General features: G+C 41.2%; 2 protein-coding genes and 2 long non-coding RNA genes across 5 annotated transcripts; 2 read left to right on the top strand and 2 right to left on the bottom strand.

Moving 5' to 3' along the window:
* Positions 1-9,192: 9,192 nt before the first annotated feature.
* On the bottom strand, positions 9,193-27,763 carry loxl1 (lysyl oxidase-like 1). Of its 2 annotated transcripts, XM_020643374.3 has the most exons (7): positions 26,242-27,762; positions 22,194-22,302; positions 20,965-21,102; positions 15,819-15,975; positions 15,394-15,489; positions 14,834-14,949; positions 9,193-11,321 (listed from the first exon to the last, which is right to left on the bottom strand). In XM_020643374.3, exons 1-7 carry the CDS (start codon positions 27,332-27,334, stop codon positions 11,315-11,317), a joined length of 1,716 nt encoding a protein of 571 aa, XP_020499030.2. In that variant the 5' UTR covers positions 27,335-27,762; the 3' UTR covers positions 9,193-11,314. The 2 variants fall into 2 exon arrangements, with proteins under 2 accessions (XP_020499030.2, XP_065809101.1); XM_065953029.1 differs by lacking the exon at positions 9,193-11,321 and having other exon boundaries at positions 14,830-14,949; positions 26,242-27,763.
* Positions 12,041-13,367, top strand: LOC114921211 (uncharacterized). The gene is made up of 2 exons (XR_003809505.2): positions 12,041-12,122; positions 12,938-13,367. It is a non-coding gene; the product is annotated as an uncharacterized lncRNA (long non-coding RNA).
* A 30,789-nt stretch (positions 27,764-58,552) lies between the features above and the next one.
* LOC110003634 (synaptotagmin-4) lies at positions 58,553-71,837 on the bottom strand. The gene is made up of 5 exons (XM_020659188.3): positions 71,578-71,837; positions 68,961-69,961; positions 62,389-62,563; positions 60,915-61,081; positions 58,553-59,609 (listed from the first exon to the last, which is right to left on the bottom strand). Exons 1-5 carry the CDS (start codon positions 71,597-71,599, stop codon positions 59,466-59,468), a joined length of 1,509 nt encoding a protein of 502 aa, XP_020514844.1. The 5' UTR covers positions 71,600-71,837; the 3' UTR covers positions 58,553-59,465.
* On the top strand, positions 65,827-69,108 carry LOC136178593 (uncharacterized). The gene is made up of 3 exons (XR_010665974.1): positions 65,827-67,395; positions 67,888-68,120; positions 68,970-69,108. It is a non-coding gene; the product is annotated as an uncharacterized lncRNA (long non-coding RNA).
* Positions 71,838-72,089: the final 252 nt, after the last annotated feature.

Below are 72,089 nucleotides of genomic sequence, written 5' to 3'. Positions count from 1 at the left end.
TTGGGAGAGTGATGGAATTACTCTGTGGACAGGGGGATGAAATTATACAGCAATACAGAAACCCAGAGGACCCACCAGCAGCCACCAACAAACACTGTAATTGCCTTGCACATGGAAATCTCCTGTGACAGGTGTTGACAGAAAAGACTTGTGCCTTCAGGTAAACAGGACTGGTTGTCAGCCACAGAATATAGTCGTTGATTCATAACAAATCAAGACTTCACCAAAGTTTCTCCCGATAAAATTCAGTTCGGTCTACTTTTAAAATATGCATCGACATGCATGGCTTTATTAATTTCATGCCAGTTAGAAAAGAAAAAGCACATCTGACCAAAATGTCAGCTGTGTGTTAACATGAGGTTGTCGGTTGCTGCAGCCGATCATTACAGCAGAGCTATGTTTTAATCTGACTTGATGTTCCGATACAAGCAAAGGAATTCTTGAGCAACATCCTCTAAAGCCCTGCATCTGTGTTGGTGGTGCTGCATTAGTTTTTTTTTGTGACACTCTTACAAAAGGTGGAAGGTATTTTGGGACGAAGAAAGCGAAAAAGGAGACACCCCCCCCCTATCCATCCATCTTATTTTTTGGAGAAAAAAAAAGTTTTCTTGACAACATCCTATTTGAGCAAACATTGAAACTTTAACTTGTGTCATCTTACAGCTTTTATGAGTCTAATACATATACATAAATATTAGTTTTAGCTTACACAAGCTGTAAACACAACACTGGTAGGAAATGATTGCTTATTTATATATCCAGCGGATAGGAGCAACATTTGCATTAATTTGGAGTAGTGCGTATGGCCACTAAATTGATATTTACTCCCCGTTTCCCTTTTTTTTTTTTATCACTAAATGCTCCTATATGTTCAACAGCTAGGAACTCAATTTTACTTTTACTTGTTTGTATTCAGCTCCCTTTTTCCTCTCCAGACACAGATGCCTGCTGTGTCTGGAGAGTGATCCAATATAGTAAAGTTTAAAGCCTCAGAATCAAAACAATGAGCTGAAAGACTCTGAAATGTGCATTTCTCTTGAGGAGTGTCAAGTGATCGTGTTTACTCATGCATTCTCTGCACATACAAAGTAAAATCAATGACAACAGCAATTTTATGTTGTAAATTTCTGAACTTGTCGTTTGGAACTGTGTATTTTGAATTGTGATTTTTTTTCGTTTTCAGGCAAATTTTAAATCTGTAAGAAAGATGCACTGCAGTTGGTAAAGTGGGGGATTTAAAGACTTGCTGTGTTGATTGGGGAAAAAAGGCTAGCCAACTGAAGCACAAATGAAGGAGAGAAAGCAATTTATTTCTTGTGGGAATTAGAAGTAATTGAAAATCAAGAATGAGGTATTTATAACTCTTTTTTATGCTACATTCACAACTAATAAAATTCAGTAATATGCATGTCTTCCTCATTATGAGTCATGCCGACAGGAGAGAACAGGGGGGTTGGAGAGGGGAGGGAGGAGGTAAGGTTCACATAAAGGACACTGTGTGACCTTAAGTTTACAGAGCACAGAGGGCCTTTTATTTCTCAGGAGAGCTGGAGATAGAGTTCCCTTTCATGCCGTTAAACACATACACACATTACCGTCTGGATAAAGGTGTACTGATGCAGAGTCATGCCCTCGCACAGGCATTCTTTTGTGTTTGTGAAACACACAGATACACATGTGCTCATGTAACTGGGGTCCCCCAGCATCCAGCAAGTCTCCTATAAAACTGCTCTGAGGTAAAAGGCTCAGTCATTCTGTGGGCAAATTGCAACAGAAGTGGGATTGGAAGAAGGCTGAGTAGGAAACAGTTTCTTTTCAAACATGGGAATTCACACAGGGTTAGAAAAACAGCTAACTTTTTGACATTTTGACTTTAACTGAAGGATACTTATTAAGACAAATCCTTTTTTTGCTATTGGAAATACAGTGCTGACCTAGACTTATAACAAGTTTATCACATGAAACACACATTTACATTGAGTTTACCAAATGACCCAAAGAAAAAGACTGTATGACTGTTTGGATCTGTGAGTGTTAATCTACAGTTGAAGGCTTAGTCATTTTTTTTACGGTTATGATCATGCTGCCTTGAAGTAGAAAAATAAATATCTTCATCATTGTTTGCACTTAGCACTAATTATTTTGCTAATCTAAAGGGTATTTTGTTAATCATGTTCCTTAAAGCCGATGACCCAAAGAAAAAGAAAATGCCTTGGTACAGTGACTGATCACACTGCAAGACATCATTAAACAAAACAGAAACTTAAATCAAAGGATTTCATTGAGATCATCAAAAGTTTGCTTTGACTTGAAATATACATTTATATCAGTGTTGAAAGTTGAAATGCAGTAGCCTAATGGTACGTGCCAAATGACAATCTTACAGCAGTGCCATTTAATGGTTTCACTGTTTGTTATGTTTTACTTTAATTCTATTTTTTTGGAAACACATTACTTTGAGAACATTCTCGATTAGATCTGTATGGTTTCTGCTTAAATGTATGATTACACTTAAACTCTAAAAACCTACTGCAGGTGTTCATGTTACCTTAATCTCTATTCATAGACTCTACATAGAATTTTACAATCTGTGGCAGGATTCTGGACTATAGTTCCCATGCTATATATAGTATGGAAAGTGTTCTGTTTTTTTTTCTTTCTGAAGTACTGAAGTAAAACTAGCTGCTTAACACTGTGTCGTGAAAGCCAACTGAAGTTTCCTGGAACGCATCAGAAATAATCGATCAGGCATCTATTAAACAAACAGGCATTTTAAAAGCTGTTTTCGTCTCATCTTGTGGACGAGACAAAGTTTGTATTATACTTTTTAGAAAATCCGAATCATGAGCTTGGAATTTCAGTAAAATTAACTCCCATATATTGCAAGTATAAATTACAAGAAAATTGGTGTCTTTCTCATAATGCAAGAGCAGGCCAAAATTAAGCCTTTGTGTGATTTAAGATTCACAGATTAAACAATAACAGACGAACCCATGTTCCTTCGGGGCAGAAAATAATGAACCAAGAAATGACAACATTTATTTTTTGCAAACATACCTGGAGGGGCGAATTTGCTTCTCTAATGATCTGAAGACAGTGTTGCTTCTTGAGTTGCTCATTGGACAGTAAACAATGCAACCCATGGAAAATGAAGTCTTGCCTGGAAGACGCTTTTCTGGCCAAACCTAAATGCCTGAAAAGTTCAATGTCACTTACAGAGGATATAATGTCTTCAGATAGCAGCCATTTGGTATTGGATATTGATGTAATCTATAATGAGGAGGTCCACAGTGTAATCATTTGCTATTGTCTTTAGTCAGATAAGGTCATTGTACTCATGCTTCTCTCTGCTAAACATGTCCAGCAGCAGCTCGTCAACTTAGAAACAGCTTGGACCCAAAGTTACAAAATCTGACTGGCTGTTAAACTCCCAAATAAAAATGACAAGATGCGATCTGCAGCTGGAACTGCACCCTTGTTGTATTTCCCAAGACTTTGATATTTGCTATGTATTGTGCAAACCCAATCAACTACACAACCAGCAGGTCCCAAAGGCCATTGGCCTCACGCAGCAAAAATTCCCACCTTCCATCATGTTTGCATGTGAGTAATCAGTGGAGTCAGAGCCTCCAGCCAGCTACTAAGGAGGGGTCACCCAGCTGTCTGGAGCAGGGCCATGCTAGTCAGCTTTAGCAAGGGATTCTGCTGCCACCAGCCTGTGAATCACCGATCTAATGACAGGACTCATCCCCCTGACAGCATAGGAAATGGTGACTCTGGAGGAGGTGAATGGGTCTGGTGAAATATGGGCCTGTCAGAAGGGGAGAACTGCTGAGTATAGTGGCACAGAGCCGTGCCTCCCCATTGCTGACTATCAACTGACACTCCCCATGGAGCCCGTGGGTGAGTGGGTTGGGTTTTTCAAAGGACCTGATTAAGCCGGTAAGCCTATTGTCCCTCCTGAAGATCTGCTCATTTGTTCCAATTGCATGTGACTATAAACACGGATATCCCATCTTCAATTTCTGCTTTCAGGGAAGGAAAGCCTTAATGAGGATTTATCACCCTGTTGTTGTAACTGTGTGGACTCTGTGGGATACTGGAGCAATTGTCCATCTGCATGCTCCTTAAAATTGATGAGTTGGGAAAGTGAGGGAGCTAAGTTGTAAGAAAAAAGCATTTTTTTGAGTGTTTTTTGCAGCCGACACCAAATAGAAGCCAGATGTTTCAGTGATGAGGCAGGCAGTATTTAAACTGTCAGCAGTGCACTCAAGTGTGTCTTCCCTCTATGACATAAGCTTCTCCTTTGTCTTGTGTAACGCCCATTGCTTTCGATGTGGAGTGTTAACACAAGAAGTGAGATGTTTGTTAACTCAGACATATATATGGTGGAGTCAGCTCTGCATAAAGTATGCACACGATGAGCTATTATCAGAACAAATGAGCCAGCAACTGCAGCTGCAAGTAAATCAGAGCACTGTGTTTTTCCCTTCACTATTCAAATGTCCTCAGCCAGTGACTTTCTCCAAGCCAGTGGCTTCATCTTCATCTGCCTTTATTCATCCTTTACAAAGCCAGCTTTTCCTCTTACCTCTCCCATGCAGCAATGTGTTTATCCCTACGGAAATGAAGATTTCTTCACATCTTTATTCATTTAATTAGGTCGCAAAGCAGAGCTGGAGCCAGAAGATGAATTACCTGTGGCCTTGATACGGTGCCACAGAATCTCTACACAGTAGGCTCTGCAGAAATTATACCTCAAGACTGGAGGTGGGCTTTTGGCAATGTCGACTCACAGACTAGTCTCTATTCTCTCTTACCACTTAATTCAATTATCCTCACATAAACCTGCTAAATGAAAAAATAATTGAGGTCTCCCATTATGTTTTAAAGCCATGTCTTATTTAAAGGCAGCTTGTTAAATCAGGATGGACTGAGTAAATAATTGATATGGGGCGGGGGTATACAAAATGTACATGAAAACTTTGCAACTCTGCTTTTCAGGGAGTCTGGCGGTAGGCTAAGCTGATCACTCAGCTCTGAAAGGATGTCTTTTTAAGATTGCAAACACAAATCTCCTAGATAGCCGTTATAAATACAAAACTGGCTTTGAGACTGTCCAAACTGTTTAGAAAATGTATGTATTCACTGCAACTTTAATTAAAGCAAAAACTACAAGCAGATTATTGAGGCAAAGCGCCCTTGACAAAAAGACTGATTAAAAACAAGTAGGGCCTAATAACGATTGTTTGAGTACAAACACTCCCTCATAATGTGACCTCGCCATGAACTGACACACACACTGTGGCTAAAATTCAAAATAGAACGGGGTCTGAGGCGAAAAACTAATGAAGCTGATTGTTGTCACCTTGTTCTCAGTGTCACAAAAAAACTTCTGATTAAGATCCACATGACTGCAAAAATAAAATAGAAAATAAAATGGACTATATTATTCGTTGTAGGAATGCCTTTCAATTTTGTTTTTAAAAAGAACGATTAAAAGGGGAATGCTGGAGTTGTTCAAGATAAAAATATTTATTCATTTATTTTATTTTATTAAAGTAATAATTTGGATCTGTGATTACATTTTAGCAAAGAATGTATGAAAATGAATGTTAGAGAGTGGCAGCACAGTCTCAGTAGAAAATTGTAGGTCAAAGTTGTCATCACAGACATAACACTTTCCTAAACCTGCCTGCAACCATCACAGATGCCCAGGGTTTGTGCTCTTTTAGCTTCATCACTGTGCAGGCAGCTAATTGCCCACTGTCATCCTGCTTTACTCGAAATGCAAGAGATAAAAGCCGAAGAACATTCACAATATCCAGCCCTCATTTGGTCATGACTGACGACTCCATACTCTGAAAAAGGTGTTTCCTCTATTTAAATCATCCGCAGCATTACAACCACGGTTTCCGTTCCTGCAGGGTTTTTGTGTATTCGATGCCGTCTCGCCACTGAAGATGCTGGAAGATCTAATCAGTCCTGCTTCACTTCACTCGATCTGTTTCCTCAATTAGGTTTACTCACGAAAGGCTTGTTGCTTTACATAGGTTTGCTGGTGAAGTAAATGTGGCCTTTTGTAAGGGGAAATATTTGTCTTGGGGGTTGTTAGAGCTCTCCCTACAGATCTTCAGCTTATCAATGATCAGACATAACATTTTGCTGCCCAAAGCAGTGTATTTACATATGTAATGGGTTTGCTCTTATCATGGTACAACCACATCTCTGTGCAGTTCAGAGGTTCCCCTTTTTTCAGGATACCACCACACTTTCTTTGCAGATTTTTCTGATAAAATGCCAGCAGGGCTTACACACTTTATGTTCTTTACGTTGCTTGATTCCCCAATGAGGCAAATGTTGTAAGATGCATAACATCTTATCCTGGCATACCTCTTGGATCAGAGAGAGCAATGACGCCCCACATCCTGTCAGCTGATCAGTATCATCGCACAGCAGAATCTGACAAGCTGCTCTGACCATTTAGACAAACACTTCCTCATGCTACACGCAGGAAGTTTTGCTAATTCTTCCCGCCCGGCTCTTCCTGTTCTTGTTTCTCACTTCCATGCTTGTGGTGGCATCTCTGGCATTGTGCATCATGTATTATCTCAGCCATACAGCATGTGTCTGCTGGATTTTGTTCTGCACACCCCTCAGGATATTTTTATGTGCTCTGCTCTGAATCTCACACTGTTTGGATTCACTCGGGAAACCCCCTCCAGCACATTCCTGATAAATACAATCGCATATTCATTTGTTGCAAGAAAAACAGGGCTAAATCATTTTCAAACTCAAATGCTTTCACGGTCATTGCAGACGTTGCCGTTGTGAAAATGCTGCAGTATGTCCTTTTCATTACCACAAGCCGGCACTGTAACAGAGGCTCATTGGTGGACATTGTGCATTAGAGCCGATACCCCACAGTGAAATGGAAACAAGGCTGCATTTAAGCTACTTAACCAGCAGCTGCATGAGAAAACATAGGAGCAAAAACAGGGACATGAAAAATACAACAGGGAGGCTTTAAAACAGAAGAGGCAAACTCTGACTCATCTTTTAAGAAAAGAAAAACTTTAAGAAAACATTTCATTGGCTCATTTGGCTTCTCATGAAGAGTTATCCATCTCTATCCCTCTGAATATCTGTCTCACAAACACAAACATGAATCAATTTTCTACAAAGTCAAAGTTGAATAAATGTCAGCATGTACTGCAGCACTACACAAAACACAAGAGTGGCACAGAGAGCTGGGCTGATTGAGTGTAAGAGGCCTGAACAAACAGCCTGTGCAGAGGAGGAAGTCCCATCACAGGGGGTCAGGGTTTTGTTAGGACAGACAAAATACTTGAGTGAGACCAGCACATGAAAACAAGCACACATTTGATTCTCATAATAAGGACAGGAAATTCTAACACTGGGAATTTTTTTGTGTTTTTAAAACCAAACATATTTAACAAAGTTATCTAACAGACCTGTTTTTCATATTGGCTAACGAATGAGTGAGATTTAAGAAATCACATATATAGAATAGAATAGAATAGAACTTTATTTGTCCACAAAGTGGAAAATTGTCTTCGGCTTCACAAGAATAAGACAGATGACAAACAACACAACATTCAAGCACAGCAGGAAACCAGGAGAGCGCCTGTAGTCCTCGACAAAATCACAGTCAGCATGGTTCTTGAATTTAAAATAATAATTTAGTATAGTAATAAGCCAGAGTTTTAATACATTTCATAAAGTTATAGGTTTAAAAACAGTAATTTCATAAAAAAATGTGCAGTTAGAGTTGAGGGGGGGGGGTCATTTTTTCCTTTATGAATTTAATAATTTTATTGCATTTGGTACAAATGATTTTTTATAAACATTTTTTGTGGCTCTTGGCAGTCTGAATCGCCGACCTGATGAAAGCACTTCGAACTGGGAGAGCAGTGGATGAGAAGGGTCACTTGTTATGTCTTGGGCTTTCTTTTTAATGTTCAGTACATGCCTGTCACAAAGTGGCATCTGTGGTTTCCCTATGATTTTACAAGCGGTATTGACCACTCTTGTCAGTTTGTTTTTACATTTAACATCTAAATGCCCGTACCATGCAACCATGTTAAAAGACAAAATACTTTCTACCAGATTCTTGTACACCATTTCAAGAACCTTTTTACTCACCCCAAACTCATTCAGCTTCCTAAGTAGGTGTAGCCTCTGCAGAGCTGTTTTAAAGACATAGTCTGTGTTATCTATGAATTTGAGGTGACTATCGATGTAAGTTCCTAAATATTTAAAGCAGTTTACCTTTTCAACAACTCATATTCATATTCATTTATCTCCTCAACAATTTTATCTAATGTTGTTTCCAAACATCCGTGCCTCTCTGTTAAAAGATTAGTCACATTTAAAGTATGTTTTTTTTTTTTAAAGTAAACATTCCCATTTCAAATTACAATTTATTTATAAGAACGATTCTAACATATTTCCAATCATTTTTAACATTTGATCAGGATATATTTGCAGAAATGTTTGAGCGATGAAGATAAAAATTAGGCAAAAGAAAGTGACCTTTTTTTGCAATTACATACTGTACATAAATAAAATATGATTTGTTTATGTCCAGCCAAAGAGCTTTGGTAACATAAGGGACTCTCTTGCTGTTGAAACATTCTGTTTTGTTCCATAAAATGCCTCCTTACACATAATATGGTCAATGGTCATATCACCATCAATAAAACACATCTGAAGAGCAGGCTTATGTTGCCTGGTGACAGTTTGTGACACTGATTGAAATATGACTGAATCATATTTTTCCCCCCGTGACATCACATCAACAGGTAAGATTGAAAACTAGTGTGACTGATTTATTTATGCAAATCACCAGCACCCAGATGTTGCATTCACTGTTAGGTGTTTGGAGGCATCTTGTATTCAGTGTTTTCTGTATTTGTAAAGGTCAAATTTCCATCTCTGCCTGAATCATGCATAACAAAATAACATACGGTACTGAGGAAAATACCTTAATGCATTAAATGAATCACACCTAATCTTCTATGAAGGGGATGGATTCAGAAAGTTGTCTTATCTGTCACACAGAATTTCCTTTGAATCTGCTGATCCCTATTCGGTGTAAACCTGCAGATTGGGCTCATATGATCGACACTTGTGGTGCAGGGCATGCATATTCCATTCAGAGCGCACAGCAGAGGTGTAAATGTATTTATTGTATATGACATTTTTGACAGGTGTTTACGTCAGAAAATACAAATTTCATAATTTTCTTCAAGACAGCAAAGACTGGGCTGCTCTTCATTCAAAGCACTCTTTTAAGAAATGAAATGTAGATGAAATGCAGAGTTACAGAATCATTTTTATCAGTAACAAACTACTTCTGATGCACCATCAGTGTTTGATTCATAGGTAGAAACCAGATTTTTGTACAGCAAAAACTTAAACGTCATCAATTGCACTTTTAGATATCGAAGGTACAGTCCCTAGGATCGTTATGTAATAAACCCCCATATTTAATACTCTATACGGTAAGTATTTTTCTACCATAGTTATTAAACGTGTGTTCTTTTTGATCAGTTTGAAATATTACAGGGGTAACTAAAACAAGAAGGTCCAGTCAGTGAGCTGCAGGCTGCACAACTGCTCAGCAATATAACTAACTCCTGTTTATGTGCCCTGCTGTTGTTTGGAAAACGTCTTGCCCCGTATAAACTATTAAATCCCAAGGCAGTATCCAATGGAATGATGTAAGAGGACAAGCTATTGATCAACTTCTTCAACAAATGTGAATTTGTTTGGTGTCTCTGGAAACGGAGACATCAATTTTCTGCATTGCTGCTGATTACATTTCCCCTCAAGGGAAAATGAAGTACAGTAGAAATACCTGCAGCAAGACTGAAATCTGCTAAAACTGAAATAAGTTAAATGTCTTTGCTTTGCTTCCCTTACCCTGTGCTTTTTAAAAAAATTTTTTTTTTACTAATTTAAGAAATTTGCAGGTTTAAGCTGTGCCCTGCCTCTGAGTGAGAGGAGTCCACAGTGAACTAGTGAAGGAGTTCTTCTAGAAACCAAACAGCTCATAAGAAACAACAGCTCATAGGAGAGGTAGGTAAAGACAGCTTTCTGAGGCTCTGCATTGTGATGCTAATTCCTTTTTGAATTCAGTCCATCATTTGATTTCAAGTTAACATATTCTGAATATATATATTTATATAAAATCATTGAGCTTCACAAGTAACAGTAAGAGTCAATCTGGATAAAGAAAGTACAATCAGTTACAAAAAAGAACAACTTTAAGGTCATGCATCAATATGTGTTTATACATTCTTCAAAAGGTTTACATGTACCATGTGACCAGTGTTGGTAGTCAGACAAAAAAAAAGGGCCAGGGGACAACAGACACATACAGTGAATTGTGGGTCGTTTCAGGATAGCAGCCTTTCTGCCAGTATAGCTGTTATGAATTGACTGAAATTAGAAAAAGAGACAAATGGGACAAGCAAGAAAATATAAATGCATTCTTCAAAAGTGCAGTCATCTTGTCTCTTTGTTGACATTTAATTTGTTGACATTGACAAATACAAATACGACCTGCTGTCTTCCTTTTTTTTGCCGTTAATTTAACATTACACAAAGATGTGTCCAGGGAAGCACAGTACCCCGGCCTGACCTGCTGAGGCAGTGAAGAAAAACTAAACGAAATCTAACACGTTTGATAGTTCTTCTGAGTCACCGGGCATCTGTGTGTGTCCCCACACTGTATGGATGAATGCACCTGCAAAGAGTCTGTCCCCTAATTTTAGTTGTTGGATTGCAGCTGAACCCTGACTTGTCTGGAACGACTTCTTTCAACTCAACGCTGCCACTTCATGCTTTATTTATAGTTCAAGCTGAGCCACTCTGCCAGGGGTGTGCATAGATGTATTGTTTTGTTTTTTTGCAGATACAGTAAACGTCAAAAAAGTCAATGACATGTGCTAACATTAACCTAACTTGACAGGTGGAGTTAGAATATGAGAAATGAAGTGGGTAAGACGTTGTAAATTAGATTGCAGGGATGGGATGACATGGCTGGGATTTCAACTTGCAATATGTATTATGCAAAAGAGTGTGTGTGTCAAATTCAAACCCTCTTTCTCTTCAGTGCCAGTGGAGCCATTGTTTGTCATGGACCCAGTATACAGAGTCAGCGCAAAATAGTAGAGACAAACATCACTGACAATGAGCTTACAACAAAGCAACAAATGGATTCCATTCACATTTTAATGGAATAGCAATGAGGGTCACTCTAGCGTGGCAGCTTTCCAGTTCCTGATCATGACCTGCAAAACACACAACAAAAGTCACTTTTGTAGGATGAAACTTGAATGCAATAAGAAATGCTCTACAAAATGAACTACCTGACTGGCTTCAAACAGTATTACTGCCGATATAAATCTTTAATTATTGTAAACTAACGAACAAAAGAATAATCATTATTGAAGATAGAAAACGTCATTCACAAATATGTTTCCTGTTTCAATTTGTTAAATATAATAATATGTCCTTTTCCTCTTATTCTCTAATTTTGGTTGACAGCTAAAGTGTTTAAATTACTGCAATCATCTGATAATGATCAGGCTTTACTTCTTATCTTTGCCAGTATTTCAGTGTTTCTAGTGTAGCCAGCAGGTAACAAGATAGCTGATATTGGATATCCAGAGAAAGAACCCTCTATTAGCTGTTCATCTTTGACTATAATCTGCATTCATATCAAAATCATCAAAGTCAATATATTTTGTCAGACTAAAAGGTTCTGGGTGACATTTTCCACCTCCTTAGTTTTCCATAAACACTTGTTTCCCCCGCTTACAGACAAAGCCTGTTGTATACTATTGGTCAGTACTGCTCAAACTATAAATTAAATGTTAACCCTTTTGTAACCAATGTGAAATATAGGGCTACTAAACCCTTATGTTGTTTAAATATGTGCAGTTGCCCATGTTCCCCAGTAGAGGGCGCTCTCCGCTGAGCAGCAGCTTCGTGACCTGTCAATCACCCTGTGACCTGTCAATCACCCTGTGACCTGTCAATCACCCTGCAGACGTGAGGTTCACAGCCACGAGCAGACGGAACTTTTCCCGGTAAAAATTGCCATAAAATAGTTGAAAAACCTTGATTAATCCAGTCAAAAGAATGTTTTGATGTTAATAAGTTCAGTCTTTTAGGAGAACACAAGTTGTGAGCCTTGAGGAAGATAACTTTCGTCGAGTTATTATTATTTTTATGAATCTCCGGTGAGTTTGAGCCTGTGTCAGCATGTTAGCCTAATGTTTAGCTAGCCTCTCTGGTGAGAAAATGGACAATATAAGATATTTAAGTTCAGATACTTTTACTAAAAAACCAAACGGATTTACGAGATGGGTTTCCTATGTTACCACTGTACTTTGGTGCACTTTATGTCATTGTCTATATGTTTAAAAAAGATCGCTAATGCTAGCTCGGGATGCTAACGAGTCTGTAGCTAATGCTAATCTCTAAGCTAACGTATCATTCAGAGCAGCACAGACAGTGAAACCTTAAAGGAACACTTCACCTGTTTTGTTGACATTAAAACACTTTGTATAATTGTAATTAGCCACTTTAAAGATTTTAAGGTACAATTAAAATGTGGTTTAATTGATTTTGGTTGTTAAAATGTACTAGTTAAGTGTAATAGTAGTTACAATTTAATTCATTTTCATGTTTTAAAATGCAATATATTAAAATCTTTATTTAAAAGAATTTAAAGAAGGGAAATATGGAGAGTTAATAGTTTTAAAGAGATGAGTAATTCATTTATTTGCTAAAATACCATGACATATGGTGATTCATTGCAAGTCAGTATATTTTTGTTAAAAACTAATTGTTGTGATACATAGCAATTAATCGTAGGTTTTTTTTTGTTTTGTTTTTTAAGTACCAGAACATAGATGAACTTGATGGCGAGCCCAGCCCGTGAATCTGAGGGGAGTCGATTACGCAGTGTGGCCAGCTGCAGGATCTGCTCAGAGGACGTCGGATTGCTTGATTCATTCATTTGATTCCAGATAAGACACATACACTCTTATTAACCTACCCGGGTAGTAATAGTAGACATTGACATTGTACACACACATCTGGATTTTTCCCCGAAGCTGAACTCTTTTTGCACGTTGAACTTTTCTCACATTTCCTCTTTATAGAAGAGCATTCGAGCTGGGAGTCCAACTCGAAAGGACAATTTCTTTTGATTTTGTTTTATTTTCACAGAACTCTATTTTTTTATATGTTTCTATGTTTATACACACAACACTACTGTAACTGTTTATTGATGCTGATAAAGGCATTAAAAAGTGTCAACTGTTCAATCCAACACCAACTCCTTTTGTGAGTCATTCAAGGTGCATACTCTTTTAGGACCTAGATTGATGTTAGTATCTTATTTATCCAACCAGGTTAGGACCACAGGTGCTACACTTTCATCAACAACCCTCATCTCATCCCCCAAATTAAGATTCTACATTTACTTGCAGATTTGGTTTATAGAGATGCCATAGACTTATAACTGACTGTTTTAAGCCCCGCCCTCCTTATGTTCTCGCACTGCAACTAATGCAGTATACATGATTTGAAAATTAGATAATGAAAGCAAAAGGGCCACAATTTAAGGCAAAAGTCATTAGGACTGATCAAAACTGTTTTAAAAAAATCATTGCCATCTTAAATCACAACTGTTGCTAAAAGATCTCCAACAAGCTAATTCAGCTAATGGTTGCCAGATTAATTGTTTTTAAAATGTCTACGCCTCACTCATCAATGTCTCACACTGACTAATTCTGAACTGAGGATCTTGTAAAGGGGTTTAAACATGCACAAGTCTATGAAGACATGCAATCTTACATAAGTGAACAAGGTTATTTTCTCTAACTGCAGCGTTAAGCTAATAAGATTGTGAGCTATTGTGTGCTATGTGCTATTGTGTACTTTACAACTCAAAATGTATCTCATTCTTGAGCAATCATAAAGGGTATCATGTTAATAATCTGATATTTATGGAAAGACTGATTTCTAATATTCAATCATTGTACCACATTGGGCAAGTAGGATATATTAGTGTGGACAAACTGGACATACATCATTATAAACATTAGTATGATGTAAGGGGAGGTATTTCCAAATAAGGAACTATACAAATATCCATACACTAATAATGGAACTAGAACTCATCACATCTTCTGATTTAGTTCATTTATTGGCATCAGTAGTCATTATATCCATCTTTTTATGAGCTCTGGAAATGCTTTGTCAAACATATTCAGAGTGTATGTTTCACTCTGCCAGTGAAACTAAGGGAGACCGGCATGAGCACTTGAAGCTAATGATGCTCTGCTCATGTATATCTACTCTCTATATAAAGTCTTTTAAGAGGATATGATAGCAATTCTGAAAGCAATGATACATTTCTTAATAGAGCTATTTAAAAGTTCAACTCCCTGAGATCTCCCTTTGAGGGGAAAATATCAAAGTTTCAGAGGTTATTAATCTTAACTGGAGAATGAGTACCTCATTCATTATATCATCAAATATTTCAGCCAGGAACCCATTAAGTCCTCTAAGTAATTCAAAACACAGTGAGGCTCTTCATAAAACCGCACTAAGCGGCCACCCGGCATGTGGTTCAGTGTAACTCCGTAAGAAAATGGTTTGTGGTTTGCTCTTTAGACAAAATCTGAAGACTTTCAGGTTTTCCAGATTCAGAATTTGAGAGCAATGCAATGCAAAAAAAACAAACCCACTGCCTCATACTGCTGTTATAAAAGCTTGTCTTACTTACTGTGCTATCTTGCAGTTGGTTGTTGTAACAAATCGTCCAGTGTAGTGTATATTACACCTGACCACATTGTTGGTAAAGTCTGATTCAAGCACCAAGAACTTTGGATTAACCTGGAGCTGAGAAACAGAGAACAGAGGGCACATGACAATTCACCACAATAATTAAAACTCAACAAAGAGCTAATGAGCCCAATTATGTTTCAAAATGGGGTGTTTATGGTGTTAATAACACACACACACACACACACACACACACACACACACACACACACACACACACACACACACACACACACACACACACACACACACACACACACACAGAGGGTTTAAAAAAATAAAACAATAAGAAGTGAAACAAGTGCCAGTCAGTCATGAACTGCTGCAATCTTACATACCTCCACAAAGCTCTGGAAACCTAAAAACTTCACTAACTATTTTATAACCAGGATCAATTTGTTTGGGTGAACTTGACCTCTCTGTACTTCCCTGATATCTGAATCCTGTCCTGTCCACAAACTGGCCTTGTCCAAGCACACCGGATTCTCACTTGACTCCTACCTTTAGTATGTAGTTTCCAGGCTGGATGTCTGTGATATCGATCCACTGGCAGTCAATATCAGCATTGTATGTATCGTAGCAGCCTGGACTGAGACCCTGTGGAAACAAAGCAGGGGGAGAGACACTCACAAGGAATATTGATCTGAGTTGAAAACAGTTGAAAATAAATAAATAAAGGCAGCTAAAAACAAGGCCCAACAACTGACTATGGTAACAAATATGTTACTAATTACACAAACACAAGAGATTTTGTAGTTTTCACTTGGTTTGAACCAAGTGAAAACCATAGCATAACTACAGTGAATGGATATTGACTTTGTCTTTAAGAAAAGAGATAATGAAATGAAGTGTTCGTAGGATCGTAATTGACCATCACACAAAGACAAAAACTGCTTGTCATAATTTTGTCTTTCATTGGCTGTTACCTGAGTGTGAGCAGTGCAGGCGTAGCGCTTCAGATGACCAAAGTCACAGGTGGTGTCCTCCAAACAGAAGCTAGCCTTGTGTCCCTCTGCCACTTTCCGCCCAGTGCTGACCTCGATCAAATCATAATGGCTGAACTCATCCATACTGTGGTAGTGCCTGTCAAACCGAGCAAAAGACTGTGAATGTAGTTGAAAGTGAAACAAACGTCTTTGATGTATCCCAAGTAGTTTAAAGTCACCAGTGGGATCTGCTATGCATTTAAATGCCTTAGAAAACTCCAAGCAAGTTGTGATTACAATGCCATTGTTTAAAGAATACCTTATTAAAGTTAAAGCACACATTTAAATGCAACAGAATTTATATCATTGGTTATTCAACCCACTGACCTCATATGTTCACATCCTTCTAAGTGATGTTGCACCTTGACTGAACACATCATAAAATACCAAAGGACAATGGACACTAATTAATGGCCACAATAAAGTATTGCTGTAGCACAACATTATCACCCTAATGATGTATGAATGATGTTAATTAGCTTGTATCTGTCTGCAAGATCAGAGGTGTGCGTGCGTGTGTGCGTGCGTGTGTTGCAGCGTTTGTACTTGTGTGTGTTGCAGCGTTTGTACTTGTGTGATGGTTGCAGTGTGTTTGTTTGCACAGCTTTAGCAGCTTATGAAAGCCTGGGTGCACATGGCCACTGATCATCACAACTGAACCTGAATATGAACCCAGTGACTTCCAGCGACTGACTGTGTCAATGAGCTGCTCCGTTTAAAATCATCTGCAGATTAAACTGATGCATGTGTTTGTCTTGGACTTCTCCCAAATGTCAAAGTGACCCAGGCGGCTAATCACTTTTTTCAAGAACATATTTGCACTAAATAGAATGACATCACAAAGTGCAGTCAAAGTATACATCTGTTAATTATATCACTTGTTCTGCTAGGGCTCGTGTGGGGCTGAAACGTATCCAAGCTGGAAAGGTTGCCAGTCAGTCACCGGACTTGCATATTGAGACAAAAAACAATTCATGCTCACACCCACTGGGAATTTAGAGCTAACCATTAAACTAAGGAGCATGTTTTTGGGAGGAGGCTAGAAGAACATGAAAACACCAAACAGAAAAGCCCTTGTCAAACCAAGAAGCTTGTTGCTGTGAGGCGAGAGGGTTAGCCACTGCACTGCAGCCTACAGTCTAAGCAATTGAAGAATTTGTTTTTCCACATTTGCACATTCAATGTGATAACACTTACCTTTCCACTGGAGGTGGGAAATATGGGAAAAATTTCATATCACAAATTTTTTTTTGCCAAAATCACGATCACGATTTTATCACGATTTTTTTCATTCTACGGCCTCCATACATGGGGCGCGCGCCCTAACCACTGCGCCACCAGCGCCCCGCCTCTGATGTTTTTTATGACATCATTGGATTAACTTCAGATAATACAGTGTTTATTCTGTGACACATGATCAAAGTAAGTTTTACTGAAAGAAGAGTTTAATTCATAGAGGGACTTGGCATAGAATGTTTATTTGATAGACTAAACACATTAGCCCGGTTCTACGATCTCTCTGCTTTGGCAGATCGTCAGCACATTCAAATCCTTCACGATCTAAGATCGTTATATCGCCCACCACTACTTTCCGCTAACTTCATGTCATAAACATTGGCCATGGCTGTTAGGTTTCGAAACATGACATCATTTGGCAAATGCTCAAGTTTTTTATGTCTACAGTAAGTTTTCTAACCTGATCATCTAAGATAGCAGTGTTGTAAGTTTTCTTTAGACATGTAATTTCAAATCTATTAACCACATTTAAGTCAACTGGAAACCTAAAAAAATTACAGTAGGAGGTTGAATTGTGTGGTTATTTTGGAGAACCTGTTTGCTGTGACATTGTACTGAATCAAAAAGATTGTTGTTTTAATATTAAAAAACAACCAAACACATTTAGTTTCATAACACCCATGATAAAATTCAAAAGCCCTGGCGACAACAACAAACACTAATGAATGAACCTAATGTCAATCAACCTTGACGCAATCTCACACATCACGATGAGCTACATATAGTGTATCTAATTAAACAAGAAACAGTGTTGATAGAGACAAAGACAATCTCAGTCATATGAACAAAGTCAGCCATAAGCTTGTAAACGTCCTCATTTCCTTCTGCACATAAACACACCATTAGGACATTTAACAAAAAGATTAGATCTTTTAGACAACACACAACCATGAACTTTTTCATCCTGCTGTCATATTGCTGTTAATTTTGATTCTTAAATTGCCACTTAAATGGTGTTGACTTAAGTAGTTGCCGCAGGTGAGGTAAGCACTGGATCTCTTACAGTCAGACACACTCAGACTATATAAATATTGCCCTTTGGCCTTACTTTATGGCCCGTGTTTCGACAGCAGCAGCTTTTACTGGAACAGCCATTAACGATTGAGGGATGACTTGGACAGAAAAGTGGGTACTTTCCACTGACGTAGAAAGTGACCGTTCAGAGACTCATTCATTCCATTTCAGAGGCAATCAGTTTTGAGCGTCTCTCAGGTAGAAACCAGTCGGTCTTACCTTTGGTTTAACACCCCTTTCATATTCTTCTGCCTCTATTCACATGCAAATGTGCCTGTAAACGGCCTTTTGTGCAATTCTTCAAGTGTTTGTAGTCATGGTTGAAGTACAGTCTTTGTTTGTGTTCCCGAAAAACTGGCAATCTTTTCATGGCAGTCTTGAGATGATTATCCATTATGTCTATGTGTGTGTTTAAAATTGAAAGTATCTGTGCAGGAAGCAGAGAAAAAGACTTGAGAGTGCCTGTAAGGGTCTCCTGCCTTCTTTGATTCCTGGAACTCCTCTCTGACTATGTCACCTTGAGAGAATGTCGTGTTGGAAAGACACACAGGGTTTTACAAGAATAACTTGTACAAGTAATATACAAAACATTTGAATCCTTCTTCATAGTTTTTCAGTCATTTTCCACTTGTGTTGCAACAAACAAGACTTCTGTTGAGGGTCTGTTGATCACAGCTCAGGTTGTAAAATTCACAGAACTGTAGTTGGTTCTTTGAGAACTATTTAGCAGTGTCTTGACATTTGCCCTCAATGAAGTGCAACCAGGATATTAAGACATATTCAAGCACCTGTGCAAACAGCAGCCTTGATCTCTGACCACAAAGTTTACATTAATAAAGTTCAACCTTTGTGAGAAAAAACTGATCAGAGTGAAAAAAGCTTCCATAGAAATCTGGGTCTTTTTTGTAAAATTTCCTGAATTGCCAGTAATTCTCCTGAGGATCCCCCCCCCGCCCTTCAATACTTTAGTGAAAAAGAATAAGGTGAATATAATAAAGAGAAAAAGCCTCAACTTCGCAGCTCATCCAATGAAAATGTGGGGCAGGAAAAGTTTATATTGAGAATATGAGTAAGAGACTTTGTTCCCCTTTAGAGATTTATTTGTTAACAAACACCCTGTCCCAGTAACCCACATCCATGCCATCATACTTTATCAGCTCTGTTATCTAGTGTCAGATTGACAAGAAAAATGGATTGATTTGTCATTCTGATCACACAGTCCATGGAATGATTGTCTTGGCTTTGTGCCTCCTGGGAACTCCTGTGTAAATGCAGACTGATGTCTGACAGCAACAACATTGCATATCTCAGAGGCCAGTCAACATTCCTCCAAGATGAGGGCAGTAAAGCAGAGCTTGGCTCTGATGTCAGCAAGCAGACTTGCTGAAACTGAGATAAAGGCAAGATAGGAAATGTAATACATGAGAAATCTCTCAGTTTACAATGACTAGTATTATCTTGGAATATCACAGTTAAGGGTTCAATACAGATCTTATAGGGCATTTGACAACAAATCATCAATGAAATGCTGTTGACTTCAGCCACATCAACTCAATAGAGCACAGTACTGTCACTCAGTACTGTTCTAAAACAATTTCTCTGCCAACGCCTGTGCCATGGCTCAAATGGCTGATACATTTTGGGCAGTTACAAGCGTTTACACTAAGACCACAAATGTACCCGCTTTTGCCCCTGACAGGCACATATTGTTGAAAACTTCACCAACTAACAACCCACCATGAACCTAAGCCTTTAAATGGTAATACCAAGGCCATGCTTGTAGTGTAGTCAATCACTGGAGATTTACTGTAACTGCCCCCAATTGTTTTATTCAAGATTTACAGTCAGAAAGGTACAACTTGTGGGTTTTCTTCTTCTGGTGTCTATATAGATATAATGAGGCCGACTGGGGCTCTTTGGCCGGTGGAACATCCAACTCACCCAGCGTAGTTGGTGTGTGTAGAAGCTACTTCCAGGTTTTAATCAGAGGTGTGTGCAAACAATTCCTTATCAACAAACTGCCAAATGAAATCACTGTGTTCACTGATAAAGCAGGAAAGTATCCTTCAATGGAATCAATAGAAAGCAACAGCCACACAATCAATCATAATGTTATAACCTTGTTGTACATAACAGGTTGAAGAACCATTACGAATATGTACAGTGCTAGTATAGGACAGTTTTTACCTGTGAAGATGAAAAGTTAATATAGTATTACAGTTTAGGCCAAGATATTGAATAGTGGGGTCATGACGATCTCTCAGATAGGAATACAGTCATTAAGACATAGTTTTTTCCTTGCATGTGAATTAGGATGGTCATTATTTTCTTTTATGAACAAAGACTTTACTAACATGCTAGTACCTAGAGAGCAAATTTAAAATAGTTTTAATTTTACCACAACAATGCGCTTTTTATCGTCATCCTTAATTGACCACGATCATCAATTAAAGTTTATGAGCAATTTCACTTTAACTAAACAACAGGGAATTTTACAAATTTGAGAACAAGCCATCAGATCAAAACTTTAACCAAAGGCCCATCAGTCCATTTTATAATATTGCACTAACCTTGCATCATGGTTAATGAGATGAACAAATACCAACAAATGTGAACAGTAATTAGTTACATAAATGAAACCACCCAACAAGAATAAAATCAGACAGACATAATAATGATGGCTAACTAGGTCTTTGGTTTCTGCAACAACTGATGGTGTATTTAATAAAGGATAAATTACTGATTGAGTCAAATCTGTGTTGTATTAAGCACTTACTGATGACAGCTGTGCCACTCCCACGTATGACGCGGCCTGTTAGGCATGAAGTCAGCAGTCCCCTTGTTCTTCACCCTCTGTGGAAATCTCAGCAGGACCCTTACATCATAGTCAGTGGTCTCGGGGCTATAGGCTGAGCTGGATGGCAAACACATTCATCAAGATAAAAAACAGTGAGGGAAAGGGCAAAAGGAATCTAGGAATGTGTGTTTCTCACATCTGAGACACAGAAAGGAAAGAAGAAGAGAGCTGAAAAGGCTTGGAGGCAGGAGCATATCTACTAAATAATTCAATCTACAGATTACAACCAGCTCCCCAAATACACTGTTTAAACATTGGCAGAGGGAACATTCTGCTGCACGCTTTCCTTTTTTGTGTGAAAGAACCTCGAGTTCACACTACCACTGAAGATCGGAGCAATTCATCTTGTGGCTGCTGTTGACAATGGAGTGTACCACAAATTACAACAGGCCATCTGTCGGTGATTGCTACAAACTCCGACAGGATATGAAAGGGATTTGAAGGATAGATGTGCTTGTGATGGGGATGGGGGGAGAAAAGAGCAGCCATGGGGAGTGCACTCGTCAGTAATTTCAATAGTGTCCTTAGTGCAGAGGCAGTCACAGGGTCCAGGCCTGGGGCTCAGGGGATGCTATATCCGACAACACAGACAAATGAAACTAACGAGAGCTTGAATCCCTGAAGGTGAGCAGGATTAAGTTCATTTATGTTGTGCTTTGGGTCCATTTTTTCATCATAAATTATTGTTGCAAAGGAATGTATTCCTTTAGGCTGCCTTATACAGTATAGTGGATAGTTCACTTGATGGTTAATGGTACCCAAAGGTGAAGCAACCTATATAGTGTTAACTTTGTATTTAAAAGAAGCATTCATTTGTTGTTAATTATTAATTTGAACACCTGCCTGTCAGAGAGTTACAAGAAGACAGGAAAGAATTAACTGGATTGAAACATTGTGTGTGTGTGTTAATCACTGAGCCATAAAGCATTAGAGATTCAGCAGAACCATTAACATGAACATCATGTTGCTTAATTTAAGCAACATGATGTGTTGCTTAAATTAAAACTCTTAACTTCAGTACAGGGGGAAAAGATTGATTTTGATTGGTTGACATTACAATGATCCCTCCAGAAACATGAGTGAAATATTGAAAAAGAAAAAAAAAAGAAAGCCATGAAGGAAATAGAGGTCAAGCAGAATGAATTTACCTTGAGAGACATTTTTCTTCAGCAGCACAGCGGAGAGAATACATGTGGGCTCTTTGGATATATGTGGATGCTTGGACATAGTTGGGATCAGGAACCAGGTCAGGTAACCCTGAAAGGAAAAACACACTGCTTACCCTGTGTTTTGACATGTAACCGATATTTGCTCACAAATCTTCCCTAGGTACTGAAAACAGGAGTTACTACTTAAATAATCTGAACATTGTCCTTATTGAACATTTTCAACACAAAGTTTATAATACACACTATATCAAAACAGTGTTGTTAAAGATGGTAAACTACATTTAAAGCACTATTGATTCAATTCAATAATCAAACATTAATGGTTTTATCTGTGTCAGGTCACCTTTTGATCTCCTAGAGTTCCAGCCCTTCTTAACACTCCACAGGAACATCCAAAAAAAGAAGAGCTCTTTCATATCTATAATGAGTTTTTTCATTACTTGGTATTCATGATGGTGCTGATGGAGGATATGATGGGCAACAGAGCCTGCGGTTTACGGGGAGGTCACTCTACATTCTAGAGAGATATTGGCCTTCAATTACTGTCCATTCCAGATAATCGTCATGGTTTTCTTATGAGGCTGCTTCGCCCCTCACAAAGGAGAAGGTTTTGGGGATAGGGAGCATTATGGCTACCTGTGCTCAAGTGTTAAACACCCCTACATTTTAAGACTCACATAGCTTCATTTGCAATATATTTACTTCCAGTGTTGAATACAATTTGCATCTCACAAAATCCATCTTGTCATTTGGGATATATTCTATACTGATGAAGATTGGCCTTCTTGGCCTAAACTGATGTGATCTTCCCTGACACCATTCTTAATACGAATGTGTCAGTTTAGCTAAACCTTTAACATAGCAAATGTAACATGACTACTCATATCTTTTGGGGATAAGGCTTAACTCAGAAATATATAAGCTGGAGTATCACAGGGGTGCTTGTTGCAGGGCAGTGTCTGTTTTTCATATTGTGCTCTCTGCGAGTGTCAGGGATGAAGAGCGGTATAGAGGCAAAGGTGTACAGATACACAGCAAGAGAGCCAGACAGAGACAACAGTGATCTCACATCATTGCTGTTTTTCAAAGTGGGCCACGAGCCAAGTCTGTCAGAAAAACTTAAGAAAAGAAAAAAGAAAAGCAGGCCTTACATGTCTGAGTGGAGGTCTTATCACCCCTCTCTGTTAGCCTCACAAAGACCAGACACACTTTAATCTGAGCTTGTTAAAGCAAGTGAAAGTCAAACCATCTGACATCTAAGCCTGGGAACTTTCATTAAACCACATGAATGATGTGCAACCTTTAAATTCTGTTGCATCAATCTTTAACCAAGGACTGGAAAAATAGATGTTATCTTTAGATTTTGGACTAGCATGAAGGGATTTAGCTATTTATGGAAAGCAGAAAGGAAGTGTTGTACTTTATATTTTCGATGTTAAACATCCAGGTGTATTCCCCCAAAGCAGCAAGTTTAAATACTGTACTTATTTTGCCTTTGGGGGCCCCGTGTCTCTCTCTCTCCCTCTCTCTGAGGCAGACCTATGAAATAGGGGGAAACTTCCTGAGGCAAACCATGTAAACACTGTAAGACCAGTGTGAACCGCAGCTCTCAAAACCCCACTTTTTCTTCTCACCCTAGGACGGCTTTGTTCTCTGTCCCTTAATCTTTTGAAATGTGAAATTGGGTCTCCTTCAGTGCGATAAAGTGTATTCAGAAGTCAAAGCTGATCAGCTCTTGACAGCATGTGACAAAGCCACACACTCTAAGTGGGGCACAGAGAAAAGAAACTGAATCTTGCCATGCATTTTATAGCATCTAATATGGCACAATAAAAGACATGAGGGCTTGCTCTGAACTGCTTTAGGATAAAGGCAATACGTTGCAAAGACCTGACAGATTGGACCATTTTAAATAAATTGAGGTCGTTTGAAAATGAAACATCATATCAGCACTGTTTCATGTAGTTCATACTCCCTACAAAGTCTTATTTTATCGCATCTACATTCAAGATTGTCAACCTTTATACTTTTGATGACAAATTGAGTACACACACATTTATTTCAGTAACACTAAAATGTCATAACATTTTCTGTTTGAAGAAATCGTCCTGCAAAATTCCTGAGATTTTCCCTGCAGAATTCATCCAATTAAATTGTTCTTAGGATGAACTAATTGTTGATCTTATTCTGTTCTCTGTCAGGTTGCCTGATCATACAAATTAGAGAGTTCTCAAGGGGAAAAAATACAAAAGACTATATACTTTATTATACAAAATAATAAAGTGAATAATTCATATTCAAGAGCACACCTTCTCCTTAATAGTAAAATTGGTGCTCTGGTCTCTGGTCTTGGATGAGGCTTGATGAAATTTTCTTATTACAAATCATTTCTCAACAAAAAAGCATTTTCTAAAAGCCAATGTGAGTTGAAAAAACATACCCAAAAGCGTTATCTATTGCTTCAGCTTAGCACATATGATGTCAGGATGTATCTTATGACCACTTAAAATCTAAAGACATAAATCTTGTTTTTTGTTTTTTTTTAGATACCAAGCTATGACCAGCATCCTTGTGAATCTGACTGTGCTTCTAACCCTTAATTATTATCCGAAAACAAATTGTCTGTTGAACAATTTCACATTAAAAGCATTGTCTGGGAATTGGCTCTGCTCCAAGTATTGTTTCATTGCTTTAAATGTTATCATTGTTATTTGTATAATTAAGCTGCTGATGGTTAAGCTTGCCAGCTAATACACTGACGCTTACCCTGCCCTCAGCTATTTGTGCAGCTATTTAAGCAGAGAAATAAAAAATGTCAGATGTTCTATAGCCCCCAAATGCTGAATCTTTATCACAATGATTACTGCGAGAACTTGTGCATCTGCACACATGTTGGCTTTTTGCTGTAGAATCTGTTTGCAGCTCTGGAGTGTCTAATGAATTAAGTTATAAGACAAACAGCCCACTAGAGAGACTGCTGCACATTTAGATTATTGAGTAAAATACAAAGAATCCTGCATTACTTAAAGACTATGAATCTTCCAGGAGGTACTCATCTTCTCACAGCTCAGACCAGAAGCTTTCTCTGGCAGTCCAGACACTGAAAAACTTCACAGGTTGTTGGCATTAAAAGCCATTTTATTCTTATCATTAACAGTAAGAAATGTATTCCCCTTTAGAACAGTGTCAAGTTGTGAAAATACATTGCTTAAATGGAGTACAAAAAAAAACCTCTGAAAAGTTAAAGAAACATTTTTTTAAGCCGGGTACTGCACATTTTGACTTCATCATTCTTCTCTCCTGAACTCTGAGTAAATATTTTTGATTTCCTGTCGCTTAAGCAATAGACCCCATGTGTTACAGGGACTTTCCATGCTCTCCCTCCTCCTCAGAGAGTAGTGAAGTACAGTATCCCCCTCCCTTGTTTTCCCTTCTTGTGTCCTCACGCCCATGAGGCACCCATGGCCCACCAACACCCCCCTGCCAGCAGCCCCTCTATGAGGTCACCACCACCATTACCAAACACCACACACCTTGTGAACCAGTCCTCTTTTATATAGCAGAGAACTCCCCTCAGAAACACAGACGTTTCTGTGTGCTCCCTGTGCATTGGCAGGGCTTGCTCAACACCTGGTTTCAATAACCATACAAGTGGGAAAATATGAAACTTTTGTTCACTTTGCTTTGTTTGTAAACTGAAAAAGAGGGTGGATTTGTAGCAGCTGTTTCAGTCTGATTACCTCAGATCTGTAATACATGAAATAAATACACTGGACAAAAATGATCATACTTGATGTTCTTGAGTGGGTGGTGTGCATATTTCAAATTCTCATGTCCAGTGGTAACAAAAATCCCATGGCATGTTCTTTATCAAAGACAGAAGTCTATTGTAAATCTATTTTGATCCAACATATGTGTCACAGCATCTCCTGATATAATCAAGATCTGGGTAAACTTCCAGAACAAGGAAAGAATTAAAGAATTCATTGTTTAAGTTCACAAAACCCAAACAAAAAGCTTACTGTACCTCTCTGTTCTGGTCTGTACACACTCCCAACATTCGTAATGGGGTTCTCATTGGGAGAGTTTGGAGAATTTCTAACTGGAGGGATGGGCTGCAGAAATGGAGGCTGGGGTCTTCCAAATGGGGGGAATTGCTCATACTGAGGGCTCCTGACTTGTGGTTGAGCAGCTAGTCCTGTCCTGTCCACTATCACAGGGGTGGCCTGATTGGGGTCTGGAGCAGGGGCAACCGGACCAGAGTCCCCGTTGAAGAGACTGTGAGTGTATCTGTGGTCCAGACCATCTGCAAGCTGTGGCTGGGCAGCACGTGCAGGAACCACAGGATTCTGCGCATAGCCATATGACTGGTAGTAGCGGTAGCTATCGTCTATAAAATCAGAGGGAGAGCCTGGGAGCACTGGGGCAATACCCCCGACATACCCTCCCCCAGTGTACCCCTGTCCAGCACCGTATCCTCCACCACCATATCCTCCACCTACAACAGGCTGGAAAGGTGGCTCATAGCTCCTGACAGGTCCTTCAACAAAACTAGGGTCATAAGGTACTGGTTGAAAGGGAGGCTGTTGAGGAAATGGGTTCTGTTGGTAGGATGGTACATTATAAGAAGAAGAAGAAAAGGATGATGATGATGAGGATGAAGAGCCTGTGGATGGCCTGAAGTGAGTGTTAGACGATCCTTGGAACTGGCCTCCTCTTGTGCTACCAGCACTTTGTCTCCAGTTTTCAGGCACTTGTCCGAAGCCAAAAGGATGCCTTGCCTGCCCCCGGACAGTCTCAGAGGATCCTCTTGATGGAGCCTGTCGGCGGACATTTCCACCTTGGGGTCTACGAGAGGAGCGTGAACGAGAATCTGCCACTACCACCCTGGAACCTCTGTCCCGGGCCCCTGCCCCAGCGGGGACATACTCAGCTCCACTGTTAAGCAGGCTAAATACCCGACCATTGTTCTCCCACTGAATCACCTGCCTCCAAGGAGTGGCAGAAGCTTCCTGCCCCTGGCCCCGATTTTGTCTCTGTCCCTGAGTCTGTGTGGCATCCTGGGCTTTCCCTGAGCCCAGCAGGACAAATACCAAACATGCCACAAAAATAGACAACATTCTGAAGATGCCACAGCTCGCCACACAGGAAAAAACCCTTCCTCGTCCACCAGCAGCTCAAACTCAAACCACTTGTAGCCTTGTCAATAAATCATAAGCATCCTCCTGCTTTTGGGTACAGCTCCGGAGTGAGCGTCAAGGCAGATGCAGTGTTGAAAAGTACACCTGGAGTTGAGAGCATCTGCAAGTCTTTGCTGCCAGCGGTAGAGGAGATTGAATGTGCATGCAGCAGCAATTACACTCAGGAGACAAAAAGTGGGCTTCAGGAGACCCACAGGTGGTGTTACCGTCTGTTAGTGCTATGAGAGTATGTCCTGATTTCTTGTCGGTTTGCTGGCTCGCCCGTCAGTTGACCGAGCATTGCTTCCTGCCTTCTGGAAAGAAATGCCTGTGCACTGTTCAACTGCAAGCTTCTATTTGCCTGATTGCTTACAATGGACTGTGAAAAAATCTCAAACTCTTTTTTCAGACAACATTCCACATGGCCCTAGTGCTAGTGATGTTTCGTGGCCTGCAGAAGCCAGGGCTCCATTAGGCATCCAGAGTCAACATTACCATCTGCAAAGGCATTCAGACATGTAACACTTCTCACTTTCAATGACTTAAATTCATTTCTCTTGTACAAGCATAGATAGGGACAACATGACCTTCATTTTTCACAGGTGTTTTAAAGGCTTGTTTTGTAGTCACTATGCCTTTAAATATACAATAAATATTTGCAGATGGGAGAGCCTAATTGTAAGACCGATGATGCAATCTGCACAATAAACAACAGGTTGCTTTAAAAGGAATGCCAGTGCAAAAAATACCATAAATTCTTGTTGAGAGAGAAACACATCATTTTTAGCGGTTCATTTTTAGCGGTTCATGCGCAATGAATGGTAATTTACAATTTACAATATGACTTCATCTGAATGACATGATGCAGCCCCTTTAATTAAATTATGTTTACGTGTTGAATACATTCGTAATTTTGTTTTATGAACCCCACCCTTAAATAAATTAACTGAGGTAAATAGGGAAAGTGTTCAAAACCTTCCTCCCACCAAATGTACACAAACGAACACACCACCTCTCTCCACCCCTAATCCCCCTTGCTGTTTGTCATACACTGAATGCACAAAACACATGCACACATGCAGAGCTCCCAAGACAACACTGTGTGTGCTGCTGTCTGTGAGAACTATCAAAGCACTGTTGCACTCTGAGACCTTCAATTACACAAATGTTCTGAGAGAAAAAAGTCATTAGTTAACACATTCATGAGGGATTTGAAACAGCCTGTTTATAGCTTACATTCATGGACTGCATGCAGGCAAAATCAGATTTCTTTTTTTTGATTTCAAAGGCAGCAGTTTGCGTGGTAGTTTTCTTAACATGGATTGCTGAGGGAAAGGACATTAGGTTTTAAGTGTTGTAGAACTGCAGTCTTAAGTATCTCTGAATCAGTAACCAGACAAACATACATGCAAACATTATGTCCTATTTCATAAACAGGCAAATGTTTGGCAAAGACAAATACATCTTGATCATTTCTGCACATTAGACTGTGGCCTTACAATGTAACGAGGGTAAGAGAGGTAAATGTAGTTTATATATACTTATATATGTAGTTTATAAGGGGGAAAAAGAGTGAAATTCCTTGTGGAAGGACAGTGCCAGATTTTTGGGAGTTTTCCCCTTTCCCACACTGTTAAGTCGTGTTGCTTCAATCTTTGGATCAGCTGTTCTTTCATGTATTTTGCATTCACATTGTATGATTTGTTTTGCCATATGACGCTTGAGGGCATTTTTTTCTTAATTACAGATTGATCCCATGGGATTTTCCTCAGGAACAGAAAGAGGCCAACCAAACTCAAAGCTCCAGACTGAGTTGAAGTCTTGTCACAGAGACATTCCACAGAGATTAGTCTGAGATGTGAGGCAAGGTTGGTTGTTTTTGTATGACTGCTGTGTGTGTCTCCTGTCTGCTGGAAACACCTTGTACCCTGTGAAGTACAGTCAAAGAAGGCATTGATCTGAGTGACTATGCAGCACAGGAGGAAAGCCCAAGGCGTAGGCATCATGCTGAGATCAACCTTTAGCTGCACACAATCATAGCTTGGGATGCTCTTGCATACTTAGAACCACATTCATTCTCTGAGTGGGTGTAAATAGTACATAGAAAGTCTTAAATATCGTAACACATACATATATGAATCCAAAATCTATTGTTGAGGAGTTATGGGCTATGATAACATAATATTTAACTTAAAATTATACGTTTTCAACCAAATTGCATCCTTGTATCAGTACTTAGAGGTATTGTATAGTGTTGAAAAGTCTGAAGAATTCCTTGCCCAATAAAAAATGGGATCCATATTTTTGTAACCACACTTTGTAATCAACAAGGGTTTTAAACAGATACGTGTTTTGGAATCAGCCATGAAGCCACAAAACAGATTCTTCTTCACCATTAAAATAGTGCAATGCCAACTGCATACTAATTTTGACAGCTGACAACCAAATATCCCATAAAAAGAGAGTTTCAATAATTACGGGGGAAAAACTTTGCAGCTGTCAGATGTTGCAACAGCTGGATTTTGCAATACACTTTTTTGATCCTTCCTTATTCAAAGAGGAAGTTATCTGATATACAAATGAAGGACAGATGAAAAACATGCAGACGAGCAGCGAAATGAATATCTGCTGCAGGGGTAGAACAGCTCCTATCCTGCACATATCTAATACATCCTGCAATTGTGGATATAGAATGGAACAAAGCAGATATGGTTCAGCAAACATGTTGTCAAAAACAAGTCTTCTGTGATGGTGAAATTTGTGTATTAAATGTCTGACATGGTGATAAACCACTTCCTGGTGTCGGTTAGGAATTTGACCCATTCAGCATTTTGCTTTCCTGCAGCTTCCCTCCCCATCTGCAATCTGCTTGAGGAACATAAAAAGATTGCTGGGGCTGCATTTTCTGTGGAACAATTCCAACTATTTTGCAAAATGATTTTTTTGGGTCATTATTTTATTATTATTGTTGAATCCTAATGCAGAAATGTGTTGTCTAGGAGCGATGATTTGATCTGTATTGTTGATATGAAATAGGTCAATTTGACTTGTTCAAACACTGCTGCAGCTAAATGAGTTTTCCGTGCATTGAAAGCAGTAATATTGTAGACATCTGGTTCAATAACTCATAGCCGAGTTAAAAATCACAGAAAGACATAAAGAGCCTGAGTTAGTAGTCCCTTTGTCCAATAACAGTCTTAAATAAAAGAGGTAACACTAAACCACAACAAGTGTTTGTAGTTTAATTCTGTGATCGCTGTTGACTCCAATGGAAGACAACAGACCTTATCTTTCATCGGCTTTACTCTAATATTAAGTAATTACTTTCATTCACAATCCTTTCATTTCCCCATCGCTGAGACAACAGCTGAGGTTGGCAGTTGCAAGAACATTTGGTCATACCGCTGGAGCAGTCAGCCTTTGATTTACTCACCTGCTTTCCATTAACTTCATTTTCATTCAAAGAGTGTAATCAGGCACCTGCACTCTCTTCTTGGCTAAGTGTCACACACCACAAAACGGAAACTATAAAAAATACCTTCAATCACAGGATAGTTATAATATTCTTCTAGGCGTAACTTTTTATAAAAAAGCAACCAATAGAACAATTGATACACGCTCCAAGTGTTTTATAGCAAAGTGTAATTTTTGAGCATATTTGTAATGTCTTAAAATATCATTACACAGCAAGTTTAAGTGCATGCTGTGACTGTATGGAATGACTTAAGTTCAACATAACAAGACACAGTAAAGCGAACAAGCCTGCAGCTGAAATGATTAGGATCTTTTTAGACAACACCGCTTTTCTTCATTGTACACATTACAGCTTTGTATATCATTTGCACGTGCCAGGCTAAAATCCCTGTTTTATAATGTAGTTCTCATGTTTGAGCCTCAGCCTCCAACTCCCTCTATACATATGAAGATGTAAGTGCCAAGTTTATCAAGATGGTGTTGATTGTTCCAAGTGGGATCATTTTGGACACAATATCGCTGCTTACGTCATTTAGATTCTTCAAGGAGGAGTATGACATCACATGAAGGTCATTTGTTTCTCTGCACCACATTAGAACCCTAATTAAAAGTGATGTGAAGAGTTAGTGGCTTAAAACAAAGTAGGACAAAGAGAGATAATTGCTGAACAAATACATAGTTTTGACGATCACTTCCTTCTCCACAGGTTGTGTCCGTACTATGCAATCAGATTTTAAAGGGACCTCATACCACCCTTTGCCACGCCCCTGGTTGTGACATATATCATGTATCCATACATGTGTAATACAGTGAATAGTCCCAAAGCTTAATATTCCTTCATTGCTCCCTCCATAAATAATCAAGATTTGATGGCTCATGAGCACTTTCCCTTTCCTCGTTACCATACAAATGTCCTGATGGATCTTTATATGTTGATGTTCCCTCCTCACAAATTGTGACAGAACTTGGAGGGGGGAGATGGAGGGTATAAATCTCCTCTTCTAATCTTTGTTTCTGAATGTAGGTTCAAGACCTGTAACCCTCGCCTCGGATTCAAACTTCAGGGGGGGGGGGGGGGGGGGACTAATTTGAGCTATGATGGCAGCCTTTTACACAAACAGCTCAACCTCAGGGGAAGGACATGAAGGCAACACACAATCTAAATCAGAGATTATAATGCAAACAGCCCTGTGGGGCTCACTAATGACTAAGGTGAGCCTGAGATGCTGCTTCAACTCTGCTTTGGAATATCAATTAGGCCTCTCAGGGACATGGAGACAGAAGGAAGTGACTGGCATAGTAAGCGCCTACCGCTTGTCTGTGGGCACTTATAGCACACACTATGCACCACAATGACTGCTGGGAGATATTGAGCAAAACGGAAAAGGGGGGAAAACAAAGTCAAGGTGCTGTGGCTGGGGGTAAGTGATGCAAGAGGAGGAAGACTTCCATTGGCAGGGTTTTTCCTGCATAGAGAATTCTTTGGCGCCCCCCAAAGAGGTTTTACCCAGTGCCAAAGGAAAATCACGAGCGCCAAAAGAAAAAAAAAAGATGATTCAAATTGCAAAACAAATCCTCTCTGAATGTATTAAAAATATCAATACATCAAACAATTGTTGAGCAAGCAGAACATAAACTTAAATACGACGTCTCTGACTTCTAGCAGTCATCTCCCCTCTCATCCATTTACGCATGTGGCTCGTGCTGGATAGCCAGCTGATCGACTATTCGTTTCTTTTGACTGGTTCCGGACGCTCTGCTGACACCCACAAGCGCTAAATGCGGGGTGATTTTCCGTATGACGAGTTAATTTCAAAGAGCAATGCTCTTCATGGCTGTAAATATTTATCCCAACAGTCATGTTAAAACTATACTAAACCACGTATGATGTAGCTGCGGCTACTTGTCCCTGCTCCTCCGCTGTCTGCAGACAGGTCATCGCAGGGGCACGCAGAGACGAGACACACCAACATACATGGCTGCAAATGCACACACACACCGGAACGCCAACCACCGCGCGCACCTGTTTACTTGCAGTGCAACTGTGCAACAGAACACGGTTGATCCGCTATCCGTATGGATCGAGTCGGGAACGCACATTCAACTCTTCTCCGTTCACTTCCACCGTGTCTGCTTTTATCAACAATCAATATCTTTACGATTGTAACGTCAGCCAGCTGTAGTCTGTGAACTTCTCCACACAGACTGTCAAACAGCGCTGCGTTATAGCCAGCAAATATATTTTTATAATTTCTCAATTTCCTGATCTGATCAAATTATCAAAATTATCTGGCACTTACAGTGGCTTGCAAAAGTATTCATACCCCTTGAACTTTTCCACATTTTGTCACGTTACAACCACAAACTTGAATGTATTTCATTGGGATTTTATGTCATAGAGCAACACAAAGTGGCTCATAATTGTGAAGTGGAAGGAAAATGATACATGGTTTTCACATGGTTTTACAAATAAAAAACTGATAAGTGTGGTGTGTAAAAGTATTCAGCCCCCCTATACTCTGATACCCCTAAATAAAACCAATTGCCTTCAGAAGTCAACTAATAAGTAAATTGAGTCCCCCTGTGTGTAATCTAATCTCAGTATAAATACAGCTGTTCTGTGAAGACCTCAGATTTGTTAGAGAACATTAGTGCACAAACAGCATCATGACGCCCAAGAAACACATCATACAGATCAGTGGTAATGTTGTGGAGAAGTTTAAAGCAGGATTAGGTTATAGAAAAATATCCCAAGCTTTGAACATCTCACTGAGCACTGTTCAATCCATCATTGGAAAATGGAAAGGGTATGGCACAACTGCAAATCTACCAAGACATGGCCGTCCACCTAAACTGACAGGCCGGGCAAGGAGAGCATTGATCAGAGACGCAGCCAAGAGGCCCATGGTAACTATGGAGGGTAACTACATCACCCTGAACACACCATCCCCACTGTGAAACATGGTGGTGGCAGCATCATGCTGTGGGGATGCTTTTCTTCAGCAGGGACAGGTAAGCTGGTCAGAGTTGATGGGGAGATGGATGGAGCCAAATAGAGGGCAATCTTAAAAGAAAACCTGTTAAGAGTCTGCAAACGACTTGAGACAGGGGAGAAGGTTCACTTTCCAGCAGGCCAACGACCCTAAAAATACAGCCAGAACTAATCTAAAATTGTATTTTTTTTATTAATCATAACAGTTTAAAAGTGTATAATTTACAGGTTGTCCTGTAAAATCATTTACATTTTGACTGTATTTTTTACTGAATTATTCTGGCAACCACAGCTGCCAGATTTATTTTTTTGTAAAAACAACTAAATCTTTTTTTTTTACAGTGCAGACTGCCCTTTCTGTTCTGGAGCAATGTGGGTAAAAGAATGCAGGATTTGGCCTCTGTGTTAAAAAGAAAAAGCATCCTGGCTCCCTGTCCTGCAGCTGAAAATGTCATCCTAGCGCTGCAATAAATCACATGAGGTTGTGATGTGTTTACTTATTACCGTGAGGTGCATCGCTGTCATCCACACTCTTATTTACTCCCATGTCCCTCAGCATGCCCCCCAAACACTCTTCCATTTAAATGCTATATCATGCGCCCCCTCTTCTGCTTCACCTTTTTGTGAGGGCACTCAATCTTTCTGCTCAGTGAGAGTGGTGAGAGAATCAACTCATTGCAATCAGGTGTGTGTGGCACTGATTGGCTTCGATTAAGCCCAGGTGTGGGGAGTTTTTATATACTCTGAGTCTCCAGTGTTATGTGCTGACTCATTATCTCACCTTCAGATGTAGTGAGAGGTTTTCCTGTCTATGTTTAAACACCAACCAAGAACTTTCTGTATAGGATTTCCATTGCCTGTCTCCCTGGGGTGCTGGATAGTTTCGTGTCTGCTCCAGTCTTTTGTGTTATCAAAGGTCTCCCTGGCAGCCTTTGCTTTTTGTTTTGTGTTTTCTGGGTCTCTTGGACGAGTTTGGTTTTGAGTCAGCTGCTTGGCAGCAATGGTTTAGTTAATCCTTTTCGGTGCATTATTTAGGTTAGGAAGCCTGTTGTGGCTCTATACAGTTTTGTTGTTTCTTCACCCCTATCCAATCTATTGCTATTGCCATTTTGTGGTTATTCTTCTGGGATAACTTTGAGAACACCCCTGGGTCTGCACTTGAGTCCCAATCCCCCCCTTCCTGACACTTTTACTCCTTCTCTGTCTCTCTTATTCGTTGCACGCTGAATGTGAACACCTGTATTTAAAGTCACACCCACAGCACAGTATTTTATCTAAAAAAAGTAAAATCTAGCAAAGACTTTCATACGACAGACAGTCAAATTGAAAGCCTTTACCTACAATACCCCGACAGGAGTTTTCTGTCATTAAGAATGGTGCAGTCACTGTGTAAATGTCAACAAATTGGCTCCAAAGCCAATTCACTGTAGAGAGAAAATAGGGCTGACTCTCTTTATCTGGAGATAAAAGCTCTTGTCAGAGGAACACAAAACAAAATTGGGTGGTAATAAGCACAAAGCCATTCTATTCTCAGAGCAAAATCTATTGAAACTTCATTTTGCTCCAGATCTTTCCAAGTTAGATGAGATGTCATGTAATAGCAAAGAGACTTAAGTAACGTTTAGTTTCTCATTACTTTACTTGCATTGGTTTTAATGCTTTACAAAATGCTAAATTACAACCAAGGCTCTCTCGTGATGAGCAGTTAGCAACACTTACACCCTCATGGACGCTGAATATTACTTAACGCTGCTTTGCAAATACTCCCCAGGTTAAGAAAATAAAAATAAATCATTTGTCGTCATGTCATTTTACTCCATAGAGGTCCCCAGTAGTAACAGTAGGCCAGAAAGGAGGCGTGACATGAAAGTGGCAGAGTTTTGATAAGAGCAACAGCAAGCAATTACATGTGTGCAGCTCACCAGAGAGGCTGTAACCTGTTGTCAGCACAGAGACATCGCTAAATCTGTGGCCATGGACAATGCTGCTGGATCTGTTATTTGCTACTTTCTCGCTTCAAAGTTCAAATTTTCACCACAGCAAATACAGGAGTGGTTTTCTACAGTGTCACCTAACATATGGTCTAGCTGGGAAATGCTGTCTGCGATTTTACCACTTTGAGCTTGCTAGCGTCTTTTCTATTTGTGTAATCCAAATATTTATGAATAAATCTGGAAGTGCGATCAATCACCCTTCCCCCTTTTCTGTTTTAAATGCAACAGCAGGTTATTTAATAGAATTGAATCATCCACACTCTGAGGCTCATAGGAGAATTTCTGTGTAAATACAAGCAAATATTTGTATCGCTGTGTACGTGTATGAACACCATCTCTTCTCAATTTGAAGTCACTATGGCCCTCATGCCCTCCCTCCAGCTCATTTCATCTTGGATTAGTCACGGCTGCTGTTACAGAAAGATGCTGCAACACTCAGTGAGCAGAACATATGATTCTTTTTTTCCCTCTTATACATCAAAAATGCTAAAAGACTTGAAATTTTAAAGTCAGTACTTCTGATTCTGAATTCATTTTCATTGTATGATCATGCCTTTTGCATGCTAGTTTTTTTTGGCATTCATCCTTGCTCAAAAAGAAACATGGATTAATTGGCAACTTGCTGAATAGCGTGCATTTGTACTTGGGGTCCTTCTACCTTCGAAAGGTGAGGTGAAAGTGAAGGGACAGGAGACAAAGGGATATTTCCATGGTCTTACTAATTACTGAAACAGTTTCCAGTTACTGAAATGAGAGGGGAAAAGAAAGGCATAATCTTTTAAAGAAATAAGGTAAGCCGAACAATTGCCTGGTTTAAAGGGTTATAGATATCTGGACTCACGGCTTGAGAGGAACGGAGATGTGGGCTTGTGGGCTGAACCTCCCTACTAGTAGGGGGCCCTTTCTCTGTGAGAGGCTCTCACCCTCAAAACAAAAAGAGAGTCAACATGAAACAAAGTTTGTTGACATCTCTTTATGGAGGTCACCTTATGTGTTTAGTTAAAGTGCAATGTTCTAAAAGGTGGTTCAAAACGTTACTTATTGTTCAAAAGTGTCTTACTAAGAGCTTGCTACAAAGATAATAGAACTATAACAGTTCATGAATACAAAACAAGAGGAGATTAAAGTAATGTCTCTTAATGTTAATGGCTTAGGAAACCCAGTCAAAAGAGCTAAAATTATGACCAAACCCAAAAAGGAAAAGATGCAGATAAATAAAAGAGACTCGCTTATCAAAATCAGAACATGAAATGAGAAAGATTTGGATTTAGAAACACTTTCTATAGTTCACACTCTAACACGCAAAAGAGGGGTAGCAATATTAATATCCAATGTAATCAAGTTTGAATGCCAAAAAGAAATAAAGGATAAAGAGGGACTTTACATTATGGTTAAAGGAACAACTGGGCAGACATTAATAACACTGGTGAACATATATGCCCCACCAGAGAGTAATAAGGCATTTTTCAAATCCTTATTTATATATAATAGCAGTAGAAGCAGGAGGTATATGCATATGTTGAGGTGATCTCAAAGTAATAATGAACTATGACATGGACACGACCAGTGTGAAAAGAAACAAGAAATCTACAACAAAGATGGTTAAAAATGCGTGGGAGGAAATGTTTTTTTTTTATGTATGGAGAGACCTGCATCTTCAGCAAAGAGACTTCAGTCATTACTCATCAACGCATTCTTTCTACTCCAGGATTGACTATTTTTTATGCAAAAAGAAAATAAAGATATAATACAAGAATGTCAGATTGGAGTGGCAGATGTTTCTGATCATAGTGCAGTTTACCTAAAGATACTCCTGAATTGTAGGCAGAGAAATACAATATGGAGGCTAAATGTGGGAATACTTAATAACAAATCAGTTGTCAAGCAAATCAGAGCTGAAATAAAGACTTATTTGGAGGAAAATAATAATGGTGAGACAAACCCAGCAATGTTAAGGGATGCATTAAAAGCAGTGGGGAAATTGATCGCAATCACAAGCAACCTCAAGAAAGAGAGAGAAAAACAATACAAGATATATGTAACTGAGCTAAAACAATTAGAACAAAAGCATAAAGGAAAAACTGACCAAAAAATAGAGGATTTGCTTCATTTTGAAACAGAGACAAAAGCGAGATATCTAAAGCAAAGTTATTATGAAACAGGCCCAAAAGCTGTGAAATTATTAGTTAGACGATTACGAAAACAACAGGCCGAAATTACTGTCAATAAACTGCATGATCCAAAAACAAACCAAATAAAATACGATCCAGGAGAAATTGAAAAGATCTTCAGAGATTACTACAAGGATCTTTACACTCAACAATCTACTCAGATCAAAACAACATTAGAACATTCCTTGACTCCTTGGAGTGGACTATTATATTAAAAACAATAAGAAAAATAAGGACGAAATACATCCCATCATTAAGTTACTTACACAAGCATGCAGTACTGTTGTTAAAAAAGCTGTGTCTAACCTGTACTGTTGTTTAATGGAATCAAAAAATGATTCAACACTGTATGTCAAGACCAAATGGGAAAGAGAGCTGAATGAGGAGATCCCAAAAGAATGTGGTCTGTAATGTGGAAAAGTACACAAACCACAACACAATCACAAACATGGAGAGAATTCAGTTGGAAAATCTAATTCAATATTACACCCAAGATTAGCCATGCTGGAGACTATGCAACAACATGGATCCAAACCATACACATATTTTTTGGTATTGCATCAAGATCAAACCTTTCTGGGATGATATACATTCAGTTCTGTGCAAAGTGCTGGGTTATGAAATCCCTCGCTCATGACTTGTTTTATACCTGGGACACTTGGAAGGATCTGTGCATGCAGGAGACCAATACTTCGTCAAGATTCTACTCGCAGCAGCAAAGAAAACCATTACTAAGAACTGGCTAAAGACTGACACACCAAACCACAGAAAGTGGCTGTCAATCATAGACGATATCCTTGTGATAGAAAAAATAACCTACAAGTTGAAAATGAAGGAAGATCAGTTCGACAAAGGCTAAGAAATATTGGTAATATATTAAACAAAACAGGGACATAAGCATCATACACAACAAATTATGTGTAGAAAAATGTAATCCTCATCCAACCAACAGGCTGAAGTATCTGTGACACTTGTATTTGTTTGTTCTGTTTGTTTTTCAGGTCATATGTCTAATATTGGTCAAGATATGTATGTTGTTTAATGTTAAAAGTAAAAGAAAAATAGAAAAAAAAAAAAAAAAAACAATCAACCTGGACCTGATCTGACTGTGGTCGCTCTGCATCAGGATCTGCTGAACTCCTTTTCTTTACCAAAGAGACTTTAGACACTCAACACAAGATAACACAAGTAGATGAAAGTCTTTCTCACTCTACATTATTACATTTATTACAAGGTTACACATGAGCTGTCTGAAGAACTTGTGCTACCCAACGCAGAGACCTCCAAAGAAACAGAGTGACAGAAAGAAGAGAAGATATCAGCAGAGAAGAAGGATCCTTACACTGTTTCATATAAACACTTTAAATTCAAATGTCATAGCTGCTCCCAACTTACTGGTTCATATGTCAGCAACAAAACATCAATGTCAAAAAAGTAGAGACAGATTTCTGTGAATAGAATTGTCTTATATCCCTTTATAACAGCAATTATACATCTGTTAGTCAATACATACTTATGAATACACATAGTGATGTTGTTAACTTGGATTCCTTTGGATCAGTTTTACCATTGCACAGGATTAGCATTTTTCTCCTGTGTGAATCATCATGTGTCTGGTCAGATATCCCTTAGACCTAAACCTTTTACCACACTCAAAGCAGCTGAAGGGTTTCTCTCCTGTATGAACTGCCATGTGTCTGGTCAGAGGCCCTTTTAGGTTAAATCTTTTACCGCACTCAGAGCAGCTGAAGGGTTTCTCTCCTCTGTGATTTGCCATGTGATATTTCAAACTAGACTTATCGTTAAATCTTTTCTCACACTGAGAGCAGCTGAAGGGTTTCTCTCTAGTGTGAATCACCATGTGTCTGGTCAGATGGCCTTTTTGGTTAAATCTTTTACCACACTCCGAGCACCTGTGTGGTCTATTACCAGTCTTTAGTTTCTTATTTTTCAAGTCTAATTCTGACAAATCTTCTCTTTTCTCTTTCCAATTATCACTGTCATTAGTCTCAGGTTCATAAGTCTTCTATCTCAACTTCAGTCTCTGGTTGTAAATGTCTCTCTGGATCTGAGTCCCTCTCTGGTTCTGCTCCTCCACAGTCCTCTCCAGCAACTCCTGTTTCCATCTGTTCAGTTTGTCTCTGATGAAGCTGTAAGGGCTGAGGTTTCTCTTCATCTTCAGTGACCTGACCAAGATGGCGCCAGTATGTTCGGCCAGCCGTCTGTCAGCGCCTCGCAACATCTGCCTTATGTTTGCTACCCTGTCGGGATATAACTGCTCTCCTGGTTTATGATCGCCAAGCTCTACTCAACATCCAAGTCCCTTGGAAGGAACTGTATCTGTCAAGAGGCACTGTATCACACAAGGACCCTTCCGCCTCTTTCAAACATCCCGCCTTACCTGCCGTGTCTACAGAGCGGACTTCCTCGTAGAAAGCGCAACAGGAGGCGAGGAAAGCGCGCAGGAGTCCTGGTTCAACACAAGGCTTACCTGAAATCCTCAGATGTTAATCCTCTTGGCTTCCATGATGATGATGGCTCCTGTGGCTTCCGCTACCGCTTTCCTGTTGTCCCGCACCCGCAATGGATCCAGCCTGTCTATCCCGGCCTGAAGGCCGCTGTGCATGACCCGATAGTTGCGAGCTTCGACCCTGCCAGCCTGACTTCACTGCCTGATCCACTAACTACAGTGCGGCGTCCTCCTCACAGCCTCACTGCTGTGCCGCTAGGGCCTGCCACCTGGTCCATGGATCTTGGCATACAAAGGAGTCTCAGCCGATCCATCGGCGGTACGTAAACCTCGCCAATCTTCGCCCATTGTGCTGTCCTCCTAACCGGGGCTGTGTGGATTTAAATCTTCAGATGGCTCTTATTAATGCTAGATCTCTAGCCAACAAAACGTTTGTGCTGAATGATTTTTTCACATCCCGTGAGCTGGATTTTATGTTCCTGACGGAGACCTGGCTACAAGTTGGTGAGTCCACATCCTTCTCAGAGCTTCTCCCTTCTGATTGTACAATTTTCAGATCTCCTCGTACTTCTGGCCGAGGTGGAGGGCTAGCTACTGTAATGAAATCCGCTTTTCATTGTCGCTTGAATAGACCGGTCACATACACAAGCTTTGAGCTGCAGCTCTTTGAATTAAACCTCTCCTCTCCCGTGCTCTGCGCGGTAGTGTACCGTCCACCGAAATACAACAAACATTTCATACATGAGTTTGCTGACTTTCTAGCAGGTATCGTGCTGGATTATGACTCTATTTTAATTTGTGGGGACTTTAATATACATGTGTGCTGTGAAAATAACTCTACGGGTAAAGACTTCATGAATTTACTCAACTCCTTTAACTTCACACAGTCGGTGATGGGTCCCACACACGAAAAGGGGCACACATTAGACCTTGTGCTGTCCTATGGTGTTTGTGTTGTCATAAATGAAATCTGTCATGCTTGTTTATCGGACCATTTGCCTGTTTTGTTCACTGTAACGGCCCTGTGCTCAACAGAGAAACCTTGTCCCCCCGTGTGCCGCCGCGCAATAACGTGTAACACTCCTGAACAGTTCTCTGCTGCGTTTAAAGACTCTGCACTCTACAACATGGATGCTCCTGCTCGAGGAGCATATAACTCTCTTAAACTCAACCTGCTCAAACATTTTGGATTATGTGGCGCCGTTGAAGACAAAATGCAACAGAGCAGCCACTGAACCGTGGTTAAATGACACTACCCGTGCTCTCCGACGGGCCTGTCGGCAGGCTGAGAGACGGTGGAAAAAGGACAAGCTTCGCGTGTCATTCGAAATGTTACAAACTTGCCTTTGAAGCTATCAACAAGCTGTTAAAACTGCAAAAACGGTGTTCATTTCAAATATGGTTTCAAATAACTGCGATAAACCACAGATATTGTTTAGCGTAATTAATTCTCTTATAAATCCATGTAACAATAATTCTGCTGCATCCTCCTCTACTCTCTGTAACGCTTTTCTTAATTTTTTTGTAGAAAAAATATCAGTCCTTAGATCCTCTTTAATCACACCCACTGAACCTGACTCGTCTGTTCCTCCTATGTGCCTAGCTGTTTTGGACCAGCTAGAGCCCATTTCAATGTATTGTCTATCTGAGATTGTTCACCATCTTCGGCCCACTAAATGCCCCTTAGCCTCCCCTCTTGTCTCCTTAGGAAAATATTTGATACAGTTGGCACCTCAATTCATACATTGATAAACACCTGTCTTGTATCTGGTTGTGTTCCAGCTGCCTTCAAACAAGCTGCCGTGCAACCTCTGCTTTTTTTCCCTCTGTTCTCTCTAACTTTAGGCCCATTTCAGAACTCCCTTTCCTGTCAAAAATCCTAGAAAAGGCTGTTCTGACACAGCTCCAAACCTATCTAGCTACACATGACTTGCATGAAAAGTTCCAGTCTGGTTTTAAACCCTGTCATAGCACTGAAACTGCTCTTTTAAGAATTTTTTAACGATCTGATTTTAACTGTCGACTCTGGGGATTCTGCCATTTTAGTACTTTTAGACTTATCAGCTGCTTTGACACCATAGACCAAACAATTCTTTTATCACGTTTAGAAAACTGCGTAGGAATAAAAAACACAGCACTCAAGTGGTTTCAGTCATACCTGTCTGATAGGACCTTCTCTGTCCACCTAGGGGACTATTCATCAGAGACAGCCCCACTTACGTGTGGTGTCCTACAAGGGTCCGTGTTAGGCCCAATCCTATTCTCATTATATATGTTACCACTGGGATCAATTTTTGCAAAATACAATATATCTTTTCACTTTTTTGCTGACGATGTACAGGTCTACATGCCTTTGAAATGCAAGGGTTCACCACAACCCTTACTCGACTGCCTTAAAGACATTGAAACCTGGATGACCCTAAATTTCCTCAAACTCAATCCCAATAAGACAGAGGTCATTGTGTTTGTAGAACCTGGTGCTGTAGAAACATGTGGTCCTCTTGCTGTTAATTTGAAAAAATCTGTCTTGGTGTGCACTTTGATCATGTTTTTAAATTTGGCAAACAGATATCCATTGTTGTGAGATCTAGTTTTTACCAGCTCAGACTTATAGCCAAAATAAAATCATACCTCCCTGCCAATAATCTAGAAACAGTAATACATGCATTCATAACATCTCGCCTGGACTACTGCAACTCACTATATATGTGGGCTTGGACCAGTCATCCATCCAACGCCTGCAGCTTGTCCAAAATGCGGCTGCTCGCCTCCTAACAGGCACAAAAAAGAGGGACCACATAACCCCTGTGCTCCATTCTCTCCACTGGCTTCCTGTTCGCTACAGGATTGATTTTAAAATTTTACTTCTGGCTTATAAATCATTAAAAGGCTCAACACCTCGCTACCTAAGTGAACTACTACATGTTCATGCTCCATCCAGAGCACTAAGGTCCTCCAACCAGCTGCTCCTGGACGTGCCTAAAACAAGGCTCAAAACTAGGGGCGATTGAGCCTTTTCTGTTGCAGCTCTGACACTTTGGAACAGATTACCATTTGAAATAAGATCTGCTACCACAACTGAGCAGTTTAAGTCACTTTTAAAAACCCATTTCTTTTCCTTGGCTTTTACCTCTAGTTGAGTGTTTTATCCCAGCAGCAGTGTCTATTAGAACTTTTACTGTTGTTTTGTGTTTTAATTCACTTTTAATTTTTGCTTTTACATGTTTTTATGATGTTTTGGATGTAATGTATTTTGCCTGATTTACTGTACAGCACTTTGGTCTGCCTCGGCTGTTATAAATGTGCTATATAAATAAACTTGACTTGACTTGACTTGACTCTTCACAGAGACAGGAGTGAAGGGGAACTTGGCGGTATCAGCCTCCTCCAGTCCTTGAAGCTGTTCTTCCTCCTGACAGGATATTTTCCTGCTCCATATCAGATTCATCCATGTTTGTTATGGGAACTTGTTCATCATCACACAACACTAGTGTTTCTTGGTCACTGTCGTTTTCTGTATCTGCATGCTCAATGGTTTGATCTACACTTGGCATTTGAAACTGTGTTACTGGCTTGTAGTAGAACAAACATTCATCTTCATCATTGTCCTCATCCGGTTCTGTGTTGCTTGTGGTTGTCTTTTTTATCTTTTTGTTCAGCTTGGGTGCTGTTTTTGGATGGATTTCCAAGGGTAAGGATCACATGGCAGCAACAAATTGCGATGCAGGGTTCTTGATCTTCCTCTTCCTCGTTCAGGCTTAACTTCATAGACTGGGATATCTTCTCCAACCTGACGTACAACAGCATGAATATGTTCTTCCCAATGATTGCAGAGCTTTTCAGTGCCTCCTCTAGGTGTCAGATTTCTCACAAGAACGCGACCACCAGGGTGCAGTACTGAACTTCTCACTTTTCCATCATAGTGTTTTTTACTTCTCTCTGATGATTTCTTTGCATTTTCTCTGACGATTTCATATGCGTCTTGCATTTCTCTTTTCCATTTCTCCATGTATGTCCGATGATCTGCTTTGCCTGTTTCCGTGGTCACACCAAACAGTAGATCAATAGGTAACCTTGGGGATCTTCCGAAAAGAAGATAAAAAGGCGAAAAACCTGTGACCTCGCACTTAGTGCAGTTGTATGCATAGATCAACTTGTTCAAAGAGTCTTTCCAGTTTGTCTTCTGTTTGTCAGTTAGTGTCTTTAGCATTTGTAGCAACGTACGATTAAAACGTTCTACTTGTCCATTTCCTTGTGGTCGGTGTAGTGCGTGATCCCAGTACACCACAGTTCTTTTTCAGTTGAGCAAAGACCTGGTTCTCAAATTTGCTGCTTTGATCGTAATGTATTCTTGTTGGTAGCCCAAACTTTAAAGCATAATCGTTGAATATTCGGTCAGCGACTGTTTTGGCAGACTTGGAGGTTGTTGGATAAACCTGTGCAAAATGAGTGAAGTGATCAACAATCACTAATATACAGTATACTCGTAGCCTCCTGCACATTTGTTTAAGTGGAGAAAATCTATCGACACTAGTTCAAATGGCTGTGTGGTTACAATGCTGGTCATGGGTGCTCGAGTTTCTTTGCTTGGTGTCTTTTGTTTCAAACAACAACATGTTCTTGCAACATAGTGTTCAATTTCTTTTTGCATGTAAGGCCAGAAGAACCTATATATGATCAGTGATGTTGTTCGATCGATGCCTTGGTGGCCCATTTCATCATGCAACTATTTTAGTACAGTGGCTTTGTATTTTTCAGGTAATACAAGCTGTGTTTTGTTAGTTGTTTTTCTGCGAAGAATGACATTTTCATCGATATGGAGTGTCTCCCATCCTCGCAGTAAACACTTACTTTGCATACTGAAAGCATTCAGTTTATGTCCAGATGGTCTGTTGTCATTCATTTTACACTGTATTACAGGACCAATGTCTTTATCTTCTTGCTCCTGATGTTGGTAAAGGACTGCACCGAGGCCTTGGTTTGAAGCATCTGTGTGGAGAACAAATGCTTTTGAGAAGTCTGGGAACCCAAGGACTGATGGCTCGACCAAACAATCTATTAGACGCTCCAATATGCGCTGATGTTCTTCCTCCCAAACAATTGGTGTGTTTGAAGGCACACCTTTGTTTCTAACTTGAACTTGTCTCATGTTTTGTTTTCTGTGTGGCACATTGGTGTCTCCTGTTGTTTCTTTCAGCAAGTTGTAAAGTGGACCTGCAATACGGGAAAAGTATTTTATGTATTGTCTGTAATAGCTTAATAAACCCATGACAGATCTAAGCTCTCCAACATTGCTTAGTCTTTTCTCTTTTAATGCTCTCACAGCGATGGTGTCAGCTGGATCAATTTTGCTTCCTTCAGCAGAGACAATTCTTCCCAGGTAATGAACTTCATGTTTAAATACTTCACACTTGCTGGGTTTAAGCTTGATGCTATACTATTGCAGTGGCTGAAGTACTTTTCTGACGTGGTTTACATGTTCATCAAAGGACTGACTGTACACAGGCGTGTCATCAAGATAGGGGACACAGATGTAGTCTCGCACCTCTTCCAGACACTCCTCCATGCAGTGCTGGAACGCTGCGGGTACGTTCATTAGGCCAAACGGAATCCTTATCCATTCGTAGAGGCCCCATGGAGTCACAAATGCAGTCAAGGGTCTGCTGTTTTCATCAATAAAACCTTGATGGTAGGCTTTCCCTTGATCTAGCAATGAAAACCATGAGTTACCTCCGAGACTGTCGAGGATGTCTTGCACACGTGGGATGGGCTGTCTGTCTGGGTGAGTCTTTTTGTTCAGTTCTCTGTAGTCTATGCAAAGACTTAAACTCCCATCTTTCTTCCTTACACAGACAACAGGTGAGGCATAAGGCCAGTTAGATTTCTTCACCCATCCTTATGCAATAGGATTATGCAGATAATCTTTAATCTTTTTATACAACCTCTTTGGCACAGACAGGTATGTGTGTGCTACAGGATCCATGTCTTTCAATAAGATGCTTAACTTTAACTTTTCAATACATCCGATGTCATCATCTGATTTTGAAAAAGAGGAGCACTCTTCACAAAGCATGTTCTGTACAGCTACTGTTTGACTCAAGTCAATCGGTGGATCCCATGGAATGTCCTTACCTTGCTCTGTCTGTGCGTTCATTTGATTCACTGACACTTGGGGACAATGGTTTGGTATCTCGAACACATTTGCTGGACACACAGCCTGGACATGCTGTAGGGTAACAACAGTTTTTCCTGACAATTCGATATCGTGATCAGTGGGATTTTGTTCATCAAGCACAATGTAGGGTGAAGCACCATGTTTTAGCTTAACCAATGTCTCACAGAACTCAAGGCCTTCACTCCACTGAGATTTATGTCAGGTTCAAATAGCAGTGTTGTGTCTTTTTTCAGAGGGCATGTCTTAACTTTACAGTCAATCTGAACAGAGGTATGTTTGGGCACAATAACTTTCTCTTTTGTCGTTTACAACATCATAGTCACATGACTGTTCAGCAACCACAAGATCAATAAAGGCAGTAACATTTTCACTTCCAAGGCAGGGGAAAGCAGTTCTTAATATCTGGTTCAGCTGCTCTCTTCTTGAAGCATCCAGTTGCTCTGTGGTGCTGGCTTTCACTGTTTGCTCAATGACATTAAACCCTAGGATGGGCTGTTGCAGTCTTCCTCCTTTCATCACTAGCATAGGGACAAGAAGTTCTTTGGGGTCAGCTCCTTCAGCAACTAATCCAAAAGTGACCTCAATGAAACCTTTATAAGGCATGCTCTGTCCATATGCAGCTGTTATTTTCAAATCATCAGGTGCATCGAGTAACTCGGAGATATCCTTTAATCTTTCGCGTGGCAAATGTCTCCTTTTCCACTTCTCATCCACAATACAGACTTGGGAGCCGGTATCCCACAATGCTGTAGTTTTACAGCCTTGTATGTAACAGTCAATCATGCACCGTTTACCTACAAGATCAACGAGACGGGGATGACTTCCTTCTTTCTTTGTCTGTGTGACATTTGTTGTTGCTTGAGAGCACTGGTTAACTGGTGGCTGAATGTACTGATGACATTGTTTTTTGTGTTTTGGCCGATGTTCAACTTGACAGGTTTTTGAACAGTAAATGTCTGTTTTACATGATGCACACCTTCTTAGTCTTTTGTCTCCGGCAGAGAGACCACATTGGGAGCAATGCTGTTGGGACGTCACACTGTTGCTGGTTACTCCTAGTCCCGTGGGGGTAACCATCCTCCGTTTAAAGGACCATCTTTGTTTTGTCTGTTTGCTCTCACCTTGCATCCTGCAAGGAAATGTTCATTGCTGCCACATCTCTAGCAATGGGTGCAATAATCACTTCCGTTTTCTCATTTTTTTACATTTTCTCAGGCGTGCACAATTTGGGACAGGGTAATGTTGCTGTGGTGCAAATCTTTGTTGATATTGGGCTGTTTCTCCTCTTCATCCAGGTCCTGAGGGAGGCCAGACACCTTGTGGTGGATATTGGAACTGAAGAGGGTTAATACACTCCTGCAAAACCACCTGGTTTGTCTGTGCTGTGCTCGGCTGTCGAATTGACTCTTTGATTTGAGCAACCTCAGCGCCTATATTTTTCAGTAGTGCCATATCGGAACGCATTTCTTTCAGTTCATTTAATAGCTCAAGATGCATTTTGCTGGTAAGTTCTGAACTTGGATTCGAGAAGCAGCTCATCACTCGTTGCTGTTTGTTGCAGGTACGGCTGGAGGTCACTCCTAATGCTATCGTTTTGCAGGCCTGTCAGAACAGTATGGAGAAACATGCTCTGTATGAGGACAGGGTCATATTTTAGTCCAGATTCTACTTCTTGGGATGCAAACAGGATTTTCTGCCTCAAATCTAGGGCTCTGATAAGGAAGTTTTGTGGAGTTTCCTTACTGCTTTGAACTTCTGATGCTGTTGCTCCTTTTTCTTGGTAGTGGGACCTGAGAATCCTCCTCAAGGTAGGTAATGTAAGTTTACTTTTTCCCTCGAGGTAGCTGCTTAGTTGTAAACCTGGTGCTATTGCTCTTACAACTGCATCAACTATTTATATTTCAGCAAATCCTTTACTGATGCTTTGCTCAATTTGGTGTGCTAGACTTGAAAAGGTAAGTTTGTCCTTTTGACCTGGTTCACCTATCTGGCCTGATATTTTGAATTCCCTACCCCACTGCAATGAGAGGCGGGGTTGGAAGGTTTGTTGCGTAGCTACATGGTCTTCTTTAGCACTGTTACTGTCCTCACTCACTGACTTTTGTGTCCTACTGTTAAGGTTTGCTTTCTCTTTAAGTTATAAAGCTAATGCTAATTGCAGTGTCTCTATCTCTTTTTGCAAACGCTCTTCTTCTGAAGGCTGAACAAACTGCTCCAGCACTGAATCTGTTGGTTTTGGATTTGAAGTTTCTTGTTCAGGTGCGCTTTTTTTAACAGCCTGTCGCAACTCGACTATTTTGTCTTTTAAAGTCAGTAGCTCTGCCATACCTTGATCCTAGGGCTGAACGATTTATTGTTTTCTGATCGAAATTGCAATTTCAGACAACGCGATCATGTGATCGGCAAAGCTGCAGTTTTTTGCAGTGCTCCTGACTGACCCATGATCTGTTGTGTCAACTATTTTACACTTACATGCCGTCTCCCTACCATCCTGCCAAGCTCACCAATCAGAAGCGGCATGCTGCTCGTGGACAGGTCACGCTAACCAATCAGTATAGCCTGCTCCACCTGCTCTTTAATTTCTGAAATGGCTTCAGCTGGACCAGAAGCGGAGTTTGGGGATTCAATCACCAAGGAAAACAGCACATCGGTCATTTGGGAGTATTTCATGTTTGAGGCTGCAGACGTGCACCAGAAACAGGTACTGTGCAAAACCTGTCGCGCTAAAGTTGCAACATCCAGCGGAAACACAACCAATTTATGCCAGCGCTTGAAAAATCATCACAGGCATTTGCATGATGAGTGCATGATGAAAAAATCCGGTGAAAAGTCTAGCGAAAATGATACTCAGGCCCATAGTAGCAAACAGACTACAATTACAGCATCTTTTGCCAGTGTAACTCCGTATGATAAGAGCAGCCAAAGACACTGGGAGATAACAACTGCCATAACACACTACATTGCCAAGGACATGGTGTCTGTTAACACGGTCACCAAAGACGGATTTAAAAACCTCCTCCGCACGCTGGACAGAAGATATATGATTCCCTCCGGCACCTACTTCAACCAGGTTGCCATCCCACAGCGGTACGCGGAGTGTAAAGAAAAAGTGGTAACAGAGCTGAAAAATGTGGAGTATTATGCCACAACTACTGATAGGTGGTCAAGCAGAACAACCAAGCCGTATCTTAGTTTGACTGTGCATTTCGTAAATGACAACTTTGAGTTGAAAAGTCGCTGCCTGCAGACAGCATACTTTCCCACTGACCACACCGGAGAGAATATTGCTCTGGGATTGAGAGAGTGTCTGTCAAGCTGGGGTTTGAAAGAAGAGGACCAGACGTGCATCACAACCGACAGTGCAGCAAACGTCGTCAAAGCTATGGAACTTAATTAATGGACCAGACTTCAGTGTTTTGGACACAGGCTGCATCTTGCAGTTGGTAAGTGTAAGAGTGTGTGTTTGTGTGACTTTGTTTATTAATTTACTCATTCATAAGGATTTAATATGATGATGTGTGCGTATTGTCTTCAATATAGTTTTTCTCATAATGTTGTTTTTCTTTGAAGCCCTTACAAATACCTAGTTTGAATAATTAATATTATAATGATAAAGGATTATTTATCATCAATAGTAGATGATGAATACTGTGTTATGTGCTTTTGATCATTGATGTCCTTACTGTTGTCTGTAATATGGCTTTATTGGATTTATTTTGTTCTCTTGCTGGAAAATCTGCCTTGCAAAGTTTACCATTATTATCCTTACATTTTCAGCCTGTAATTCTCATTTAATGTTTATGTTCTTCTTTTTTTGTCCAGAAAATGCTGTTAAAGATGATGCAAGAGTTAGACGGGCAACAGGACTTTGCAAACAGATGATTGGTGTCTTCTCTCATAGCTGGAAAAAGAAGACAGCACTGAAAAAGGCACAGCAAGAATTAAATTGACCAGAGCACTCACTGATAACAGAGTGTCCGACAAGATGGGGCTCATGGCAAAAAATGATTGGGAGGGTGTTGGAGCAGAGCAAGGCGTTCTCTCAGGTTCTGTCTGAAGACAAGAAGACACGTCACTTGGTCCCCACTTGGCAGGACACAGATGTCCTTGAAACGATAAACAATGCCCTTGGTCCTCTTCAGGAGTTTACAGATGCCCTGTCCGGTGAAGCCTATGTAAGTGTGTCATACCTGAAGCCAGTTCTCCCTCTCCTGAGAACATCAACCCTGACTGAAAGTGATGAGGACACAGATCTTACCAAGGAAATCAAATCAAGAGCTCATGACTACATTGAAGATAAATACAGCGACCCAGCCACACAGGAGCTGGAGAAGTGCAGAGAATGTCCCAGACATCAAAGAAAGAGTGAAGATTGAAATGGAACAGGTGGCACGAAAGGTAACTTGTCCTGTTTCTTTGTGTAGTTTGGTAATACAAAATGCCACGTATTAAGAGGGCTCGTGTCAGCACCACAGATCCCATGCCCCAGGGTGCAGCAGAGGCAGAGCCATCCACCACAGGGAAGGAAAAGCGGTCATTGGGCAGCTTCTTCAAGAGCAAGGCTGTCCCTCCTCCTTCTTCCACTATGCAGTTGGAGGATGCCATTAAAGCTGAGCTAGACAACTACCTGATGACTCCTACTATTGATGGAGAGGAAGTTCCACTGGCCTGGTGGAGAGTACACAATGTTAACTTTCCATGGCTGAGCAAAATTCCTATGCATAACAACTACCAGTTCGCCATCAGAGAGATTGTTTAGTGCTAGTGGCAATGTTGTCACATGTCAGCGCTCATATCTTAAAAACCATCAAAGGTTGACATGCTGGTTTTCTTGACAAAAAAATCTGTAAAGAGTGATGTAGAGATGTCAGGGAAGCAAGTATTATTGTTGATTTAGTATTTTTGAGATTTTATTTGTTTGTTCTGCACTTCACCCTGACTTGTGGTGTCAGCCTTTAAAAAAAAAAAAAAAGATATTTGCTATTTTTGCTATAATGTTTAATGCTATATTGTTTACAGAATAGATGTGCAATATTTGGGTGCTGCTCAGCTGAGCCATAAATGAATGACCCACCTATTTTAATGTCTGACATATTTTTCAGAAGGTAAGAGTCATTTTATTTTATTTTATTACTTTTCAGTTTCACTTACTGTAAAAAGATAGTCCAAGTCCAGGTTTCTTAATATAGGGTTCAATAAAGTACTGCTGCTATAGATGTTGATAAGCTAGCTCCCTTCAGCCATAAAATACTGACCTTGACCTATACCTACTTGAGTGTAAGGCTGTTGGGCAAGATCATCATCATAGTTGTTGAATTTTGTTTTTCTTATCATTACTTGTATAACATTTTTTTTTTTTGTTAATTGTTTTGTATTTTATTTAACTTTTTTAACTTAACACAATTAAGGATTTTTTTGCACTACTTTAAATTAAAACAGTCAAAGATGACTCTTAGTTTTTAAGTTGTAGTAACTGCCGTTGGTCAAGGACTTCATAGAATGTACATGCATGTTTCTTGTTAATAAATACATTTGAAATCAATTCTTAACTTTAGTTTTCATTCTTTCATTAGAGTAATGGCATTTAATGTTTGATATTAGTTAATGGTATGATGTAATTTTCTGTCATGTTTGTAAATGTTACTGTACATTGTGAATATTGCACTGAAGCTTGATTTGAAGAAAATTGTGAATCAAATCGAAATCGCAATATCTGCCAGAAAAATCGCAATTAGATCTTTCCCTAAAATCGTTCAGCCTTACTTGATCCTCAAGCTCATTTAACTCTTCTCTCTCTATGTGCTTTGTAACATGTACAATAAGAGATGAACGACTTTTGCCTAATACTTTTTCAAGTTCTAACCCAGCAATGTATAGGAAATCACAAACGTCAATTAAATCATCTCTTGTTAATGTGTACAGCGCACCACCAACTTCCAGTTTCAAGTCCTCTAACTCTGACGTATCCATTTTATTTTTCTGGCCTTGGGACAGTATCAGGGTGAAGCAGAACCTTTACTTTGTAGAATCAACAATGCAGCTTTCCTGGCACCAGCGGTTGATCTCAGATGGCATGCAAGTCTCTACGCAGCTGTTGTACCACCACACGCTTTTGTCCACCTCGGCTGTAGATGTGTCGGGCTGGATGATGATCGGGGACGTCTATCTGGGACAGTTTAACCTCGCCACATCCATCCCAGCAGTGTCTCCAAAATGTTGTGCCCTGAAAAAGGGTAAAATGAATAAATGGACTCAAGACACGATGCTTCCTCCGTCAGCGTCATGCAGAATGAGGCATCACGGCTGAGAGCTCCCGCTTCCGGCCTCGGCAGGCATAACTAATCAATCACATGCATTTTCTCTTGATAGACATTACAGGTAGAAAACAGATTAATAACGCTTGGCAGACATATCTGTATCTTTCAAAGGTTTTAAACAAAAAACTCATTTTTAAAGTGTTTTAAATCCTTCAGACTGAATCTATTTTAACACTGATATATTTTACAAATTATTAACCTTAAATTAACTTCTACAATTGTTTTATGACATTTTTTTTACAAGAATTCGCTGTTTTATGTCACTAAAATCATATTTATTTTTCCATGAATTTATTTATAACTTATCAGTTATTTCAAATAAATTACACCTATCACACATACCTCATAAAGACCAGATGAATGTTTTCCAGTGATATGTAGAGTACTATTTAAATGACTGTGACCGATTGTAAACCTGGTCATTACGACCTCCTCTCTTCTGTTGCCCCCCCCCCCCCCCCCCCTATTTTACTTTATTTATTTTCCTCTGAATGGAGTATACATGTCTTCCCTTTGTCTGACTGAGATTCCTGTTTGATTTGACATGTGACTCTTTTCCTCTCTGATTTAGATAATTAGTAAGGGAATATTGCAAAATAGGACACTTTGAAGCAAATCAGCTGGCAATCATCTTCACCGTCGTCGAGTTACTGTGTGTGTGTGTGTGTGTGTGTGTGTGTGTGTGTGTGTGTGTGTGTGTGTGTGTGTGTGTGTGTGTGTGTGTGTGTGTGTGTGTGTGTGTGTGTGTGTGTGTGTGTGTGTGTGTGTGTGTGTGTGTGTGTGTGTGTGTGTGTGTGTGTGTGTGGTTTCCAGCTTTACTGTAGTTCAGTAATGGGGTGTTGTGCTGCATTACCTCAGAGATCCACAAGAGGGCGGTATTTAACCAAATTTGGACAGTTCACACAGTCTGTTGCAGAAATCATTCTAATATTCTCACTGATCTTTAAAATGTGCAAAATGAATGAACTGCGGTTCTCTAAATCAGGAGTTCTTAACCTTTGCCATGGAGGACCGCATACAGCAGGGTTCATGAACTACATTTGTACAAGGGCCACCTTTTTTCCCAACGGACATTGTGGGGGCCGGACAAAAAAAACACTTTGTTGTATGTAGTAATGTAAACCCAGTGGTTTCTGATGTGCAGACAGCGATGGTCTAGAATTTGAGCCACAGAGCTTTTTTATTTTATTTGGTAAGATTCTCTGTAATAAACAGCGTTGGTCAACATGTCCCTATTGGACCTCCATGATACACTCTAACAGTGTGTAGGAAGTTTTTTCTGTGCTCCTAAAAAGTCTGTCATTGTTGTTTTTGTGTTTGCAGCGCTGAAAAACCGACTTCCTGAGCATGCAGGTGGCACGCCTTAGCATCAGATTTAATGTAGCGCAGCTCACGTCTCCTCTGCTCCCCGACAGAAAGCCGGTGCTGTCTCTTCAGATGAAGTACGGTGCACAGTGACAGGCTGTAAATGTCAGAGTGATGGGTCCAGTGAAGGCAACCGAGGCAGCCCAAGACTGAAGGAGTGAGTCACGGACGCATCCTGCAGAGCAGCATGGAAGATGTTACATGTGCATCAAACCAGAGGATATTATTTCCAAAGAGAATAGTCAGATTTAATGGTGCCCAGTGTGCTGAACACACAAGTTATTTCCCACACAGCCATCAGAGACTCTTGTACCCACACATACATGAGAAGAAGTTTGCCAGTGTGAGCTTGAAACTGTCTCACAGGGACATTTAAATCATTTCTTTGTAGAGGAGAGTCAGCATGTACATTAACTTATCCTGACAGAAAGGGGAAAATGAAAGCTGTTCTTGAAGTACAAAAAAAGGTCTCTTTAGAAAGCGAACACTCTGCAGTTTCAGAATGTGTTGAAATTCTTCCATAAACCATTAAATGTCCAATCAGTGAGATGTGTAGTGAGTGAAATGATAAAGTGAGCTTACTATATGATCAGACATCAAGGAAACATGCTATGTTGAAGTGCTGGCTTCTCTGACAACAATGCAGCAGCCAGTATGTCCTCCTTCTAACTTTAGATTCTGGTCCTGAATGCTCAGGATTTGTTTGGAGGAGGTAGGCGCTTTTAAGGCACCCCCACATGGCCGTTTTGGATGCCCCTCGGTTTGCCCGATATGAGACCAGTTATCAGGTCAAACCAACAGGTGTTGCAGAGATGGAAGCGTGCAAGAGAACTGGTTCAGATAGAAGTGATTGTACCCGACCTAAAAAGCCTCTGCATGTTTCTAATAAGCTCCACGAGCAGAAACGTGCTCAAACTAGGATCAATATTGGAGATGCTTTTGAAAAATGGAGAGAGGTTAGAACACAGAAAAATTTACAGACTGATGCAGAGCTGGCTAAACACTGAAGCTTCAGTGTCCACCACATGGCAACCTGTGTGAGCATCAACTCTAGAGAAGAGGGGGCGGGTGAAGACAGCTCTCTACAATGTTTTCAATCTGGACTGCAGTACCCATTTTAAACACTAGGGGTCAGATGTTGCAAGAAATAAATGAAAACGTTAATTGAACAGATGTCTGTCTGCAGCCTGCTTCAATGTCAGTCATTTTTAAACACATTGCAGGTCTGAATCAAGCATCCAATCAGGGCTTAGATTGCACCTTACTCGCCAATCACAGTGACCCTGTGAGGAGAATGTTTGTTTTGCAGGCAGGTTGCCGTGACAACAGTCGGCTGCATTCCATTGGAGTGTTCATGTTGCTTACTGCCAACAAATGTAAACATTCTCTTCAAAATAAAGTAAAAGTCTTTGTTCACAACAACAACAACAATAAGAAATGTCTGCCAGGGACTTGAGAAAAGCTCCGCTAAAGGAGCGACTGGAGAAGGCGCGCATCGAGCGCCGACTAGTGGAGGCTGAAAAAGCCGCAGTCAGGGATCGCACTGAAGCCAGCGTCAACAAGACGAAAGTGGTGATCAACCAGCTGAAGCGGCAGAATGAGCAGCTGAGGAGAGCTGCAGAAGCTAACAGAGATGCTAATGTGATCAAAGTCGGCTTCTCCGTCAAGGCCGAGGGGCGGCTGCAGGCTAACGCTTTCGTCAAGAATGAAGACGACCTCTCTGAGGAGGAAGACAAGGGTGAGAAGGACGAGCCCGACGTCCTCTGGCAGGAAGAGCTGAAGCGCCAGTCTCAGCAGATCATCGACTCCAAGTCCAAGAAGAAGCGTGGGAAGAAAAAGAAGGGCAGGGTCTGAAGTAGATCACAAGGACCGTTCCATCTTACTCCATCAAACTGAAGAATCAGAATCAGCTTTATTGGCCAGGTATGCTTAAACACACAAGGAATTTTATTTTGGTAAACTGTGCTCTCTTTGTACAGAAGTATAACATTAAATACCAACAATAAACACAAAAATAAAAAAATAAGCAAAGACTAATATGTACATGGCTAAATAGGATATTATAAGATAATAGTGCTGAAGTGTGCTGCTTTTATTTTGAAGGTGGACAAACTGAAGTGTGGTGCTTTTATTTTGAAGGTGGACAAACTGAAGTGTGGTGCTTTTTTTAAAAAAAGTGGATAAACTAATGTTTATCCAACTGACTGTCTCCGCTGAAAGCGTTGGGTCCTGATGTTGATACGATTCTGTGTCTTGATTAAACTGTTAGTCACTGTTTCCTGTCCAGCGGGGCGACGCCCCCCCTGGTATGTGATGTTGTGATGTAATCCAACTCCTTATGTCATGTCATGTCACACACACACACAGAGGGGACAGTACACACTCTGGTGCACACACACACACCCCCCCACACACACACACACAGAGGGGACAGTACACACAGAGGGGACAGTACACACACACACACACACACACACACACACACACACACACACAGAGGGGACAGTACACACAGAGGGGACAGTACACACACACACACACACACAGAGGGGACAGTACACACACTGATGCACACACACACACATTAGAAGTCAGGTCTCGGGTCCTTGTGAGACGAAAATCACAACAGTGTGTAACAAGTGGAAACATGTCACATGGATGGAAAACACATCCTCACACTGTATTACTCTCATCGTATCAGGTCAGGCTTCTCATTCAGACCTTCAAGAACTTCAACAGGAAATGCTTTGTTTTCTTCTGCTGCGCGCAGCGGTAGAAATCAGTCTTCGCCTTTGGTGCAAGTATAAGCCATTTAAATCATAAGGTAACCAATGACAATGAGGTGATACATTAGAAACCATAACGATTTGGGTGCTGGCTCCAAATGACGTCAGCAGCTCAATATGTCTCTGATTCTGTTCAACTGAAGGAGGGAGGGAGCTTCAACCGTCACCGTTGTCTTAAAGTCAGGACCAGAGAAGTTTTAGATGTGATTAAAGTTGCTCTACAGCCCGCCCGCTCTGTCCCATCTCAGCATCAGTTGTGCAGTGTACACCAAGAAAAACTGGGTGATCACCAGGTGGTCGGCTGAATATCTGACATGTTAGATAGGGCCGTGGAGAATTCTGTTTGAATTCACACTACTGTTTGTGTTAGCATGATTCTGTAGAGACCTGAATGTTCCTCTGTGGGATAAATTCTGATAACATGAAAGACTCTGGTTCCTCTGATCCGTCCTCTTCTGCAGGGGGACGAGGAGATTTAGTTCATTTGTCTGTGTGTCACTGTGTGTGTGTCACTATGTGTGTGTCTTAGTGTGTGTGAGTGTATGTGTGTCACTGTGTGTGTGTGTGTGTGTGTGTGTGTGTGTGTGTGTGTCACTGTGTGAGTGTATGTGTGTCACTGTGTGTGTGTGTGTGTGTGTGTGTGTGTGTGTCACTCTGTGTGTGTGTGTGTGTGTGTGTCACTGTGTGTGTGTGTGTGTGTCACTCTCTGTGTGTGTGTGTGTGTGTGTGTGTCACTCTGTGTGTGTGTGTGTGTGTGTGTGTGTGTGTGTGTGTGTGTGTGTCACTCTGTTTGTGTGTGTCACTCTGTGTGTGTGTGTGTGTGTGTGTGTGTGTGTGTGTGTGTGTGTGTCACTCTGTTTGTGTGTGTCACTCTGTGTGTGTGTGTGTGTGTGTGTCACTCTGTTTGTGTGTGTCACTCTGTGTGTTTGTGTGGAGTCCCATCGATGGCGGTCTCCATGCTGGAAATGTTGTCTCAGTCTAACTTTCAGTCAACCTAACGACAGGCTGAGAGTTGGAGCTGAGGCGGGTTTTAAACCTCCTGACAAACCGTTACACCGCGACCACCTGTCAATCAGGTCAGCTACACGCCTTATTGTGAATAACTCTTATCCTTCATCAAATCAAAACTGATGAGTCATCAAAACATTCACCCCCCCGTACAGTGTGTGTCGATCGAGACATGAGCTAATCACACCTATTTGGTTTTTTGTACCAGGCTGTAAACATATTAATCTCTGCTGTAAAAACAGGCTTTTTAGAATGGGTGTGTATGTGACTTCCTGTGCGTCTGCAGCCAGCCTCTAGTGGACACTCAAGGAACTGCAGGATTTTACACTTCAGCGTCAGTTTCATTTAGGTTGGCGCTTGGCCAACCTCCGGACTGAGATAATTAAAGGTGAATGTTTATCCAAACAGGTGATAAAAAACTTTAATCATCGAATGTAACATGCAGAACGACCTTTTAAAACACAGTGAAAACATTTCACAAACAAAGACCCTCGTGGTCATTGTAGTGTTCAATGGATAACAAGAGAAACCTTTAAATCGTCATGGAAACTAAACCAATAAAGACCCTGTGTCCACCTGGCGTCTTTTCAAGGCAGAAAAGCGCTCGCTGTGCACTGGAGCGATGGCATGAAGCGTTTGTGTGCTGTCCGTCCTGTCTCTATGACAACAGTCTGTTGACAATGGGCGCTTTATGAGCGACACTGCTCCGTTACTTTTTGCACGTTTTATATCTTAGATCGTTTATTTCCCAGTCAGACGCAGAGCGAGGAGGATGTGGGTACAAGACACAATCTGTAGGCGGCAAAACTAAAGAGAATATCATACATTTGGAAAAGAGCGCCGGTGACATCAACAGCGCCTTTCTGAAAAGTTAAAGAGATTTCCAACGTGAGCGCTCGGAGAGGCTGCACAAATAAAACGCAGGGCGCCGCGCTATTTCTCTGTGTTGTGCTGGTGCTAACAGAAAAACGCCATGTGGACACGGGGGCCTAACAGTAATGAACTCATACATGTTAGCGAGGAGAGGAGATGGACAGATACTGGCACGGTAACACATCACAGCTAACCACAAGAACGTTTCACATCTCTGATGTCAGAATTTCACATCTGTAGCTTTTTTCACACAGCGCCACAAAAACAGCCACCATGACAGTTATACAGACGTAAAGGATCACAAGGCGGCGTGGAGGAGCGGCGCCATCACCGCTCGTCTTTGTGACGCTCTGCAGACGCTCGGCCATGTTGGTGTAATAGCCGCCGTACAAAGAAAGAGATAAAGATTTGGTGAAGGTGAAGACAAAAGGTGTGTAGTTGAGCGGTCACTCTGATTGGATGCTGTGCCAGCGAGCCGTCTCCGTTTGCCCCCGACTGCACATCTCCTTCCAGTGTCCCCGTCCCGCCTCTGAAATGTCTCCACCAATCAGCACGCGGCCCAGAATGCTGCTCTTCGTGTAGAGTCGGCCCTGAGGATGCATTCAAGTTCACACGTGTAAGAAGAAGGTTGTCATGGTAACAGAATCTTTACACAATAAATAACATCAAACGATATCGATACCAGTCACTTGTCTAATTTGTAAAAAACAGATTGGCAACTTTTTTCTGGTACCAAAATGTTGCCAATGTATTTGTGCAATTAAGAGAGTGGTTGTTATCGGGGCGCAGTGATTAGTGCGCACGCCCCATGTAGCGGGCAGCCCAGGTTCAAATCCGACCTGTGGCTCCTTTCCCGCATGTTATTCCCCATTCTCTTTCTCCCTGATTCCCGACTTCATCCACTGTCCTATATCTCCATTAAAGGAAAAAATGAAATAAATCTTTAAAAAAAAGAAAGAAAAAGAGGGGCTGTTATGAAAACCCTACAGACTACAGACTGCTTGTTCCTAAAAATCCTCACTGGGATGTTAGAAGCTGAGTGAGGAGCTCTCTGCAACAGTTCTCAGGATGTTTGTGAATACGGGCCCTGGACCTTTTCTAATGCTGCGTTCATGTGGTGTTGGAAACATCAGAAAAATTAGTTTCAGAGTTGGAAAATAGGGGGGCAAAATATGTTTAGTTGATGTCAAGATACTTTTTAATAATTCACATATTTCACGTTTTTTTGCTCAATTATAACTCGTAACAGAGACATTCACACATCTTCTTCATAGTGTCCACGCTGTTTGTTGTTGTTGTTATAACATTCCGACTTTCTGAATTTAAATCATGATGTCGACTTTCCGAGCTGAAAGCACAGGAACACACTGAAGTCAAAAGAACGACTTCCCAAGTCTGAAACTGGGACCTCCGAGGAGCACCTGAATGCAGCATATCTAACGATCCGAGGAGCCCCTGAATGCAGCATGTCTAACTGTCTGAGGAGCACCTGAATGCGCCATATCTAACGATCTGGGCAGCACCTGAATGCAGCATATCTAACTGTCCGAGGAGCTCCTGAATGCAGCATATCTAACTGTCCGAGTTGCTCTGATTGCAGGATTTTAAGAGGATGGTAAACGACTCTGAGGCGGAAACATCTGGCTGCAGATGTTCACCCTGATGTGTTTGTTGATGATTATGATATGTCATAATTTTGTGTCTTTTAATGTCTCATCATTTTTTTCTGTTGTAGGTGTAGCTGTCTCGACCAGGACTCTTAAAAAGAGAGATCTTTCTCTCCTGGTTAAAAACATTGAAAACATGTTTTTGGAGCTCTGATGAAGACCTCATTAACATTAACCTACATCTCTGTTTTAAGTGAAATATGTTTTAAATTACATTAAACTTCGTACCTGCATGACGATGAACTCCAGGGCCAATGGCAGCTGAGTGATGTCACCTGGCGGCAGGTCGAACAGAAAGGGAGCGTTCCACACCGGGTTTGGACCTCTCGCCCCTTTAGTCTCCTTAGTCCCGATGACTTTCCCCTCCCAGCGCAGGTTGATGATGACGTAGTGGTCTGTGGGAGGGGAAACAAAACGATCCAAGATTCAGATTGATGTCTTATTTCATTCCATGGCGTCATTTCATGTTGAACGTAAAGACGCTGTAAAAACTTTCTTGTCGTGTGTTTTCTTTGATCACAGGGAACAACCCACATGTTCGTCTACATCTTCATCATCTTCTCCGAGCGTCGCCACTGCTCCTAATCTGCATCATCGCTTGTAATCAGGGATCTCTTGTAAATCTGTACTAGCGTGCTAATTGGATTTAATAAAATGAAACCGCAGTGTGTCACTGTCAGACAAGAATCAGGCTTTTATTATGCAGGACATCAGAAGCTGTTTCTCAGGGTTAGGGACAGACATCCAAAACATTTCAGTCGTCTCCCTCTTAACACATCTCAGGCTTCTTCATCTGCTCGCCAACAACGCCGCAGCAGAGTTTAAAACAAGATGAGAAACAAACAGGAGGGGAAATGAGAGCAGGCTGATCCTCTCTATCAAACTGTTTCTGAGGCCAAAGACGAGAAAACAGAGAGCGCCACAGTTTACACGTCGGCCACAGTGCTAAAGGATGTATCTCAAAGTTGTAGATTATAGCAGCACTATAACTCCTGACACGGTACGATACAATACGGTACGATACTGTAAAAGTGGACCACGATTAGGATAATATGACGATAAAGAAATTCTGTCCAGCTGGTGTTTAGTTTCTGGAAGAGAAGCACTGACTGTGCGCTCTGGAGCCTTACATGATGCATTTGTGTACTGAGAATAAAAGCCTCGGCCCCTTTGCTGCATGCCACCCCGCCCCCTCTCTCTCCTCCAAACACTTCCTGTCTCTCCTCAGCTGTCCTATCCCGCCCCCCCCCCCCTTCTATGTCAGTATTAAACATTCAGGCTGACACTACTACCACCTGACGCCCAGCCGGTCATACTTTTCGTCTTAGTCACGCTACCCTGTTAGTGCTTTAGCTGTGCTAAAAGTTATATAGCATAACGGTTTATGTAAGTAAACTTTTGATTAATGTCCTTGTGTGTTGTTAACATGTCATACAGATAATTATTGGTTTCTGTTGGCTCACTTTGTATTATCTGTTTTGTAAGAGCTAATTTTATGCCATTTGTCTGTCCTGTAGCTCTTACGGTGTTTCAAGGAGAAAAGGTGTACGTTTATGTTCAAAATATGGAATAAGGCTGAACCTAATTAAAGGCTTCTGAGAAACATCAGTACGCTTCACCATTGTCTGGCTGGGGTTCGCTACACTATGTTTTGTGTTTCCAAAGGGAAGTCCCAGACGATGACTGAGTGTGTCTCTTTCACCTGCAGCTCCTGGTATCCGTGTGAGCTTGGCGAGATTCTCGGCCTTTCGGACCATCACTTTGATGCGGTTTGCCAGAGACTGGTACTGCAGCAGGATGAAGAGCTGGCCCAAAGCCCGTGGCGGCGTACACCCCGAGCTCTTCCTTTGACCCAACGCCTCCTGAGAACTCGTACTCTGAGGAAGAAGAAGAAGAAGAAGAAGATGGAAAACCAGAGAAGAAGCAACAATGTGAGAAGATGAAAATGTCCGCTTTCACTAAACGTTGTGCGTTGAAAACAAGAACAGATCAGGCTGTAAAGTGTTGCCATGCCATCTGAAGCCCTGTTCAGACCGCTGGGATGTGCTTCCACAACGCTTCCACACACACAAAGCGCTTTGCTCCCTCGCTGTCAGCTGATCCCGTCTCTCCTCTGTAACACCTCTGAAGACAGTATGGGGGGGGGTCACTTTGTACCTCCATTACGCCTCCACAAGATTTAGATTGAAGGAGAAACGTCACAGAGGTGTAAATATGGTGGCTTGAAACGGCGGTTTGGATAGGGCTAATATTAATGTACAAGGACGTGGTGACGGCGAGCTGAAAGGAGCTCATGATTCAGTCCCTCCTCCTTGTCGAGTTTTGTCCAGAATGGTTCCCCACTAAAAGTCTAAATCAGGTCCATTTTTATTCATGAGCAGTAGTAATCATTTATTTCGGTCACAATAAAAAAACAAAAACATTTTGACCAAAAAAGGTGTAGGCTGAAGCTTTAGCTTATTACACCTACACTTGTTATTTAAGACACTACTTGTTTGGTTACAAAAATCAAAACATATCAGAATAAAATTTGTTCCAAGAATTTATTTCAAAACAAAAAAACAAAACAGAAGTCACACTCAAAAATTAAGCAAACCGACCTTTTATATTTGTTAAACACCATGAGGCGCCGTATATGGACGTGCGCGAGGAGCTCAGCTGGTCCGTCTCATTTCCAATCACTTAAAGCTGATTGGTCAAATGGATGAACGTTAGACGTAGCCAGGTTTAGAGTTTCAAACAGCCAGCTCCCTGTGGATAGATGTGATATCCAGTGTGAAGTAATGATGCTAATCTCCATCTGATTTCATGTCACATCTTGTCTGCTCGCATTGTTTGGCTTGAGTTAGTCACACTTGGCTGTCATCGAGCTGAACGTCGCCCTCCGGCCTCCAGCGCCTTTCTGAGGCCGGGCAGCAGATTGTGAAGACGATTTCATCAAAGAAGCGAGCTCACGGTTCGCTGCTCCTGCCTGTCACCTCAGAGTCACTCACACCCCCGCACCCCCTTTTAGACGGACGACTCAAACCTTAAAGTTACAGCAACAGATTTGTTTTCAACCTGTCGACTTCTCCAGCTGTTTGCTGGATGCATTCATCGGTCAAACCAACCAATAGAAGAATGGTTTCCATCCCGTTTCAGGGCCATGGGCACGTCCTCCTGTTAGCTGTAGCATTAACTGCATGTAACGCTCGGTTCTAGCCCCCCTCGAAAAAAATGTGTCAGTCCGACGTCATTGTCAGTGTGATATCACTGATCTAAGCCCATTGGCTCGTTGTGGCAAGCCCAGCAGCTCATGTTGAAATTTCCGAGAAGCGTGCTGAGCAACTGACCAATAACGATGGAGCGGATCGGCAGACCAATCAGAGCAGACTTGGCCCACGTGGGGTCTAACAGTGTGGGCTCAACAGAGTGTAGCTGACGGACTCAGAGCGTAGAGGGAACAAGGAGGAGCAGTACATGAAAACGGACACTTTTTTCTAACTTTAGCTATTGTGAACGTACAAAAGTAGGTACATAGATTAAATATATGAACCCCAAAAAGGACATAATATGGGCTCTTTAAAACAATTCAACTGAGAAAGGCATCGGGTGCAGCACTTTTTAAAAAGGCGTCATCCTTTTTCTGTTTTCCATAGGGTTGTATGTAAAAAAAACGCTGGCAGTTTAAAAAAGAAGTCGAGTGTGAACACGGCTTTAATTAATCTGAATAAGAGAATATGTTTACAGACAGGCTGATGTATCCGAGTATAATTTACATGACGTTTTTATCTCAGCAGCACAAACAGCAACAGAATGACAGCTTTCAGCAGCAGCTCACGCTTCCTTATGCAGCGGACTTTGACGTAACACTGTGTTTCCGCGGCAACAATAAACAAGATGTTGTTATGTGGTAGTTTTAATCTCTGCTCTGTCAGGCGACCTTGAGACTTTTAAAAGGCACCTTTTAATAAAATGTATTCTGATGATTATCTGGCAGTATAAAGTCGGCTACAGGGAGTCAGAATCTAAAACCTGCTGAGTCAGTGTGAAAATAATACACACAAACACGATACGACCTTACTCAGCACTTTGACAACCACACACACAACAAAGGTGTCACTGATTATTTTATAGTTTTGAACCAAACGTTTGGAAACAGTTGCAGGAAGTGTGTCTGAATTTCTAAAAAGTCTGAACACAAACTGAGAAAAAGAGTTCAAAGACTCCACAAACGTCTTTCAGAATAAAACTCAGCATTTAACCGTCCTGTTGTGTTCGTTTGTCAGCGATAATGTTCCTGGGTCAGTTTGACTCGGTGCATGTTTACTCATCAAAAAGAAGTCAGGAACCAAAAGATCCTTAAAAACATTGTTTGTACCTAGTTACTAAAATCATTACTAACAATGCAATCAATAACTAGTGTTGGGGCGATATGACCTCAAATCAACATCACGATGACCTTGATTACGATTAAGGAAGGATTACCGTAAAATCCGGAATATAAGTCGCACCGGTATATAAGACGCATCCTATTTTTAAGGTCTCTTAGAGAGAAAAAAAAGAAGTTTAAATTGTTTTCCTGCATGACGATTTTTTTTGCGCTCCTACTAGCTACAGTACGCTAGTTGAGCTCTCAGCCTGCAGGGAAAGTTGTGAGGCACAGCCTCCTAGCTTGCGAGTCTCCCTGCCCGACTCCGCTCGTCACTCTTTAACTTTATTATTGGACTCTTTAAATCAAAACAGCACTCGACAAGGTCTATTTACAGAACAATATACCACTGTTTCTGTAAATGCATGATTATGACCTCGTGAGGAAGAAAAGATGTGAAAAAAGTTGCGCAGCCAGCCTGGTCTGTGTTGCCGTCTTTCCCAGCACAGCGTGCACTCAGATTTCAATACACAATGAATGGGGATGGGTCGCATCAGGTTGCAGTTACTGGCTGCTGCACCCGCGGTAATGACGGCGTGTGTTTCAGCATTTTATACTGGTAAATTGGTCGCACCAGTGTATAAGACACAGCCAACGTTTAAAACGAAAAAATATGTATTAAAAGTGCATCTTATACACCAGATTTTACGGTATTTGTTTTAGTTTTTTCACCTCATAGATCACTGACATGATCTCTACTGCAAATATGATCAACTGTTTAAGCTGGGATATGTTTTCTAATCAAGAAAGTAAATTAAAACTAAAATTAGTAATTAAGTAAAATTAAAACTTGTGTAAAATCCTTTTCTTGCTCATTCTTTGCAAACAGCTCAGAGGTTTGTGTGTGTTTTGCTAACTGCGTCCCCTGCAGACATCTCGGGTTACATAAGAGACGCTTTCTGACTGATTACACGGGATGACTCAGTCTGATCTCCCGAGCATGAAAAACCCAGAAGAGAGGGGGAACTCATTTAAGACTCACGTTTTTCTCCTCATGGACCTCATGGACCTTTCTACCCTCGCAGTTCTGACGGACATTTTAAATTCTGTCAGCAACAAAAGACTCATGTCAGAAACGTAGCATGTAGTTCAGCATCATCAGCTACATCTTTTCTGATCGTTCTTCTTTTTCAAGAGAAGATGAGCTCAGCATCATGTTTGTCCCTGAAGACTTGAAAATGAGGGATACTGTATGTATAAAAGTCATTATTTACGGGTTAGCAATAAAAGCTTCATGAGGTGGATTGGTGAGTGAGTGTGCATTAATAATGGCGGTCTATGGTGTAAACCAGTGGTGTCCAAACTTGTTTTCCTGCAGGCCAAAATTGTCGTGTTAGAATCGCTCGTTTTTTAAATATTTAATATACTTTGTGGTGAACTTTTTGTATTTTTACCTCTTCAAAAGTCACGTAAATACACAACAAGTCATTACAGTGAGAAACTATTATATTTAGAAATAGTAAGGCTTTGTAGATCAGAATCAAAAGGTTGGCAAATACTTTGATTTATTCGTTCTACTTTATTTTTTTTCCCCCTCAGAATCAGGCCTGTGAAAGCTTTCTGTAATTAGCTCAGGACATTAAAGGGTTAAACAACAGTCCTCTTGTTTGCAAAAATAGTGTAGAAGTTTATTTTCATAGTTAACCAAAAGAAAAAAACACACATTGTGCTGAACATTTTCTATTTTAGGAATATTTTTCAGCCCTTGCTAACATGAAAAAGAAAAATAACAAAACATGCCAATCTGAATGAGGCCTAAAATCTTCTGATCCTTCGATTGAAGCCGCAAAAAAATCCCCTCAAGGGCCCGCGGGCCGCACTTTGGACTCCGCTGGTGTAAACAGACGGCACGGGGGGGTGACGTTTATTCCCTGTGATCGCTGCACGACATAGACTGTCTGCACTCCACCTCATGTTGTCATCCCGACAGTTAGAGAGTCGTGATCTGTCTCCTCGTGCATCGTGTACAAATTTCTGCCCCGTCATCCCCCCCACTCCCCTAAAATTTCAGAATAAGTCATGCACAGCAATGACGAATCATCAACCAGTCCCCTCACACTGATCTCTTTGTTTACTACAGATGCATTCACCGCCTCCATAAAGGATGACGTCACTGCTGCACATCCTCCCCCCTGTACAGAATCATCCGGATAGCTGAGCAGCTCGGCTCTTTCACAGCGAGATCCTGCTCCACACTGACACCCGGAAAACTGTTGTCACGGAGAAAAGAGGAGGGGGGATGATGGATGTGAGGAGGGGAGGGTTTCGCCATATATGGGCATGACAGGAAGGACAGAGGTGAGTACACCTGAGTCTTAATGAAACACAACAAATCTCTTTTTAAAACTCTGCCTGCTTGACTAACGTCCGGTGAAACATCAGGCCCCCCCCCCCCCCAGAGTCTGTTATTAATGCCCTCTGGCAGCATTTCAGCGGGCGCAGCATGGGCGCTCCGCCAATTTTCTGCACTGTGCTCGTTTGCTCTATCGTCGCTAACACCGACGTCAGCATGACAAACAACAGAGGAGAACACTGCAGTCCTGATTAAACATGTGTCTGACCAAAACAAATACACACATACATGCACACGTGTTCACACAGAGTCTCCGGTTTCAGGCGCAATTTGCACCAAAGATCGACCACCTGAAAAAAAAAGGAGGAGGCCTGAGTGATGTTGGTGCTAACACTGCTAATGTTAGCAACACTTGGCTAATCAATTTCACATCTTCAACATGCAGATGCTTCGATCTCCCTCACTGACAATTTTTATGTTGTGTTTTATTTTGAAAGTGACCGGATGCCCTGTGAGTTTCTTCGTCTGACTTCCTGTCTGCGTCGCTCTATTCTGCACAGCATGAAAGCGTGCTCGCAGCGTGCTCCGCAGCCCATCTGCTGGCACGCTCCGGAGATGGGCTGCGGCTCTCGCTGTGGAAGCAGGATCATAAAGTAAAGTGGCAGCGAACGACGCCGTAGTGCGTGGCGCTGACGGACTGCGACGAGCATGGAGAATGTGAAAATTGGAGGTCAGTCTGAAAAGATAACAGGGCACATTGCAAGAATGACTGATAAAAAAAGATATGCCTATTATTGTCTTCTGGGTAGTTCCAAGTTGCCTCTGAAGAGTCCGTATTGTGTTTTGATCCGTTCTGGAGGTGCCAGGCTGTCTCACATTACTGCTAGTTAACTCGAGCTCGAGCTTCCTCCAGCGCTCTGCAGCTGACTGATTTACAGCGCTGTGGGATTTTGGCAAGAAGACGTTTGTTGTTAAAAAAAAAGTGTTTGTGTTTCAATTTGGAACCACTTGCCATTAGCTTAGCATAAAGACTGACACGGCTATCCTGACTTGCATCTTTTTTTAGGACGACCCTTTGCAGAGAGAGAGAGAGCTCCAGCATGTGACTACACAACTCAAAATGGTGCCTTTACACTTGAACTGTTGGGGTGCTGATCTCGGACACAGCTAGGCCAGTCCTCTCCAGTGTGTTTGTGCTAAGCTAACAAAGCTTGCAGTCATTTCTCATTTCCCCGGCAGATGTGCAAAGGTTTTGATCTTCACGTCTAACTTTTAGCAAGAAGGCAATCAAGTGTTTTCCCAAAGATTTAAACGATCCCTTCAAGTATTTCACAGACAGCTCACCACTAAGTGGCCATCCTCACTTTCACTGACCTCTTTAGACACTTTAAATATTCTCTGTTTGCAGACAGCTTAACTTGGTTTGTTTCAGAAATCCTCCACGCTTGAATCTGCAGTGTTTTGACAGATGATTTGTGGGAAACTTAAACGAACACAGCGTGTTTTCTTACACACTATGCTATTTATAATGTAAACATTGAATGAGTGGTAAGAAATAATGACCCTGTACCTTTTTCAGCTTGCTTTTAGTCGGGATAAGCTGCCTGGTGTAGGTGGTGGTGCTGTCTGGCTCCCATTCCATGTGCTCACAGGGCAGCTCCACCACGCCCAGTGCGGCCTCTCTCAGGCCAGAGAAGTCTCTGCTGAACACCGCCAGCCTCAGGGTGCAGGTGCGCAGCTCATCCACAGAGCCCACCTGCAGCGCAAAGCTCTGGCTGTGCAGGTCTGGGCTGAGGCTGCGACGCCGAGATGCCACCTGCTGAGGGGAGGGGCAGAGGGGAGGAAGGCTGGCCCGGACAGACACCCCGCTGCGCCTCCGACTGGTCCCTGAGAGGCCCAGGATGTTGACCACCAGAGTGCCGCAGGCTGAGGAGAAGAGCAGGGAGAAGTGCAGGAGAGGAGCAGATTTGGACGGGATGGAGAGAGAGTTAGAACCATACTGAGACGGAATTGGCTCCCCCTGCTGGCTGGAGGCTCCAGCAGCACCTGCAGTTAGCTGACTGCTCTCCCTGTACAGAAAACTTTCCCCGCTCACAGTGCTGCGTCGACCAGCCGCCCGACGAGACTTTGACACCAGGCTCAGTTTAGTGATGGAGGGCAGGGAGGCTCTGCCATGGCTGGAGCGTTTAGTGGGAGAGGAGGGAACAGCTGGGGTGCTGAGGCGGCGCATCGGAAAAGAAGAGGCAGGAGACGGCTCGGCTGATCTGTTGGAGCTGGAGTCAGAGGGCAGAGCAGGGAGGTCATCCTCAGAGGGAGAGGAGCTGCTTTTGGAGGAAGGAAACTCCAGCACGTGCCCATCCAGCTCCTCATACTGCTGTTTGACGGGCTGCGTGCACGGAGACGGACTCAGCGTGACAGTCACCCTCTCTGCACGCTGAGGAGACAGGTCGCCTGCCTCCCTGTCCTCCGAAGACACGCTCTTCTTCTTTCTGCGACAGCAAAGGATGCAGCCGAGGACCAGGCAGTAGCAGAACACAGCCAGACCCACAGCCAGCAGGATCTGCAGGTGAACTACAGACACAGAAAACAAAGAGTCCAATCAAAGTAATTCAATAACGTGTTAGAATAACGATGAACAAGAGACGATGAGACAGAGTGATCCGGAAACGACCGAGAAGAAGAAATAAAACACAAAGAGGGGGAGAAGAGAAACCAACAGATTAAATCAGTTTTGTGCTTTTGAGTGAGCGACTCCGTCATAAAAGAAAAGAAAAGCATAAATAAGATATCTTAATCTCTGCATTATCTTGTTGTGTCTGCATTCTGGGCCCTTGATGGGATTAAAGAGGAAGTGTCTCAGGCTTGTAATCATAATTATATAAATGGTAAAGTCACCATGGAGCAGTTGCAGTGCACATGTGATACATTAGAGCCCTTATCCTTAATTTTTCCTGCATGAGCAGAGTCAGGATTCAAACATTTGATGCCTTGTTTTTATATTTAATTCAGATTTCTCTGACATTTGGCCTCGCTCACATAAAAAACATGAAATCCAACACATCATCCCGATAAAGTTCAATGTGTTTGAACCCACTCCGTCTGTGTAACGACAACACAGTGCTGCCAGAGCTCCAGATACTGGCGGCGTTAAAGCTGCACCCGGATGTCCATTTGGCGTCACATAATGAGGCTGTGCTGCGGTGAGTCATACATCAGACACAGTGAGGATCACAAAACAAGGTTGGAAAGCTGTGAGCTCGAGCCAGTGACCATCGCAACAGACGAAAACAAGAAGAGCTGGATGTGTTTGATGTTATAGAAGATCTTTTCCTTTAATTAAATATATCGTATTCTTTTTATTTTGGAGTGCTGTGATTGATTAATTTCACTGATTTAGAGCAGAAGAGCTTTAGGTAAAGTACTTCTGTTGTTCAAGAGGAAAACACATCTCATCAGGTGTGTCTCACTCTGCATCATGTAAGATCATGAGACAGTAAAGACCTGCACCAGGTGCATGAACACAAGAAGAAATGCAGGTCAGTGGCGTCAGTGCAGATGAATTTCAGCTCTGTCAGAGAGTGTGTGCAGGAGCAGGCAGCTCCGCAGTCAGTCTGCATTAAAGAGCTTCAAGTACAGAAGGGCATGATGCAGCAGTAATATCAGAGAACATCTAAAATACGACTCAGGCTGGCCCTGCACGACCCGATCACACAAAACATGAGGTAATGCTGAAATCGTGCCTAATCAGCGTTCCATAAAGAAATTTTGCTCCTGCAGGATTTGCAATCCTGCGTTTTTACTACTCATGAGGGGCAAATCTGTGGGTGAGAACATCACAAGCCTGCATCTGTCAAAACAACATGCAGTTACTTTACACCGAGGTTAACCTGGTCTGCAGGGTCGTATTCAATGTGTCTATATACAAACACTCTCACTGTAAAGAAAGTTCTCTGCTATCAGACAGCTTTGACACAAGTCTCCTTCAGCTCATTCCTCCAGCTCTCCTGCACGTTTAACGACCCTTAATAATCAAATAAAAGCATCATAATGAAGAACATGCAACGTCCAGATATATACAATCGTTCTTTGTCTGGAAAAACACACAAACAAGGGAGCTTCAAATGAAAACAAATCCATGACACAGAGAACAAAGATGAAAGGAAAGTAAGCTCAATAAGAGCTCCTACCTGGCAGAGTGTACTGCGACATGTTCCCACAGTTTGGTGAGTGTGTGTGTGTGTGTGTGTGTGTGTGTGTGTGTGTGTGTGTGTAGAGTCAGTGTGAGCGCTGTGAGTGAGAGCAGATCATCGTCCTGCAGCCAGCAGCAGCTTCATGTGGTGACTGAGCTTTTGTGTCAGTCTGTGTGAGTGAGTGTGCGTTAGAGGCACAGCGGCTCAGCCCCCCCAGAGCAGCCGCTCGCCGTCTTTCTATCACAGGTATCAGATCTACACTAACCCAGCTGAAGGCTTAGGACACCAACATAGGACAAATAATAACAACAGAGGACAGACACAGATCCGCTCATACAGTTCAAATAACTCGAGCATGTTATGGTCACAGGACCAGGAGTGGGACTCATCTTTGTCCCGGAAGCTGCGAGCTTGTTTGAATAAAAAACCTTTTGAGTTTGGTGCATTTGGACGCATCCTCTTCTAAAGCTTTCCTATTTTTCAGTCATTTAATTTAATTTATCAGACGC

Source organism: Labrus bergylta, chromosome 3, assembly GCF_963930695.1.
Source record: "Labrus bergylta chromosome 3, fLabBer1.1, whole genome shotgun sequence".
NCBI classification, from domain to species: domain Eukaryota; kingdom Metazoa; phylum Chordata; class Actinopteri; order Labriformes; family Labridae; genus Labrus; species Labrus bergylta.
The sequence above is the reverse complement of the archived record's forward strand: the minus strand, read 5'-3'. Positions and strand labels throughout refer to the sequence as shown.

Excerpts from the sequence above, each read along its gene's own strand:
- loxl1 (XM_020643374.3), bottom strand. The coding sequence starts at position 27,334 with ATGTTGTCTATTTTTGTGGCATGTTTGGTATTTGTCCTGCTGGGCTCA. Across the intron at positions 21,103-22,193 it reads GAAGAAAAATGTCTCTCAAG|CTCAGCCTATAGCCCCGAGA; the intron begins GTAAATTCATTC and ends TTTGCCATCCAG. Across the intron at positions 14,950-15,393 it reads CTGGAAACTACATACTAAAG|CTCCAGGTTAATCCAAAGTT; the intron begins GTAGGAGTCAAG and ends TCTGTTTCTCAG.
- LOC110003634 (XM_020659188.3), bottom strand. The coding sequence starts at position 71,599 with ATGTCGCAGTACACTCTGCCAG. Across the intron at positions 61,082-62,388 it reads ACGGATACCAGGAGCTGCAG|ACCACTACGTCATCATCAAC; the intron begins GTGAAAGAGACA and ends CCCCTCCCACAG. Across the intron at positions 59,610-60,914 it reads TGGAGTTCATCGTCATGCAG|GGCCGACTCTACACGAAGAG; the intron begins GTACGAAGTTTA and ends ATGCATCCTCAG.